The sequence below is a fragment of the Rhamphochromis longiceps genome, linkage group LG20, assembly GCF_057381845.1.
Source record: "Rhamphochromis longiceps isolate RC_006_pf linkage group LG20, R_longiceps_female_GT1.1, whole genome shotgun sequence".
Lineage (NCBI taxonomy): Eukaryota > Metazoa > Chordata > Actinopteri > Cichliformes > Cichlidae > Rhamphochromis > Rhamphochromis longiceps.
In genome coordinates this window covers 26,969,614-27,020,692 of record NC_140576.1, presented here as the reverse complement: position 1 = coordinate 27,020,692, position 51,079 = coordinate 26,969,614, and the positions used below count along the sequence as shown (strand labels likewise).

At 40.6% G+C, this 51,079-nt stretch overlaps 5 protein-coding genes and 1 pseudogene across 8 annotated transcripts; 3 read left to right on the top strand and 3 right to left on the bottom strand.

Annotated features, from left to right (window-relative positions):
• Positions 1 to 212: 212 nt before the first annotated feature.
• Positions 213 to 10,150, bottom strand: abtb1 (ankyrin repeat and BTB (POZ) domain containing 1). Its single transcript, XM_085394222.1, has 12 exons — positions 9,914 to 10,150; positions 8,545 to 8,607; positions 8,398 to 8,453; positions 8,115 to 8,259; positions 7,848 to 8,007; positions 7,705 to 7,750; positions 7,036 to 7,152; positions 3,601 to 3,713; positions 3,431 to 3,529; positions 3,149 to 3,316; positions 1,618 to 1,818; positions 213 to 1,233 (listed from the first exon to the last, which is right to left on the bottom strand). The coding sequence occupies exons 1-12, from the start codon at positions 9,967 to 9,969 to the stop codon at positions 1,027 to 1,029; spliced, it is 1,431 nt and encodes a 476-aa protein (XP_085250348.1). The 5' UTR covers positions 9,970 to 10,150; the 3' UTR covers positions 213 to 1,026.
• Positions 10,151 to 13,039: 2,889 nt separating this feature from the next.
• On the bottom strand, positions 13,040 to 16,722 carry LOC146645502 (deoxyribonuclease-1-like; annotated as a pseudogene).
• Positions 16,723 to 16,765: 43 nt separating this feature from the next.
• LOC146645501 (keratin, type II cytoskeletal 8-like) lies at positions 16,766 to 20,890 on the top strand. 2 transcript variants are annotated; one of them, XM_085393962.1, is made up of 10 exons: positions 16,766 to 17,108; positions 17,320 to 17,531; positions 17,705 to 17,765; positions 17,863 to 17,958; positions 18,073 to 18,237; positions 18,431 to 18,556; positions 19,186 to 19,406; positions 20,234 to 20,280; positions 20,392 to 20,460; positions 20,558 to 20,890. In XM_085393962.1, exons 1-10 carry the CDS (start codon positions 16,863 to 16,865, stop codon positions 20,647 to 20,649), a joined length of 1,335 nt encoding a protein of 444 aa, XP_085250088.1. In that variant the 5' UTR covers positions 16,766 to 16,862; the 3' UTR covers positions 20,650 to 20,890. The 2 variants fall into 2 exon arrangements, with proteins under 2 accessions (XP_085250088.1, XP_085250087.1); XM_085393961.1 differs by having other exon boundaries at positions 16,767 to 17,108; positions 20,389 to 20,460.
• A 1,409-nt stretch (positions 20,891 to 22,299) lies between these two features.
• On the top strand, positions 22,300 to 26,168 carry LOC146645500 (NACHT, LRR and PYD domains-containing protein 12). The gene is made up of 9 exons (XM_085392818.1): positions 22,300 to 22,488; positions 22,599 to 24,192; positions 24,284 to 24,445; positions 24,523 to 24,696; positions 24,796 to 24,969; positions 25,085 to 25,258; positions 25,364 to 25,537; positions 25,618 to 25,785; positions 25,885 to 26,168. Exons 2-9 carry the CDS (start codon positions 22,610 to 22,612, stop codon positions 25,952 to 25,954), a joined length of 2,679 nt encoding a protein of 892 aa, XP_085248944.1. The 5' UTR covers positions 22,300 to 22,488; positions 22,599 to 22,609; the 3' UTR covers positions 25,955 to 26,168.
• Positions 26,169 to 26,283: 115 nt separating this feature from the next.
• On the bottom strand, positions 26,284 to 38,527 carry LOC146645499 (ceramide synthase 5-like). The gene is made up of 10 exons (XM_085392823.1): positions 38,157 to 38,527; positions 36,240 to 36,342; positions 35,906 to 36,036; positions 35,374 to 35,431; positions 35,194 to 35,244; positions 33,579 to 33,671; positions 27,962 to 28,090; positions 27,553 to 27,659; positions 27,264 to 27,420; positions 26,284 to 26,904 (listed from the first exon to the last, which is right to left on the bottom strand). The coding sequence occupies exons 1-10, from the start codon at positions 38,330 to 38,332 to the stop codon at positions 26,767 to 26,769; spliced, it is 1,143 nt and encodes a 380-aa protein (XP_085248949.1). The 5' UTR covers positions 38,333 to 38,527; the 3' UTR covers positions 26,284 to 26,766.
• A 149-nt stretch (positions 38,528 to 38,676) lies between these two features.
• On the top strand, positions 38,677 to 48,506 carry slmapb (sarcolemma associated protein b). 3 transcript variants are annotated; one of them, XM_085392820.1, is made up of 11 exons: positions 38,677 to 38,808; positions 40,441 to 40,616; positions 40,927 to 40,986; positions 42,824 to 42,952; positions 43,077 to 43,151; positions 43,249 to 43,551; positions 43,872 to 44,142; positions 44,309 to 44,480; positions 46,364 to 46,498; positions 47,335 to 47,422; positions 47,822 to 48,506. In XM_085392820.1, exons 3-10 carry the CDS (start codon positions 40,935 to 40,937, stop codon positions 47,416 to 47,418), a joined length of 1,221 nt encoding a protein of 406 aa, XP_085248946.1. In that variant the 5' UTR covers positions 38,677 to 38,808; positions 40,441 to 40,616; positions 40,927 to 40,934; the 3' UTR covers positions 47,419 to 47,422; positions 47,822 to 48,506. The 3 variants fall into 3 exon arrangements, with proteins under 3 accessions (XP_085248946.1, XP_085248948.1, XP_085248947.1); XM_085392822.1 differs by lacking the exons at positions 38,677 to 38,808; positions 40,927 to 40,986 and having other exon boundaries at positions 39,422 to 40,616; XM_085392821.1 differs by lacking the exons at positions 38,677 to 38,808; positions 47,335 to 47,422 and having other exon boundaries at positions 39,425 to 40,616.
• The last annotated feature ends 2,573 nt before the right edge of the window (positions 48,507 to 51,079 follow it).

The window sequence follows — 51,079 nt, the reverse complement described above, 5'->3', positions numbered from 1 at the left end:
GGTGCTGAGTGGAGCTGGCAGGAATGGCACTGGATAAAATTTAGAAGCAGATGAAAGGTCAGAGAACTCAAATTTAGTGGTTGCTGCTCACCTACTAAACAACAAATTTAATTTGAAATCCATCCTGTTGGTTATTGATAATCTCCAGACCACAAAAAAGGGAAAAAAATCACAATGTGTTGAAGAAACTGAAGAAAACACTACTCTTGCGTGCAATATTGTTTTATTGGTAAAATTCAGAGCAGTTATTTTCTGGTACACACACTAGGCGACAGATTTCTCATTTTAGGTTAAAATAAAGTGCATTACTGTGTTAGAAGGGGTAAGTATTCATGCTGGAGAAATGTCACTGTTCAAACAGCGAGGCAAACTACAGCAGCGTAATACAACTAAATATGTTAACATTTAGGTGCGTCTGCACATTAAATATGGCATAAAGCAATATTTTACGTTACACCAAACAAAGGGATCAGAAGAAGATTCAATTATCTTCTGGATAAAGCGAACATAAACTTTTTTTTGCCAATATTTCTCGAGTGTGAAAGTATCAATTTAACCAGCTGCCTTTTTTAAAACGTAAAAATTATATTTAATGAAGTTCAGTAAACTTGTTTATCATTTTTTTAAACATTCAAATTCTTGCACACGACTTCCATCTAAATTAAACACACATGTTCGCAGTGCAAAGACATTTTGTAGTCTGTTGTAAATATATTACACATGATCTCTTCAGAACCCATTTTGCAAAATATGTTTTGTCACAGTTGGTATGTCTCTCAAAGAAACGTTAAACAGCCACAACGAACAGCTCTCTGTACATCTGCACCAAACATAACCAGCTCTTTTCAAATATATATTCTATGCAATATGCTGAAAATAAAATAAAAACTGCAAACATACAAATGCATGTGTTTTTTTTTCACTTTTGTTTTACTAGACGTGCTTGTTACCTCCTTGCAAAGTATCCACCATTAAAAAAAAAGCCCTCAACTTTCACTGAAGCTGCATCACAAACCTGCAGACCTCTCAGCAGTCAATATTAATCCTCGCCAGCAGCTCCTCCAAGGCTTCCAGTTTCTGGTTAGCCTCCTCGATTGCACTGTACGTCTGCACGTTGCTGGCGATGTGGTAGCGGATGTCGTCCACCAAGGGGACCGAGTCCGTCTCTTGGCGCTTCTCTAAAGACGCGGCGTCCTCCTTGACCATCTCGGCAAACTCTGCTTGCTCCACCAGCTGTGATGGGACGAATGCAAGAGGTAGACAGTTGTGAATTCTTCCTAATGGAGAACTCGGGGGATGCTGACACACTTTTAAGGAAAAATAAGCTCTGTAGTTCTGAAACAGCAACAAAAATATTATAAAATGGTCTCAGAGATCAAAACATCATTAATGATTGGCATTTGGGCATTTTCGACTGGTTGTTAACACAAACATCTAATTAGCCAATCAAACTCCAACAACTCAATGCATTTAGGTACCTATAATCTGGGAAATAATTATTTGATCCCCAGCTGAATTTGTGAGTTTGACTAGAATATAATATGAGCATGAACAATAGCACAGATACAATGAAGAACTACGACCCACTGACAATGGGACACCATCACTGCCACGCACCCGCTCGATGATCTTGGCCATGAACTCTGTGCACTGATCTTCTAGCCGAGAGAGACGGAAGAGCTTGGCCGTCTTCCACATGTGCAGAACGTTTTCCTCGCATATCGTCTTAGCCAGCGTCTTTCCACACAGGCGCTTAAGCCCCGGCAGCAGATACATGTCAGCCACACACAGCACATCAAACACGTTTTCCGTCATTAGCTGGACATGCAGAGAAACCAGCAGGGAGAATATTATTATCACGAGAATTCAAAACAGCAATCCTCCCTCTGGATGCCTTGTACATATAAATCAATATCTTTAGTGACACTTATTTAAGTGTCAAAACTTACGATTAAGGTACAGGGGAGGTTGTCAAACGAGTTAAGAAATTTCAAGATGACAGTGTGAGATCACTGGTGAGCATTTTTTCAGAATTTGTCTGCTTCTGAGACAAAATGTGCCGTCACTTGTGGATTTTAATGCTCTAATTCCAAATATGACAATTAAAATAGCTAATTAGTGCCCAGTTCCGTGTCTCCTATTTTAATCATAAATTCTAAGCTTATAGCAGCTTTATGTAATAATAAAAAAACTGGCCCAGATGTGTGGAAATGAGCTGTTGTGACACAGAGAAAGTCTAACTAATCAACCCAGATCTCTTTTGCCTAGGATATTACAACATGTAAATATATCTGCTTTATTACTTGGCTGCATGTCTGTTTATGGATGCCTCCACAAAAAAACCACAGTGAATTATTTAACAACGGAGGGCACCAGCAGAGGAAATGCAAATGCTGTATGCATTTCACTGATACAAGTTCTGTGAATTACGTGTCTTTCAACAGCATACTGGAAGAAAATGTGAAAAATGCTACTAATAGGACTTTTTTACTTTAGAGATCTTCTTTTAGCTGCTCCCTCTAGGGGTCACCACAGCAGATGATCTGCCTCTATTTCACACCAACCTTCATCTACCTCCTCCACGGTCTTCATCTTTGTCTCCTGATTGGCAGCTCTATTGTCAACATCCTTTTTTGCCCACGAGGCAATTATGATTTTATGAATTGTAGTTCACATCAGGCCAAATTAATCAAAAATTTAATTTAAGAAGATGAAAGTAAAAATTAGGACCTACCCCTATTTTAACCAAAATTGTACTCATTTCTGGTTTCAATAAAGATTTTTTTTAGTTTTGGAGTCAAAAACTAGAGCCAACCAACAGTTTTACGCATCACATTCAGTTTCACCGACCCAAAAATCTGTCTAGTTTGACAATATTTATTTCATAAGCACTTTCGCCGTAAGCCTCTGTATCCACTATGGCTCTGATGTTGCCATATCAATACAGGAAAGCTTCTCTTACAATATGATGAGAAATCCCACCAGGATCACAATTGTTCAGGTATTTAACAATTAAGCTTTGCTACACAGGTTTGTCTGTGTTTATAATCGATGTTTGTTTTCAAAGATCCTTTTTTTCCTAAATAAAAAAGTGCGGAATGATTTATTAGGGATGCAAACATCACAGAAAGAAAAAATGTGCACAAACCTCAGTGTCATCTGTGTAGATGTAATACATGATGTGGATAAAGATTTCATGTGAGATGTTGTGTAAAGTAATCACTGGGGTGCTGGGCTGAGACTGGAGCTGCTCTCCCTCACTGAAGTGGTCCTCCAGGAGGGCTTTAAAATAATCACTACGTCCACAGAAAAATGCCTGGAGAGAGACGCACAACTGCACTTCAGTCATTCACATTCATGTTTATGCTGCGGTGGTGTGGGAGTCTGCACTGTAACTGAGAAGACACTGTGAGGATTTTCTCATCCGTACCTTATGGCACAAGAAATCGTAACCATCGACTCTGAAGCAGATGTCGGGATAAGTAGGGAAGCGGTCGACTCTGTTAAAGGGAAGCTCACCAAATCCAACCTAAAGAGAATCAACAGGAATGAATGCGGTGTTCAGCTAAAATACTTATTTTACTGCCATGATGTCCTCACCCTTAATTCAGTGGGCAGGGCACAGTCTGCTAACTGAGCCATCTCATCCTGAAGTTGACAGCTGTGAGGCTCGAGGGTGAGAACTTTGACACAGATTCCCGGTTTATTGGACACTTTGATATGAGGACAGAAAGAAAACAAGACAAGATGGAAAACTCATCATTAGTGGGCGAAAAAAACAACAGCTCTAGGCTACGTCCACACTAGCCCGGATAGATTTGAAAATGGCGCTTTCGTCTGAAAACGCTCCGCATCCACACTATCATTATCAGTCGTTTTCACAGAGTTGCGCGTCCACATTGAAACGGCTGGAAACGCTTGCGTTCCAGTCCTGCGCATGCGTGAAACGCAAGAAGATTCGACCCTGCCTCATTTCTGTCTGCCGTTTATTTACTTTCCAGCTCTTTGAAACGTCCCAGCTAAATGTTGAGGAAAAGCACAGAGTTTTTTAAATGGACTAACGATGAGGTGGAGTTGTTGCTGCGAATAACACAAAGGTACAAATTTGAAAAAGCGAGTGAAGTAAAGAATCTGAAGAAAAGCTATCTGGAGCATGTACAAACTGATGTTAATGGTAAATGGCCTGTATTTGTATAGCACTTTCAGTCATCACATTCAGTCATCCACCCATTCACACACACATTCACACACTGGTGATGGCAAGCTACATTGTAGCCACAGCCGCCCTGGGGCGCACTGACAGAGGCGAGGCTGCCGGACACTGGCGCCACCGGGCCCTCTGACCACCACCAGTAGGCAACGGGTGAAGTGTCTTGCCCAAGGACACAACGACCGAGACTGTCCGAGCCGGGGCTCGAACCGGCAACCTTCCGATTACAAGACGAACTGCCAACTCTTGAGCCACGATCGCCCATAATCTTTAATAGGGCTGTCAAAATTGAGAGCAAACAAAACAACTGCTGTATAATACAATCTGCTATCTTAGTTTAATAGGTCACATGATTGCATCACATGACTAAAATGTGTCATCGTTTTCGAAAAGGCTTCGGGTTCGCTGTCCACAGTGCGATGCAAAAACGGCGTTTTCAAATGTATCCGCTTTGGAGAGCGTTTTCAAAATGCTGCGTTTTCCTTGACCGAAAACGCCGTCTCAATGTGGACAAAAGGCCCGAATGGAGAGAAAAAGATGCGTTTTCAAATGAAAACGTATTAGTGTGGACATGGTCCTAGATAAAAACATATGGGATTAAAAGGTGGTCTGGTATTTTGAGGCTAAGTGGAAAAACTGCATTACATCAGGAATATGCAATCTTGAGCCACTCCTTTTTTATATATTTTTCTAACGAAAGCAGAAATACAGTGGGGCAAAAAAGTATTTAGTCAGCCACCGATTGTGCAAGTTCCCCCACCTAAAATGATGACAGAGGTCAGTAATTTGCACCAGAGGTACACTTCAACTGTGAGAGACAGAATGTGAAAAAAAAATCCATGAATCCACATGGTAGGATTTGTAAAGAATTTATTCGTAAATCAGGGTGGAAAATAAGTATTTGGTCAATAACAAAAATACAACTCAATACTTTGTAACATAACCTTTGTTGGCAATAACAGAGGTCAAACGTTTACTATAGGTCTTTACCAGGTTTGCACACACAGTAGCTGGTATTTTGGCCCATTCCTCCATGCAGATCTTCTCGAGAGCAGTGATGTTTTGGGGCTGTCGCCGAGCAACACGGACTTTCAACTCCCGCCACAGATTTTCTATGGGGTTGAGGTCTGGAGACTGGCTAGGCCACTCCAGGACTTTCAAATGCTTCTTACGGAGCCACTCCTTTGTTGCCCGGGCGGTGTGTTTTGGATCATTGTCATGTTGGAAGACCCAGCCTCGTTTCATCTTCAAAGTTCTCACTGATGGAAGGAGGTTTTGGCTCAAAATCTCACGATACATGGCCCCATTCATTCTGTCCTTAACACGGATCAGTCGTCCTGTCCCCTTGGCAGAAAAACAGCCCCATAGCATGATGTTTCCACCCCCATGCTTCACAGTAGGTATGGTGTTCTTGGGATGCAACTCAGTATTCTTCTTCCTCCAAACACGACGAGTTGAGTTTATACCAAAAAGTTCTACTTTGGTTTCATCTGACCACATGACATTCTCCCAATCCTCTGCTGTATCATCCATGTGCTCTGTGGCAAACTTCAGACGGGCCTGGACATGCACTGGCTTCAGCAGCGGAACACGTCTGGCACTGCGGGATTTGATTCCCTGCCGTTGTAGTGTGTTACTGATGGTGACCTTTGTTACTTTGGTCCCAGCTCTCTGCAGGTCATTCACCAGGTCCCCCCGTGTGGTTCTGGGATCTTTGCTCACCGTTCTCATGATCATTTTGACCCCACGGGATGAGATCTTGCGTGGAGCCCCAGATCGAGGGAGATTATCAGTGGTCTTGTATGTCTTCCATTTTCTGATGATTGCTCCCACAGTTGATTTTTTCACACCAAGCTGCTTGCCTATTGTAGATTCACTCTTCCCAGTCTGGTGCAGGTCTACAATACTTTTCCTGGTGTCCTTCGAAAGCTCTTTGGTCTTGGCCATGGCGGAGTTTGGAGTCTGACTGTTTGAGGCTGTGGACAGGTGTCTTTTATACAGATGATGAGTTCAAACAGGTGCCATTCATACAGGTAACGAGTGGGGGACAGAAAAGCTTCTTACAGAAGACGTTACAGGTCTGTGAGAGCCAGAGATTTTCCTTGTTTGAGGTGACCAAATACTTATTTTCCACCCTAATTTACGAATAAATTCTTTACAAATCCTACCATGTGGATTCATGGATTTTTTTTTCACATTCTGTCTCTCACAGTTGAAGTGTACCTCTGGTGCAAATTACTGACCTCTGTCATCATTTTAAGTGGGGGAACTTGCACAATCGGTGGCTGACTAAATACTTTTTTGCCCCACTGTAGGTCCAGAGATTTATTGAAGCATGTGCAAACATGCAATGGAAATACAGTATTTAAGGCGAACAGAGCTGGAACGAGCTTAAAAGTCAACATTTAGTATGACTACCTTCAACAGCATGAAGTCTCTTAGGCAGCTTTCTTGTAATCTCTTTGTCTTCAGGAATAGTTCTCCAGGCTTCTTGAAAGACAAAGCTGTTCTTTGGATGCTTCTGCCTTTTGTTCAGTTCTCTGTCAAGATGATCCCACACTGCTTTAATAATGTTCTGGTCCGGGCTCTGGGAGAGCTCCACTGTGTTTTATCATCCAGGTATGCTTTTACTACGCTGGCAGAGTTTTTTGGGCTCATTGTCATGATCCCAAAAAAACTGAGAAAGACTTTAAGAAAGCCTGAAGAACTATTGCTTAAAACCTCTTTAAAAATTACAATAAAAGAGAAATGAGAGGTGTCTTAAGACTGGCTTAAAGTTGTACGTGCATTACTCAAGTAAATATAAATCAAGAGTTCTGCCTTACCAAATTCATACACTTGTTTGCATTTATTCTCCAGCTCTTCTATGAGATCTGCCATTTTGCACTGTTTAGCCAGTCGTCTACTGTCCTCCACAAGACTTATATCAATATCCATCCGTCCTGAAACAGAGATAAAGAAACAACATTTTCTTACTAAGATTTTTGCATGTTATAAAAATATTACATTAAATACAATCCAACTATCATCCAAGCATGCTTTCTACAACATTTCATTAAAGAGTAGCGTGTGCAATTTCTTCTTAAAGATCAAATTATTTTACCATTATTTATTTATATCCCAAAAGCAGATTCGATAACTCACCACTTCATGCATAATGCACCTTCTATGTGTATGGACGTGTGCAGGTATATGTATACAGATGTATGTACATGTGTGTGTGCGTGTACATGTCTATAATTATAGATATCTGTTACTTACATAGGAATAGTAGTGGTAGAATAGTTAAATTTATGTCCTGCATATTTCCACAACCATAGCCATAATCACATACTGTGTATGCTACCGTTGTATATAGTGTATTATCGTACTTATTTTATATTCGTTTGTATTTTATTTGTATCTTTTGCATTTTCCTTCTTTCCTTCCTGCCCAACAACACCGGTTTCTCCTGTACGATACATGGAAGATCAGCTGGTATATTTTTCACCCACCTGTGTAGAAATATTGTAGAATTGCTCCAAAGGCAGCAGGATTGATCTGAAATCAAAACAGCCTTTATCCATACAGTATAACTAAAAATTGTGAATTACACATGGTGATATAACAGGACACTAATGAAAACATATAGACTTACCAAAGGGTGCTTGAGGTTGATCAAGTTCTTCCCTTTCCATTTGGTCTCAAACATTTCCGTGAAGTACTCTGAGCGAGCACTGAGAACACATCGGTGTGCTAGAAACGTTTGTCCGTGAACCAGGAATTTGACGTCACTATACTGACCCTGCTCTAGCAACCTAAAGAAAACCCCCCAGAAATGTCTGGATTAGACAAACGTACTATAACATCCTGTTATTGCTCTTATTTTCTTGTTTCTTTTCAACATAAAAATCATGACCCTTACATGTGCAGAAAGTAGTTGAAATCATCCCGCTGCATGGCGCGGATGCTTACACACTTGTAGTCTTTGAGCAGGCGTCGAACAGAGTCGCTCAGGGAGCCATACATGCATCTCTCGCCATCAAACGTGTTGGCTTCACACTTGGCACCTAAAAAAAAACAAATGAATAAATGAAATCAAAAATTTCAAAGCCTAGAATGATACAACAGAATATGTCAGAGCAGTTCTAAAGCACAGCACATCAGTTTAATACTGTGTTATTTGATTATAACTGATTGTAACTTACCACTAGCCAACAGGTACTGGACCAGCTCCTCGTGACCACAGAGACAAGCATAATACCTGAAGCACACAAGTGTTTATATTAAAAGCAGTTATGATTATGATGCGGCGTTGATGGGAGAATTACATCAGCTGCCTATACTGTACTTACAATGGAGTGCTGTCCCATTTATCTTTTACATTGAGGTCAACATCTCTTTGTTCAACAAGGTATCTAGGCAAAGAGCAGAGAGGTTACAGTGATGCGCTTCGATAAACACAGACACGACTCACCATACAAAACGCCAGGATTTAAATAAAAATAAACAGATACATACGTCACACAGGATGAGGAGGGTATATAAAAATGATTTTATTTTATAGAATTATTGAATTCTGTTTGATTAATTAATCCCCTTATTCATTCTAATCAATTTGAAAAAGCAGCTTCTCAGCATGAGATTGAACCGCTTTCATGACTATGACATCATTCTTTTACAAAATCATTTGCATTCATTTATTACAGTACTAATAAGTAAAACTTGGAGGCATGCAGTTCTGATGGCTTGGATAATTAGGCTGGCTCATATTTGACTCTGGCATACTTTGGTATACAGAGTATTTTATGTTCGACTTGATGATTGCATTGTTGCAAGAAGCCCAGGTCCTGTGGCTGCAAAACAAATCCAAATCATCACCCCTTTATCCCAGTGCTTGACAACTAGTATGAGGTGTTTGTTGTTTTTGATTTTCTGCTGTACATTATGGTCTAAATATGGTCATCTGTCTAAAGTACATGGCTCTAGAAGTCTTATTGATTGTGCAATGTTTGTTTCTGTAAGCACTACACAGTCTGAACCTATGATAAATTTGCTGGACATTCTGTTAACACACGTGAATGCTCCAGACCAGCAAACTGCTAAAACCTCTAAAATCTTCATAGAGCTCCTCACACTTGCTGGTGATCAAATTATCAAGTGCACTCAATTACTAGTGCCAGCCTGGTTGCTATTTGGCCTCTTAATTCCTATGGAAACACAGGACTGCAATGAATCCCATGAAAACTTTCTAGTACACATGACTGTACAGACACGCCCCCTTTATTGGACTCTGCAACAATTGGTTTATGTATACATTGTAACCACTGATGATTCCTTCGATCAGCTAAGCATAGTTTTGCTGTCCTGTCAAGCTCTTTCCTCGTAATTCTCGGGGTAACTCTGTCCTATAGCAGGAGACTAGATATCCGGTTGAGCATCCGACACTGATACCTAGTGCGATCATTACGTCTGGACACCGAGGAGCTGACCTACACAATTAGCTACAGTTACAAACTGGCTCATCGTGGCTCCTGTTAGCAACACTGCCTTCTGTGGTTAACTCGCGTTTATTTGCATAAAACCGAAGTTAAACTGCAAGACTGCATTGTAGAAAAAGCTAGCCCAATCTATGCTAGAACTCTCACCGGCAAACACAGTAAAGTAAAATAAGTTATCATCGAGCACACAAGCCATAATAAGCTCAGCAGAGCTGATGGTTACCTGACTCTACAAATGTCGCCCTTTCTGCAACTACTAAACAAATCGTACACATCCATAATCGCCGCGGTGTTTTCGGTCCTCTGTAATGCATTGAGACGGCCTGTCTACCGGACAGGTGAGTGATGGTTTGCTGTAGCTTCAGAGTTTTGCTCGGTGAACGCTGAGAAAGTTGTCACCGTTGTTTTTTGTTGACAAGCTGTGCGGGGTCCTCGGTGTTTTGGTCGAAGAGGTCCAGCAGTCACGTGACATCAGCGTACACTTCACAAACGTAAGGGAATAACTGCAAAAACGGCAGCTATATGCTATTCTTTATCCGCACTACTAAATCCTTTTTTTTTTTTTTACTTGTGAGCCACATGAATAGAAATCTTTTAAAAGTTTTACAATGAGCTAATAATTCTAACCGCAGAGGCATAACTTGAACAAGTAGCAACCCGTGCTCAATATATAAAAGCTGAATTTCCGAGCTTACGCCGTTAACTTGAACGGTACACGTCATGCCGTCACGTCGTTCGTTTATGTGTGATTTGAACAAGTGGTAAAAATGCAATTAAATAGCGCCTTTCGCTCTTGTTAAAGTACATTCTTTTCATCGGATTAAGCAGCTGTCAGAAGATGTTTCATTCCGCTATTTGACCAAAGAACTACGAGACAAACCTTGCCCTATTTTCTTGCTCTTAACTAGGCCAAGCCAAGGCATACAAGGCCACAGTGCTGTGTCATGCAGTTCAGTAACAGACAGAGGCAATACGTGCATTACACCCATATTTACTTATTTTGTATTGTACTGTATGTCACAATATTTATTCAGAATCCTAATCCACAATAAACACACTTTAACAGAAAAGTGTGTGTGTGTGTGTGTGTGTGTGTGTGTGTGTGTGTGTGTGTGTGTGTGTGTGTGTGTGTGTGGTAGATTGATGGTTCTGAGTTACTTTCTCACTTCCTGTTTTCACTCTTAATAAAAGTAAGATGCAAATTACTGTAAAGTTGTTTACTTTTAACAACATTGGACAAATGCGCTTTGCAAAGCCTGATAAGAAAGCTGGCTAACTGTGCAAGTGAACAGACTCAACCCTATCTTTAAGACAGGAGAATCTGAAGGATTATAATCAAATATCCTGAAGATAAATATGAAAACTGCATTCAAAATTACTCTCTATGCAAATTGAATGGAAAGTCAGCAAATACAATCAGGTTATCTGTTTTAAGATTGTGTGCTGAGGCTTATCAAACAATAAAACTGTAAAATTGTTCATAGTCAGAAAAAAAATATCTAAGAATAAAGTTGCCTCTTTTCTTTCTAATCATCAGGGAAACACGAAGACATTACACGCTACTGCAAAACTTTAACGCTCCTACTGTTCACACACAGATTTCTGAGGGATTTTCCAGGAATGGCAATGCTTTTTCAGAGAATCAATTTCGGATCAGAAATCGCTGATTTCCTACTCGCTGATCTCTAATCTGGAACATAATCTGCTCTGGAGCAGGTTATGTTACTATGGCAATTTACAGAGATAACAAGTGAACCGCCTTCACACTAACCCACACAAACCCAGGGTTAACCCTGAGGTTACCTGGAAAAGACTAAATCCAGTTCTGTAATACAGTGTGTGGTCCGTGTAACCAGTTTGTTTTTGATCACAGATCAAAAGGTTGTTGAGATATTAACTCAACTCCAATTTTAATTTGCTGTGACAAAACTTAGAAACACTAAGACCCAGTTTATAGATCATGTGCACCAGTTTTGGTAAAGATTGTTGCTCAGACAGTTCAAATTAATTTCAAACATCACAGTTGGTCCAGCTATAGACCAGTCTGTAAATAAACAAAAAACAAAAGCTCTATGACTCATAGCTGAACTCGGGCTTTGGACCAAAAGATTCTAAGTGTTAGTAAAATCAGTTCATTATTGCTGTTATTTATATACAATAAGAAAAGTGAAAATGTCCCAAAGCCCCATCCTTTTAAACTTGGATGTAAGATTTCATGACCTTTTATCACCCCAAATGTATAGATTAGTTACAAAATCTTTAAAGCAGATGTATGTGAGAAACCACTGAATTCATGACACACTCGGTTCAAAAATGAAAACTGAATTCAAAAATGACACTCCCAAATTCCTTCATAGAGGCTACACTGCACTAAAACATCAAAAGAAGAATAACATCTAATCACAACAAATGAGAGGCGTAATTTTAAATTCCAACTGCAATTTGCAAATTACCTTTGGCCTGTATTGCACTGAGAATGTTTCGTCACACAGATATGACTGATTCTGATACATGCAACAATGCAAATATTGGGTCAGGCGAGTATATGTCACTATTCTTTATTATATCCACTCTTTTTCACAATGCTAAATGACATTTAAGGGTCAAAAACACCAAGAGAGCCAGTGATTCAGTTGTTTTCATTCTTCCTGCAAACATACCTTCTCTATTGAATAGAAGTGTTGACGGGAGGCAGGCAGGTGCACACGCCATGCCTTTTACGCAGCCATGCCTTTGTGATTCATGCAAAACGCAGTTTGCATGAAGGGAGTACGTTGGTAGTTTGCTCCAAAATCCCGGATTGCTTTTCAGTGTACTGGTAAAACTTTGAATTATTTTACACACCCTAAGTAGCGAACAGTCCAAAACACTTCCTGTTCTTTCATTAAGGAGCACTGTTTTAAGAGACTTCACAGTTTTTCTCATGTTTTATCAGCGTGCTGACCTCAGCAGTTTGGTGTATCAGCTTGTCAGCTTGCTTGTCACGTGCTTCATGATGTTGTGATGTGGACATTTCTGTGCTCTTTGTGCAGAGGAGGTTTTTTTTGTTTTCTGTTCTCATGCTGTCCCCCCATAGGAGCCCAGCATGAGTAGAGGTCTCTTTTTTCCCCCTCCTCGTCTTGCCCATTGTAGTGTACATTTCAGTGTTTTTCCATAATACTACCGGTCTCTGACCTGTCTCCCCATGTGATGTCTGTGTTGTGTATGTAAGGTCAGGGAGGGTCCCATTTTGCTGCAGGGGAACTTGCATGTGACAAATAAAGGCTTTCTTGACTCGACTTGACTCTTGAAATACAAGTTAAAATGCATTTGGAAATCACTGCTTTATTCCTTTATGTGAATTTTCCATCTAGTTTTCTGAGCTGGGTTGTATCCCAGCTTTTTCCACATCTATCAGGAACAAGATAAAGTATATTAGTGTTTTGCTCTTTACCTGTCACAGCTCTCCTGAATCCTTGCTGGGTGTCAACAACTGCACATCTGTTGTTGCTCTTTTTCACCCAAAAGGGAATAGCAATTCCACCTCAACGGGGTAGTGATCGCTCACCCTAAGGGCACAAGGATTTGTGTATAAAATGAAAAATAGAAAAGAAAAATAGCCATTCAAGTGCATATCAAGAAGAGGGATAGATCAGATAGCTCACCATTTCTTCTGTCATTTGAAACTCTTTGTGAAAGTTAAATGGTTTAGCTGAGTTTGGCACAATGGCTGCCAGCATATCTTCTCCATACACAACTATCCTGTGGAAGATGTGCATTCATTCAATTCATGAATTCACATAACAACATATGCAGTTGTGGTTAGACATTTACATACAGTCATCATGGGTATAAATGTTATGATAATTCTGGGCTTTCAATAATTTCTTTGAACTGTTCATTTTCCAGGGTGCAATGATTGTGCAGCTTAAATCTTGGAGAAACTACCAGTTGTAGTTGATTGTGACCACTAAAGAAATAAATTCAAACGTATGCATCCAATTCTTCTTTCTTTTTTTTTAATCATTAAAGATGTATGCTGTATAATTATTCCATCCTGGAAAAAAACACTTCAAATAAATCAATAAAAGCCAAACATTACATTGACATTCATGCCCTCAACGAGGGCAAATAAACTTCTGACCACAATTGTATATCTTGCCACAAATCTTTCTAACAAACCTGTCATAAGCGTGATGATCACTTGTTTTTGCCCTGGTGTCCACGTTATCACCAATCAGCCAGTAAGAGTTCTTGTCACTGCGAATGTGGATCTCCTCCCTTTCCTTGGATGAGAGATACCAGCCATCTGCCCTGAAGTCTCCCAGGATCATTACATTCTAAAGGAAATTAAGAAAACAAAAAACAAAAACGCAGCTTTTCAGGCTAATACAACTTTAAATATCCCTAAAGAAAATATGAGGACACTGAGTGATAATTTACAGGTTGTGCAATAGATGAGATTCCTCTGACCTGATATCTCTGTCTCTATATATCTTTATCTATGTGTATCACAACTCAAAAAATGCATCGGGATTGGAACTATATCCCTCAGCACTGCAACAGAAACAGTTGACTTGACTCCAATAACATCCTCTGTAGTTACATACTGTAAGTTAAACATATTTCCCTGCTCACACAAGATACTAAACTTGATAAACCTGCTGCAGTCTGCTGTAATTAGCATGTCACGCTGCATCAGACTCATTCAACAAACAGATCCACGGTTAAAAATGACTCGTACATACTGCTGATGTCCCAGCAACTGACTAACATGTACACACACAGACCTAACTCCTTGTTCTGACTGAACCAGGTACCATAAGCTTCAGTAGGGGCAAAGATTGACCTGTGTTATGAGTTTTAAAGTAGAGAATATAGGGCTCTCTTTTAAATGCATCCACATCATCGACCTGGTCATCCTTATACTGATAGCAATCGATAAGGTCGACCACATCGTCCCTTCCAGCAGGACAAAAAAATTATTCTATAGAGCTGTTCAGCTTTACAGTATGTGGGATTATTTGAGCTTGCCTGTACAGAAACAGGAACTGTTCCTTGTATCTGCTCCTTCCCAGACGGGTACTGAGCTGCTGAGCATAGTGATGGGTGATGCTGACCCTGAGATGTGGACAACAGTAAAAGTAAGCATACTTATAGGAAGAGACAGTTTTACTTTAGTCAGAAAATCTTTTTTTTTTTTTTAAGTAAATTCACCCGTTCAGCTCTTCCACTAACACTCTAACAGAATCTCCAGTCACATTCACCACCTCCAGAATAACTATGATGTCATATCAAGACACAATCTACAACAAATAAGCTTTGTTAATAAAAGAAGTGCAAACAGTGTTATTGTTTTGTTTTTGTTTGTTTGTTGTTGTTTTGGGGTTGTTTTGAATCAATGATAATGAAAGCAGAAGAAATGAGAAGCGATTTTCTTTTTTACTAACCCTGATAATGCACCTGGCTACTTCCCAGTTTTCATTTTCACACTTGATAATGACTGTTTCCCAACACTCATGAGTGAGTGACATTGACAACAAATTTCCAAAGAAGAAATGCATTACACATGTTTTGTGATGTGTTGACTCTGTACACGGCGTCCTCATTTAAAGAGTTCATATCAGCCATTTCATTCTTTGGTTTGCCTCGCTAACGCCAAGGAGAAATGTTTTACCTTAACCAGGCTTGTCAGGACCGCTGGATCTGAGACCTTAGTCTCAGATCCAGCATTGATCTGAGACTAATGAATGAATTGAATGAAGCAATCTTCATTTCTGTCAAAGGAAGACCCGAAGGAAATATTCAGTGTCATGCAAAAAGCATTTTAAGTATACGCATGACGCTCACTCTGTTCTCTTGACTTTATTCAGCTCTGATGAAATGTTGAGCGGGTGGCACAGATTCAGTGTCATACAAACAAACCCTTATAAATCTGGTTATGTGAGAACATTTTTCCTTTGTACAGTAGTTGTTTGCTTAAAGGAAAGCGATGATTGGATAATTGGACGCGCAGGGAGAGAGGGAGGATTTGAAAAACAAACAAGAGAACAGACAGGTTTCCTTTTTTTTAGTACAACTGGTTTCTATTAACATTAGTGAAAACACATTTAATTTAAGTGTGGTAAATTTTTAAATCAAACTATTTTCCTCTTTTGTTCCATAGGATAATAATGTGTACTTTATTGATCCCAGTGGGGAAATTACATTTGACCCATTCACTCAGTGAAGCAGCGGGCAGCCACACCGGGGAGCAGTGTGTAGGGACGGTACCTTGCTCAGGGGTACCTCAGGGTAGCCATTCGGTGAATTCGAACCCCCGACCCTGCCCCATGGTTGATAATTTGTAATCATAACTGTCATAACTGTGTCAAATTTATCACAGCACAGAGGCAGCAGCAGTGGAGATCAATCAAAGATAGAAATAAAGAAATACTTTAGTCCATAATAACCAAGTAAGGAGCTTCCTGTTAATGAGTGGAGTGTGTGAGGTTATGAGGGCGTAGTTAGTTGGTAAGGTTTTCCTTGTACTTTTTTGACTTTACTCTCTTACAATCATATTTACTAGTTTAGTACCTCAAGAAGAAAAATAACAGTTTTCCAGAAAATTTGTGACTTTTTTTTATTAAACGTACTACTAGAGTTTCAGGACTTCAGAGTTTCTCTTTCAGTTAAGGGAGGTTTTACGAGGTCCACTGATGTGCATGTAGTTTCCAGTGTGTAATGCATATTATAATATTTGGGAACATTTCCAAAAGTAACATTGCCTACTGAAAGAATTTTCTGCATATACTGACTTAAATTTACATTAAAAACTTGTGGCTCTGCAGTTCATTATGTTAAATAAAATCTTTCTTTATTCATAACAGGGAATGTTTTATTTTTCTTGATGACTTCTTGATTTACTGAGTTTTCAGACTGTGTGAGTGCAGACTTTTAGTTTGTTACGGAACTCACCTGAAGCTGTGGAGCAGGAATAGTTTCCTGTTGCATCTTTAAAGTGAGGGGTAGGTGGGAGAGCACGAGGTATGTGTCAAACTGGTTTACCCACATTCAATCACTTCACTATCACAGCACGCCCAGTTCTGCCTTATAAAGCAGCCAAAAAGATAAAACGTGCACAACAGAGCTATACCACCACTTCTACCAGCTGAGCTCCCCATCCTTTCCAGCAGTGCAAACTCAACAGCACCATGAGTCTGAGGAGCAAGCGGAAGAGCCTGCTGAACTCACCTTCAGGGCGATTCAGAAGTAGTTCCATGGGATCCAACTCCATCCGCCAAATCAGCACCGCTACCGATATCAAACCAGTAACAATCGACAGGAGCCTGCTTGCCCCACTAAACTTAGAAGTTGATCCCACCGTCCAAACTATACGCACCATGGAGAAAAATCAGCTGAAGACTCTTAACAACAAGTTTGCATCCTACATCGAAAAGGTAAGAGGAAATTTTACTGTCACATTTAAAATCTTTTTATTATAAACCATTAAAGTGTCCTTGGGTGACTTGAAAGGCACTCATAAATAAAATGTATTATTATTATTATTATTATTATTATTCCAAGTTAACTCGGTGGCATTTGAAGCTTCTTTTAAAACCTAAAGTGGGACTGTGTTGGAATTTGTTCGTATCCCTTCTCGTGTGTCAGGTCAGACAGCTGGAGCAGCAGAACAAAGTGCTGGAAACCAAGTGGAAGCTCCTGAATCAGCAAAGCGCCCCCTCCTCTGATGATGCGGAGTCCATTATTAAGACGTTCATTTCCAACCTGGAAAAACAGCTGGAGCTTTGCAGACACGATAAAGTGAGGCTTGAAAATGAGTGCACAGCCATGGTCGAGACTGTGGAAGACTACAAGACTAAGTAAGGTATCCTGGTGGAAGAAATCAAACCACTGCTTAACAGGAGCTCAGCTTTGATATATGATAATAAAGTGGACAGTGATAAGAACTCTGTGTGTGTGTGTGTGTGGGGGGGGGGGGGGGGGGGGGGGGGTGTCTGTCTGTGTGTAATTTGATATTTTGTGGGTGTTTCAGGTATGAGGAAGAGATCAACTGCAGGGCCACTTCAGAGAATGATTTTGTACTGCTCAAAAAGGTGCAGTATGCAATGACACTAATACTTTTATTTGTGAGTAATAAAAAAAAAAATAGCAGTGAAAAGAAAAGTTGTTTATTTATTCTGTTGCTTCCAGGATGTGGATGAAGAAATTATGAGAAAGGTGGATTTGGAAAGCCAGTTGACAGCTATTCAGGATGAAATCTTGTTCCTCAAAGAAGTGTATCAGATGGTAAACAAGCTTACATTAAAAACCTTTTCAGAATTTAAATCAGTGAATTAAATTAGGTGTCATATTCTGGATTTTTTCCTCTTAACTTTCGCTGTATGTGTTGTTTTAAATAAGGAGCTGTATGACATGCAGCAGCGTGTGAAGGACACCTCTGTGGTGGTGCAGATGGACAACTCCCGCAACCTGAACATGGACCACATTATAGCTGATGTTAAGGCTCAGTATGAAGAAATTGCTGCTTACAGCCGTGAAGAAGTTGAAAAGTGGTACAAGAGCAAGGTGAAGGTCTAAGATGAATTCTTGCTCATTACTGTTGATGTAATAAACCAACTAGGAAAATGGGCATAGAGACATGAAAAGGGCTCAGAAGTTACCGCTCATAAATCTACTACAACGTCAAAACGGCATTTGTTAACCCAATAATTACTGTGTTTATATCCTTGTCTCGCTGTTTGATATTTTTCCACACCAGTTTGATCAGATGAAAGTGCAGGTCCAGCAACATAACAGCGAGCTGCAAAACACTAAGGCCGAAATAGCTGAGCTTAAGCGAATGATTCTTCGTCGGCAGACTGAGATTGATGTTATGAAGGAACAGGTGAGTGAAGGGCTTTAAGACTACCTCATAGTCTGTTTGATCTTAAACTGGATTTTAACAAGTATCAAGAGGAACAACAGGTTTAGCTCCTGTTCTCATAAAAAGAAAGGAAACTGAAAACAAATCAAAGGAAACATTTTTTCATCTTGAACTGACAGCTAATTGCATACATTTAGTTATTGTTAGCTGCTCTGAAAAAGCAGTTTGGTTTTCCTGTTACCATAACCCACACAAAAACCCCCAATTTTTACAAAATCGGGGCGACCGTGGCTCAGGGGGTTGGGAAGCGCATCTGTAACCAGAAGGTTACCGGTTCGATCCCCGGGCTCTCTGTCCTGGTCGTTGTGTCCTTGGGCAAGACACTTTACCCTCCCACCTACTGGTGTTGGCCAGAGGGGCCGATGGCGCGATATGGCAGCCTCGCTTCTGTCAGTCTGCCCCAGGGCAGCTGTAGCTACAACTGTAGCTGCCTCCACCAGTGTGTGAATGTGAGAGTGATTGAATAGTGGCATTGTAAAGTGCTTTGGGTGCCTTGAAAAGCGCTATATAAATCCAATCCATTATTATTATTAAAATCATCAGGAATCACTGTGAAGCTCAGATTTAAATAAAGCTTTTCTCTTTGTCAGTATTCCCACAATGAGGTAAGCATATCTGATATGGAAGAGCGAGGGGAAGAGGCTGTAATAGATGCAAAAAGCCGCATTAAGGACCTTGAGGCGGCTCTGAGGCAGGACAAGCATAACATGGCCAAGCAGCTCAGAGACTACCAAGACCTCATGAATGTCAAGCTGACCCTGGATATCGAGATCTCCACCTACAGGAAACTCCTGGAGGGAGAGGAAGAAAGGTAAGCCAGCAGAATTTAGGAGGTTGCTGGCAACAATGTGTTAAGGAAGAAAATGGATGGATGGATGGATGGATGGATGGATGGATGGATGGATGACCATTGATGTAAGGTTTCAGCTTGGAAACTGTCTACAGTGATTCAGAAAATGATTAAAACATATTAATCATTACTGATATTTTTGGTTGTATGAGCTACTGTACGTGCATACCATCTGTCATCCGACAGTTTAGATGGAAATTGGGTGTGGTATAGAAAAACAAAAAAACACCACCTTGAGCAAAAGCCTCAGTCAGAAACAAGAAGTTATTTGTTTGGTTTGGTTGTTTTTAATAGTTTCACAACCACATATTTGTCTCACTATTCAAATAGTTCACCTCGGTGTGTTGCATTAAACAATAAAGAACTGAGCCCAGGGGTGGAATGCAAACACCCACAGGTATTTGACAACTGGTGGTAACTGCAGTCGTAGAGCAGAGCGGCCTTTCAGGTGCAAGTTTGAAAGACAAATCTACATCCAATCTGCAAAGCCCAATCCACATCCAGAACCAGAACCAGACTTTGACAAGTAACACATAGATGAGATTTATGGTTTATTGGAAGTCTGTCTTCCAGTTTTATGGCAGGAAAAAAACAAAATGGTAAAACAATTACTTTGGGTAATTTGGTTTATCACTTGTCTTTCTTTGCTGGATCTTAAACATGAGACAGGTTTATTGCACAGCTCCCTCTAGAGCCACAAAGGGCTTTGCAACCTTCACTTGAACAACCGTGTGAATAACTTTACCAGTACATGCCCTATAATGTATTTCCTGCTTTCACCCTGACAGACTTGGTAAAGACTCTGTTATCAGCATCCAAACAGTGCCCAACAAAAGTAAGTACAGTACTGTATTTTACAAATAAAGATGAGATCATCTTAATGGCCTTCATCTCGGGGATCAGAGTGACACCCTCTTCTCTCTTTTTTCTGTCTTCTTTTCAGCAGCTGTTGCCAGTAACGACTGTGTTGATGGCACTGAAAGAGTGTTCAGTGTCCAAACAGTGCCCAACCGAAGTAAGTACAGCACTGTATTTTACAAATAAAGATGAGATCATAACAATAGCCTTCATCTCAGAGATCTAAGCGACGCCCTTTTCCGACTTCTCCACAGCTGTGCCCGTTACCATGCAGAGACAAAGGTCAGGTCCTGTTCTCATCAAGACAGTGGAGACCATGGACACGACATACACCGAAGGCAAATAAAACGCAGCAGTGCTCTGAACTGACCGATTGCTACTTAAAACTACCCTTAAATTAATCTGTTTTCAAACTGCTGTAACCTCACTGTATCAAAAGGCCATGTGTATCTGTGTCTCTGTTTTTCGTTTCCTTGTGATTCTGTCACATTAAATTACAAATTGTACTCAGCAACTGTAAGACGTTTGTTAGTTTGCTCTATAGATGTTCCTAATAACTATTAAAAACTATTCTTTTTATTGTTAGATCTTGCTGCACAGCTGTTGTTCTGATGTGTCTCTTATAAAGCATAAGGAGAAAATAGCTTCAAAGCTTTTACATTTTTTTTAATATGCACTAGATGGACCCAAAGATATTGGGTCACAACTTTAAATCTCTAAACTGAGGTGTTTTCAGTGTCATTGCCACAGGTATAGTCCAAGTCGTTTTAAGGAGCTCACTTCAGCTGTGTTACTGTAACAGGATGACACTGTTGCAACAGGTCGGTTTGTTAAAGTTTGTACCTATTACGCAATCAACTGAAAGAGCTTATTGCAAAGGGGAAGTCTAATTTCAACACAGTTTTTTTTTTTTAACTACAGCTCAGTGCAGCTGGTGCATTTCACATAAGTCTCAGACCGCTTTGGGTGGACTCGAGTGCCACAAGCTGGATGGACTGTGTTTGAGTAGCCAGCTAAAAATACAGTGCAGGGAAAAAAGAATTTGGGCCCTTTAGTTTTGTTTGGGGTTTTTTGTTTTTTGTTGCACTTTTATGCTTCACATCATGTATTAAGAGAGAAAGCTATCCAAACCTACCTGCCTCTAAAAATGAAGCAAACTTGAACTTCAGGACCTTGATGGCTAATTGGAAATTTGAATTCTGCTCTCTATCAGAAAATCCTGGAGTTGACTGTCCACCCATCAGTTAATGCACTGAAGCTCAAGCACACACACCCATACACACCAGTGTAATTCTAACACCCATAATACTATATTGTATATTTATATATTTTTTTCCAAACATATGTAGGTTTTGTTTTGATATGTGAATTTGAAAAGCATGCTAACAAAAATAAAGAGGGGAAAACCTTTGTTTTTTAAAAGTAAACATACATTAGCTATTAAGCAGCACAAAATACATACGGTAAACTAAAAAACACAAGTAGGTAAATGTTTTGAAGAGTTGGTCAAGCTCTGCCATCTGTAAGACACAGATGCATTTTGAAATCCCACAGCGCTCTTCCTACTTTCAGCTAACCGCTATTTAACTGCGATCATGGCAGCCCTCCTGTTATTTTGCGTTATTTTTTATACTGGGTATTACGGTAAGAGAACCCGAGATATGATTTCAAAATAAAAGCAATCTTCCGGTGAATGTGATTCCAAAGAAAGTAATAAAAGTTCTTAACTTGACACTGATTTACACCGTGAGGGTGTACGGTTCATAAAGAGAAATTAGTATTTGGAAACATCGAGTTTACTTGTTACGGCTTTACAAGTCTTTAGAAATCTTCATTTTTAAATGTTTGTATAATTAAGAATTAATATAGTAGTAAATTTGTTATATTTAAAAATGTATTTATTTAAAATTATTGTTAAAATGTATTTATTTTGAAATCGCGTCTCAGTTTCTCTTACCGTAATGTCTCGTATATACAACCCAAAACAACGTAAGAGGACTGGCTTGAGGGATTAGTTAGGGTGTGACTTCTTCTTTCCTTTTTTTTTTCTACCAGTATACCACAGAAGAGCCACTGCGCTCGTGTGTTTTGGTTTGTTTTCCAAAAGCACCGTATCCAAGGCAACTATTTCTAGTTGTGTTTATTGTACTTTTCTGTAAACACGTGAGCTGAGTTGTCACAGCTGGTAAGTAGTTTAACACACTGGAAATTATTAGTGGACACGGATGATATGTTGCCTGTTCTTGCACGCTTTAACCAAATTGTTTAATTCTGTCTTCTGGTTTATACATACAGAGATTAACGCAATGGACAAAGACTCCGTGCTAATTCATATCCTGAAGTCAAAGGGCACTCCTACGCTCCTTGGTGGAGACCTGCCTTTCAGAGTCATAAACGACAATAAGTACATATCCCCACTCTCTGCAGAAGGCGAAGTGAGAGAGGAAAACTTGCCCACCGTGGATCAAGCCATCCACACAGCCCTGAGTGGTGAGAATAAAACTGTTATCCTGATAGGCTCAGAAGGATCAGGTAAAACCACTACTGTGGAGAAGCTCGTTGTGGACTGGGCAAAGGGTGTACATCTACAGAACTTTGAATATGTCTTCCATTTCCGTTTCAAGGACTTAAATGCTTGTGAAGATGCACTCTCTTTAGAAACCTTAATCCAACGCTGTCACCACTATTTCCCTCCTCAGTCCATGCATCTGGTTCTGCAGAAGCCCGAGGATGTGCTGGTTGTTTTTGATGGTCTGAATGAGTGTAAGTACAGCCTGGACCCCTCTGTGCTCACCCTCTGCTCTCACCCGACCCAGGCAGTTTCAGTGGACTGTTTAGTGGCCAGTCTGCTTCACAGATCTCTGCTGAAAGGAGCTGCAGTTGTGTTGGCCACCAGGCCAACGGCGAATCTGAAGTTTCTTAGCGGTTCTCAGGTGAAAGTGTTAGGGTTTCTGAAGCCCCAAAGAAAAGCTTTCGGAAACTGCTTCTTTACAGATGCTGCTGCTGCCAACAAAGCACTTATGCACATGGAGAGGTCTCTGGGCTTTTATGATTTCTGTACATCTCCAAGATTTTGTTGGACAGTTTGCTCTGTTTACAAGCCTCTTATTGATTCTGGAGGAAAACTTCCCGAGACTTTATCTCAGCTGTTTGTAGATATCCTGGTTGGCTTGATCCAGACGCTCTCGCTGAGTCAAGCAGAGGGCACAGAGCTGGTGTTGGCCCTCGGCAGGATGGCTTCTCATTGCTCTGTTGAGCAGCATTTGAGCTGCACCAAAGCGCAAATGTATTCCTTTGGCTTTCAACAGTTTCTCACCTCAGTTGATACTTTCCTGCGAATAGATGGTGAAATGGAGTCTGATACATGTGTGCTCTCGTTCCACTCGCAGCTGATCCAGGAGTTCATCCTGGCATTGTCTTTCTTTTTGGGCAAGATGACGTATACGAGTGCTGAGAAGATGCTGAAGAAGCACGAAGATGGTACAAAGTTTCTAGATGTTTTCCTTTCAGGGCTTTCTGAACCAACTCAGCGCAGACCACTGGAGAACTTCCTGGGAGAGTTCAACCCTGATCGGGTCAAAGATTTCAAGCAGTGGTTTAAAAGCAGCTCAGAGGAATCACTGCAGGGATATAATGCAGACGAGCACTATAGATGCTTCCGCCTGCTTCATCAAGCTCAAAATGAGAGCTTGGTTAAGGAGATCATCAACTCCTCAGCACGAATAGGCCTCAGCTATGGCAGCCTGACCCTTCAAGACTGTGTACCTTGGAGTTATGTGGTTACATGCCTTGGTGGGACGAAGTCGTTGAATCTGTACAATACAAAGAATCTAACAGAAGAGATGGCAGAAGTCCTGGCTCCAGCTATGAGTCTATCACTCAAGATAGTGTAAGACAGGTTTAGATAAAATTGACATCATTTGATTCATATGTTCAAAGTGCATTGATTGTTGCTTTAAACTGTGCTGTCCACCCACCAGCTTGCAAAGAAGCTTTTTGAGTACTGGGGCTGTTCCTCATCTCGCTTCAGCTCTCAACAGAGGAATTACCACGGAGCTGGATCTCTCTTACTCCCGCCTGGGTGACGAAAAGTTCAAAATCCTCTGCACTGGACTCAGAGACTGCAAGATACAAGAATTATGGTAAGAATTGCCCTTTTTTTTTTAAGCAATCTTTGTTTTTAAAATTGGAAGAATGATTTACCTGCTTTGGGTTTTAGTCTTCAAAGTTGCAATCTGACAGAGGAAAGCTGTGAAGACCTGGTTTCTGTGCTGACCTCAGGCACCTCTCAGCTATGCTTGTTAGTAATGTCATTCAATAAGATTGAGGACCAGGGATTTGCAAAACTGTGCGACGCACTGCATAGCCCTCACTGCAAACTTCAAGAACTCAAGTATGTACTTCAATAGTGTAGTTTTCATTAAAACTTTTGTATCCTGTCTGCTTTTATTTAAATCACTGACATACACACATAATTATTGTTTATTGAAAGGCTTGACAGATGTGATCTGACTGAAGCGTCCATGAAGGTTTTTTCTGCAGCTTTGCGTTCTGGACAATCAGAGCTGAAAAAAGTGATACTGGCACGAAACACGATGGATGACAGCGGAGTGGAGGCTTTGTGCGTATCCCTGCAACATCCACTCTGTAAACTACAGAGCCTCAAGTAAGACTGTTTAAATAAAACTGCATCTAGATTTAAAAAAAAAAAAAAAAGTAAAATATAAGAACACAAAAATCACACCACTACATATTTTTCTGCCTTTTAACTTTTCTTTTAGTCTCTATACGTGCCAGCTGACAGGCGCATGCTGCTCTCATCTGAAGGAGGCCTTAATGTCGGAGTACTGTACTCTATCAGAGCTGGAGCTGTCAGTGAATGAGTTAGGCCAGGAGGGGGCGCTGTTGCTCTGCCAAGCCCTGAGACGGCCTGGTTGCCCTTTAGAAAAACTTGGGTAGACTCATTTGTATTAACTTTTTAGTGACAGAGCAACACCTTTCTCAAATATTTAGTGAATTTCAGATAACAGCATTATTGTGTGCTTTGCCCCACCCTACAGTTTGACACGATGTGAGTTAACTCGACCAGTCTTTGAGGAACTGGGCTCAGTGCTGAAAAGTGGGACTTCTCAACTGAAGTCCCTGAGCGTGGGTTTAAATAAAGTAGGAGACCAAGGGGTTAAACATCTCTGGGATGCTGTTGCACACCCAAGCTGCCTGTTGGAAGAGCTGGAGTGAGTTGAAAAAAATGATGTGATCATAATCACCACATTATAGTCCACTACATTTAAATGTTGGTCTGTTTGTTTTGTAGTGTTGAAATGACCCAGCTGACCAATGCCTGCGTTGAAGACTTGTGCACTGCAATAAGAGCCAGTAAGACACTGAAGAAGCTGGAAATGAGAAACAACTCACTGACCGATGCTTCCATCCCAGCACTTGTCCAAGTCATGCAGGACAGCCACGGGATGCAGGAGATGAAGTAAGCGCGATTCACTTTAGTTAATAACGCTTAAGCCAGAGTGTGCACACGAAAGAAAATTAAGTGTCTAACCACTGCTGTTGTTACTAACTCTTTCAGCCTGAAGTACAATGATTTCAGCGAAGACCTTTTTGAGATGTTGGAGAAGTGCACGAAAATAATATACTGAAGAAGCTTGACTCAGATTGCTTAAAAATTACTTTAAGTTTTGTTTTCTAAGTATTATTGTTGATTATTATAAATGTTACTCATGGAGATTTTTGCTTGCTACAGCAGTGAGGACAGGAAGGTTGTAACGCGTACGCATGTTTATACGATGAATCCCAACAGTTCCAAAATGTTCCTACCATTTACTCTTCCAATAAAATATATTTAAATTATTATGGTTATGCTTTCATCATATGAAATAAGGCAATGTGTGAAGACAGTTTTCACAGTCAAGACAGTAGTTTTCGTTCTACACTCATTACAGTATAAAGAATGAAAGAAAATCACCACTGGATTTGATGCAAATGTTTTATTACGAAATCTTTGGTTTTTTTGAATCAGGACATCTTTGGCATTTGGAATTGTATTCTAAAGCCTAACTCAGTAAGGCAAATGACGTGATTTCTTCTTTCATTAGTCAAACATTTTACCAAGTTTCAAAATAGAAATTATTGACATGTACATATGCAGCAGTAGCCGTGTGAGCAGTCATCCATTTGGTGCTGTTTAGTGTAACTTTAAGAACACACACACACACACACAAACACACGTTGCTGTCCACTCCTGTAAGCAACAGCAGATGTAAACTTCACACTATAAAAGTCTGTATGCCAAAACTGGAGTTCCTCTGTTCAGGTCCTCCCTCTGTTTGAAAAACACATTTTTCTGAGTGGGCAACAGTTCTTCTCAGAAGGTCACAGTGACACGGTGGGTTTCACAGGCACGCTGGTGAATGAAGGCCACACTTGAAATAAAATATCCCCTCTTTGGTACTCAGTGGTCATGAGCTTCTCCATTAAGGTTACTGGTGCGACTGTTTCCCTTGAGGGTTTGGTTCCGGCTTGGGTCTGTACTGCTACAAATCTCCTCTTCTGAGCTGCTCTCTACGTCACTGCGATCGTCTTTCGCCACCTGTAAAAGAAGTATTAGTTTAACTACTAGTTATGAATCATGGCTTAAAAACTGAACCTTATGCTAGCTCCAATGTGAGACTATAAGTACCCTAATGAATTTGAGCTGATGTTAAGCGAGTAATGTTTACCATGGTCACATCATTGCTAATGTTATCTGATTAGCATGATAGAAAAACTGAGATACTGAGGGATCTTGGTGCTAGATTAAATGTGGCTGTATTACAAACAATAGCACAGTTTAGCCTTAGTATCATATACTGAAATTGACAAAATGTGACAGGATACAAGAGGGGAGGGAAACCCAGCTGCCTTGGTTAAATGTGAAAATCAATTTCCACAACCGATCCCAAAACTAACCTTTCCCCTGAAAATGGCTTTGATGGCAATGCCCATGATGAGGTAGAACCAGATAATGTGAAGGCACTGCAGGACCAGCAGCAACCCATTCAACAGCCACCAGGCCCGATAAGGCCCGGCAATCTCCCAGCTCTCAACCAGAACACTGTGAATAATCCTACAACAAAAACATGCAGATTTTTAGCAGATGTATCTGTATATAACAGTTAAGAAAATAGTAATAAACAGGTGAGAAGATAACAAGAGTTTTACAATAAATATAAGGAAGAAAGCTCTTGTTTTTCCTCACCAGAAGGGAAAGATGACAAGTCGACAGATGAAAAAGCTTATGCTGAAGAAGACAAAGAGGCCATCACATAGCCTCTGGTACTTGGCATAGTTTGCCATCTTGGCTGCCTTAGGAATAAATAATACATTAGGGATTAATAATAATAACAATAACAATAATAATAATAACAACAATAAGAATGATAAGAATAAAACCCACTGTTGTAATATACACCAGTGTCACACTGTTACTGTAATGTCAATGCGTTGTTTCTCTGTAAAACTGGTAGTACAAGTATCTCACATCACAGCTTCTGTGTTCCTAGCTGTGTTTACATACATGTTGGATACCTACACGGGCAGCCTTGCTGAGTTAAGCCAAGAGCCCTCTTTACCAGGATCATGTCTAACATCTAAAAGATTTACTTTACCTCGAGGAAGATGTCAGATGCATCATGCACACACATGACCATACTGCCAGCTCTTATCATGTTGTTACCATAGGAGAAAGTGATGAGAAGTATGGTAGCCAGATGGTGGACAAGCATAATCACGAAATCCTGCCATCAGAAAAACAAATGTAGGTAACAAAAGAAAGGTAATGAGGTAGAGAAGACGTTCATGTTACTGGCACATTAAATAATAGCATATTAACTTGATAAGATAAGATAAGATAGAACTTTATTAATCCCTCGGGTGGGTTCCTCTGGGAAATTCGACTTCCAAAAAAAGCACAGCAACGACCGAAGTTAGTTACAGAACTGTTTATTTATTTATTTTTTTATATATATATATATATATATATATATATATATATATATATATATATATATATATATATATATATATATATATAGAGACAAATATAAATAAAATATACAAAGGGGATAAATAGAATAAATAGGAATAAAAAATAAAAATACAAGTGAATTGCACATTTCAAGTATTGAGTCTATTGCACTGTTGACTATTTACAAAAAGTATTGCACAAGGTATTGTACAGTGAGGTGCAGAGGCACTACAGCTTAGTTGTTCCCCCCTCCTTTGTCCTCCTGTTTCCCCTCCCTCTCCCTCCAGAGAGGAGTTAAACAGTTTGATGGCGTGTGGGACGAAGGAGTTTTTAAGTCTGTTAGTTCTTGTCTTGGGGAGAAGCAACCTGTCACTGAACAGACTCTTCTGATTGTTTATGGCCGTGTGCAGAGGATGCCCAGCATTGTTCATAATGTCCATCAGTTTCTTTAATGTCCTTTTCTCTGCCACTGTCACCAGAGTGTCCAGCTTCATGCCGACCACAGAGCTAGCCCTCCTGATCAGTTTCTCCAGCCTGGATGAGTCCCTCTTTGCTGTGCTGCTCCCCCAGCACACCACAGCATAGAAAAGTACTCCAGCAACCACTGACTGGTAAAACATCCTCAGGAGCTTCCTGCAGATGTTAAAAGACCTCAGCCTCCTGAGGAAGTACAGTCGGCTTTGGGCTTTTTTATACAGGTGCTCTGTGTTGCATGACCAGTCCAGTTTATTTTCCACCCACAGCCCGAGGTACTTGTACTTGTTGACCACCTCCACCTCCTCCCCCTCTATCTGAACTGGCAGTGGACCTTCTCTGGACCTCCCGAAGTCCACAACCAGTTCCTTAGTCTTTGAGGTGTTGAGTTGCAGGTGGTTTGTGTGACTCCATGCGACAAAGTTCCTCACCAGACTTCTGTACTCCTCTTCTTGATCATCCCAGATACACCCCATGATGGCCGTGTCATCTGCAAACTTCTGAATATGGCATAATTCAGAGTTGTAGCAGAAGTCAGAGGTGTACAGGGTGAAGAGAAGAGGGGACAGCACAGTTCCCTGTGGTGCTCCTGTGCTGCTGACCACTGTGTCAGACGTGATGTCCTTCAGCCTGACGTACTGTGGTCTGTCGGTGAGGTAGTCGGAGATCCAAGCCACCAGGCAGGGGTCCACCTCCATCCTGTTCAGTTTTTCTTGAAGCATACAGGGCCGGATGGTATTAAAGGCACTGGAAAAGTCAAGAAACAGGATCCTGACCGTGCCTTTTCCCCCATCCAGGTGTGAGTGGGCTCTGTGTAGGAGGTACAGGATGGCATCCTCCACTCCGACACCCGCCTTGTATGCAAACTGTAGTGGGTCCTGGGCATGTTGTACCTGTGGTCGGAGGAGGTTGAGGAAGAGCCGCTCTAGAGTCTTCATAAGATGTGACGTCAGTGCCACCGGTCGGAAGTCATTCAGCTCATTGGGCCGGTTCTTTTTGGGGACCGGGACGATGCAGGATGTCTTCCATAGGGCGGGCACTCTCCCCAGTCGCAGACTGAGGTTGAAGACTCGTTGTAGCGGCTCCCCAAGTTCAGCAGCACACGCCTTAAGCATCCTAGGACACACCTTGTCTGGGCCTGCTGCCTTTCTGGGGCGAAGCTTCCTCAGTTGCCTCCTGACCTGATCCACTGTGACACTGGGAGATGTTTGGGAGGAGGGGAGGGGGGGAGATGTCTTGCTGCTGAGAGAGGGATTGGAGGAGGGGGGTGTCATGGTGTCAGGAAGGGGGGGAAGCGAGGGAGGCAGGAGAGTGGGGAGAGGACTCTGTAGTGAAGGTGAGGGTGAGGGTGGGGGGGTTGTGGGCTGGTCAAACCTGTTGAAGAAGTTGTTGAGTTCGTTTGCCTTCTCCACAGTCCCCCCCACTGTGCTTTTCTTGGTGTTGTGGCCTGTGATGGTTTTCACACCATTCCAGACCTCCCTCATATTGTTCCTCTCCAACTTCTGCTCCACCTTCCTCCTGTAGGTGTCCTTTGCTTCCCTCAGGCAGCGTTTCACCTCCCGCTGTGCTGCTTTCATCTCCTCCTTCACTTTGCTCCTGAAAGCCTTCTTCTTCATGTTGAGGACAGCTTTGACTTCCTGTGTTACCCACGGTTTGTTATTAGGATAACACCGTACCGTCTTAGCAGGGGCGACTGTGTCCACACAAAAGTTGAGGTAGTCTGTAAGACAGTGTGTCGCCCCCTCTATGTCCTCACCATGTGGGCTCAGGAGCACATCCCAGTCTGTGGTGTCATAGCAGTCTCTCAGAGCATCCTCCTTTTCTGGGGTCCATCTCCGGATGGAGCGCGTTGTGACAGGCTGCCTTTGGACGAGGGGTGTGTATTGTGGCTGTAGGTAAACCAGGTTGTGGTCTGACTTCCCTAGTGGGGGGAGGGGGGTGGCTCTGTATGCATCTCTCACATTAGCATACAGTAGGTCAATTGTCCTGTTGCTCCTTGTGGGACAATTCACAAACTGGTGAAAAGCAGCCAGAGTAGAATCCAGTGTGGCATGGTTAAAGTCTCCAGATATAATAATGAAAGCCTCGGGGTTTTGTGTCTGAAGTCTTGCTGTGACTGTGTGTATTTTCTCACAGGCAGCTGTTGCGTCGGCCCTCGGAGGGATGTAAACACACACACAGATCACATGACTGAACTCCCGAGGTAGATAATATGGCCGCAAGCTAACAGCTAGCAGCTCCAGGTCCGGACGGCATACCGAAACTTTAACGGAGACGTGTCCAGGGTTACAGTATCTGTTGTTAACGTAGACAATGAGTCCCCCACCTCTGCTTTTTCCGCTGGCCTGCGTGTCCCTATCGGCTCTCACAGATGTGAAACCGCATAGGTCTACGTTAGCCTGCGGCGTTAGCTCGGTTAGCCACGTCTCCGTGAAGATAAACAAGCTGCACTCACGGTATAGTCTGTGGTTGTTCAGAGCGCACAGTTCGTCAATCTTATTCTGTAACGAGTTCACGTTGCCCATGATCACTGTCGGGATTGATGGTTTGAATCGCCTCCGGTGATCCGCTCTCCTCGCTCCAGCTTTACAGCCTCTGTAGCTCCTCTTTAGCTCGGCCGGGATGTTGTGTCGCATGCCGGTCTGTCCCTTTGTTTTTAGTGCCAGCAGCTCCGCTCTCGAATAAATGAAGGAGCTGGTTCCAGAAGTTTTGAAAAGTGCATTATCCATCTTGTATCGCTATATCTAAGAGGTATAAGTAGAGGAAGGTGAAAAAAACTTTGAAAAACCTAGTCTAAAAAAGTTAAAGTTAAGAAAAAAGGTGCGGTGTTGCAGAGCTACTTGGAAAGGCTGCCGTCACTCCAGGCTGCCGTCACTCCAGCGCCATCTTGGACGCAAGAATGCAGTTTATCATACAAAGTGAAAATACTGGAATGGCAGCGTAGGGCGTAGAGTTACATGTATTTGAACAGTCATGTGTATTTGAACCTGAAGTTTTGATGAAACTGATGGTTCAAAAAGCCAACATTTGGCCCACTTTTAAACAGTGCAGAGAATCAGAAGTGAAACATGAGTTCACACGATGGTGTAAAAGCAAATCACTATGTGAATCTGAGGATGAATTAGCTTGTAATTCAAGTTGTTTAGCTTTTCTGTTGAGTTCTCACTCTGCTCATGTAGGCATTACTATTGTCCATTTTTAGTGTTATGTGCACACATCTGTAGCTAATGAGAATATATGCAGAGTCTATAAAGTTCAGTTTGTCATTTTTAGTTTGTTTTTACATAACGATAGATGTTAAACTTCCACCTACTCCCTATCAGGCTTAAAACATTTGTTTAGACTGTCACAAATTTGTGTTTGTCTGATACCAACCTCACTGATGTAGCTCATTTTTGTACTTTATTTTGAACAAAAACAAATTAAATAAACCATTCATCTATTTAACACACTCCAGCTATTCATACAACCAAGCATGTCTTTGGACAGTGGAAGGAAATCGTGTACGTACAGTATTGTAAATCCATGCATGTGTTCTCTGTGCCTGCAAACTCCACACATAAAGGCCCTAACTGGCTAGCAAGGTCCAAGCCCAGAACCATATTGCTTTGAGGCACCATGCCTAATCCAATTATTTCTTCTTCTTCTGTCAGTCACTACAGTGGATCATCTCTCATCCTTTCCCATCTTGCCCTTTCCTTTGTACCGCCTGTCACACCAACCCTCTCCTTCTCTACATTCATAAGCCTTCTCTGTGATCGCTCCCTATTTCTATTCCCTGGCAGCTCCATTTTTAATATCCTTTGTCTAATATAACTGTTATCCCTAACCTGCAACTGCAACCAATTTCAAAATTTAGCAATGCCACACAACTACATTTACCACTTTAAATCCATAAAGTGGGAACACATGTTCCAGATTTGTTGATTAGAACCTGCTTAGGTGGTAACAGGAGGAATCTCTTATTTAAACCTCTTATTTAAACCTTTGACATCTAGAATCTTGAGTTCTTTAATTATTCACTTTTAGTGTGCGGTCTTACCATGCCATGATCTAAAAAGCGTTCTTAAAAAGTTTTCACTACAAAGGCTGGATTCCTTCAAGTCTGACAAAGGAAGAGCTCCAAATCATTTGGCATAAAGCAATCACCTGTAAGGAAAATCCTTTACAAGTGGCACAGAATAAAAACAGCTTTTAGCATATGAAGCTCATCCCAAATCTAAAGCGTGGCACTGGAAGTATTATAGTACTACAGCTTTGCAGTTATTAATTGCTCTTTAAATTCTGCATCCTATTGTGCTTAAAGAAAATGGAAATGCCCACGAGCTGAGGTGGACCTGTAAGGTGCCCTTTTACAGGGCAAAAGGATCCTCAGCACACAAATGCATCAAATGGGTAGTTTACAAAGAAGAAATAGAGGGTTATGGAACGGCCCACAGTCAGGAAGAAAAATGAAGCTCCCTGAAATGTTGCAGGCAGATTTGAAATAGGCTGTAATTTTCTTTGTGGTTGTGTTCAAGCGTTTACATCTGTAGACACAGTTTAAAACAAGATCAAATGGTGGCCTGCCCAAACACATGAAAAACAAGCCAATTTCCATGTGATCTACTTATTTTTGAATGTATACTTTATTGCCCTTTTAGCCAGAGCACATAATCAAGATACAATCCTACACGCTTCCTTTAAGAAAAAAAAAAAAAAAAGGATTTGGCTTTGATACAAAAGGCAATGTGCATTTATTGAGGCAATTAATAGTTAGTTAGGCCGGTTGTTGTTGGACTCACCTTTCTTTTAATGTCTATGAACTGGGAAAACATCAGAGACCAATAAAAAGCCAGCTCTACAAGATAGTAGCTGTGCTGTTCAGGACTCAGTGGCTTTGGGAGAGAGTGAAAGAAACACACCTTTGATAAATATGTAGCAATACCAACTGACCTGTTAACATTATGGTGGTAAACAGTAGAGCTGGGCGATATGAGATTTTTTCATATCACGATATGTTTTTTTCATTTCAGGCGATAACGATATCTATCACGATATAAGCCAAATAACTATATTTGTAAGATTTAAATGTGCCGTTGCTCACAAGTAAAATGTGAAATAATCAGCAGCTTGTTTTTATTTAAATATTTATTTCCCATAATAAGTTCAACAGGGTAGATGTACTTAAGGAACATGAGACTTTTTCAGATAAATAAAGGCAAATATTGCAAACTACACAAAAGGCAGCCGCTAAAGTGTTTAAGTTTCAAAATAGAACAAACGAAACAGACTAAATTGTCAATTCCACTTAGAAACAAAATATTAATTCTAAAAATAAATCTTAGTTTGTTTTACAGAAGAACAGACAAAACTGACTAACCTTTGTCAATATCAAATAAACTGAGAACTAAAAGGAAATTCTCAATCTCTCCTTGTTGTATAGCTGAGCTTTTCAAACAGTTTTAACAGTTACTTTAGTCTGACAAAAGCCGAATGACGAATTAGCGCTTCCAGTCAGAGACTGAGGCTACGTCCACACGTACACGGGTATTTTTGAAAACGGAGATTTTCCGTTTTCGTTTTAAAAAATAATCCCGTCCACACATAAAGGGGGAAATGAAGGAAAACGCTGCTATGAACATGCCAAAGCAGCAGGTGGCGCTAGATTCCTAACCGTGCAGAAATGTTGGCCAATCAGAAGTCTAGAAGCCTCGGTGGGAAAAAGTAAACAAAGCTGGGGCATAGAAGCAGAACAGAGTCGTATGTGTGGAGGGACAGTAACTGTGTGTATATGTAAGCATTTAAACACTGCAGAGTAGAATTAACAGTAACAGTATTGTAGAAATTCATTTCACCGAAACAATAACGTGGCGCACAGTGTGACTTGCTTTCGGCACATTTACAGTGCACGCTACTCTGTTTTTGTCAGACTTGAAATAGCCGAAATACCTTCACACTACGGAACTTCTATGGCTCTTCCGTTCGACAATCTCTCCGGCATTGCAACCATCATCTGTTTTCTCTTCGGTCACGCTCGGTTGATTTTTCTAGTCGGCACACTCATTTCCTCCATTACGCGCTGGCTCCATTACCCGCTGGCTGTTTCCCAAACAAACACACGTGCGGCTTGGCACTTGTGCTGTACGTAACAAGTCACGCGACGTGACGCTGCGGCTGTGATTGGTTCGGCTCTGCGCTGCTTAATTTGGATTGGCTGACCTTTTTTTTTTTTTTTTTTTTTTTTTTTTTTAAGAGGACAAGAGCGGCGAGGTCTATCGCGATAGCTTAATTTCTCTATCGAGTAAAAGTTATATCGCGATACATATCGTTATCGTTCTATCGCCCAGCTCTAGTAAACAGAGTCTCCTTATAATAAAAGTAATCAAATATAATGCGTAAGCAGAAAAAAATATTAACCTGAAAAGGGTAGTTCTGCCAACACTCTCTGGTATCCCACATCCACGATGTCTGAAGGAAACAGATTACAAAAACATGCATTATACTGTTGCAGGTTCACCTATTACGAGCCAACAATAAGAACCGCTTCCGTGAACCGTAATAGTATTGCAGAGGGAAAAAAGTACATTTTAAACTTACCGACCACAGATGGTTGATGCCATAAATAAAAATCGCCAGGTAAAAAGTGAAACGCCACCTGAAAGGAAAGAGAAGAATAGAAAGACGAATTTAGCATACACCGGAGGCACTTACATACATAAGCACACTCCCAGTGATCATTTTAACATTTACTAAGTAGCACTTAGACTGGCATCTGTAAGGTTTCAAAACCAAAATACTTGGCCTATTTACATTTTTACTTGATGAGTGTATCAAAAGTGATCACCAAGATGGTTAAAATACATTTTTAAGAGATTTTCACTAAATATTATGGCAACCCATCTAGAAAATTCTTGTGAACAACTACTGTCTGCAAAGTATTAAGCTAAGTCCTCAAGCAGATGCTGACAGGCACATTGGATTAATTCTCTGGGGACCGTGGATGCCTGCGCAGCATTTCAAAACAATTTATATGACAGGAGCTTATATGCACGTGCATGGGCTAGCGCTGTTAAATCCCCTCAATTGTTTGTACATTACAAAGCAGAAACCCCTGTAGAAACCTACGTACATGCTCTCACAGAACTTTTTCTGTGTGCTGGGCCTGTCCTGGTTCCGACGGACGCGAAACCATCTCTGTATTTTCCGTACATCCCAGTCCAGCTGCTTGGAGAGTCCTTCCAGTTGCCTTTCATCTGGACTCTAAAGAGGACAAACATAAAATAACTCTCCACTCCTTGTAAAACCACAAAACCAATAGGTATGCCTGTCACATGACAATAGGTATTGACTGAACATATCATTATGACTGTGGCGGTGTGTTCCAGTGCAATAACATCATGTTGCTGCTGCAGTGTGTACAGGGACGTGTAATAGACTACAGAACAAACACGGGCTTTATGTACCGCTTTGGACTGATACAGCCTCTCCAGGATAGCATTGGGCTGAGCTTGCCGAGGCACTCCCGCCTGAATCTGAAGTATGTGGGCACAGGGCTTGGCCACTAGCCTGTATACACACAGACAGAGGGGCAAAAAGAAGAGGGTGGGGAAGCAGAAGTGTATGGTATTAGAAGAGAAATTCACACAGGGAGAGACTTAGAGAGAGTTGTTTAGTGTCTCCAAGAAAAGCAAAACAAAACAGAGGGTTATCCAACATTTGCTAGGAGATTCCACCATTTACATGAGCTGTGGAGCTTTCACAGTTTGCCCACAGAGTTACGCCTTGCATACATTTGTTTAAGACGAAGGAAGCATAACAGAAGCTATAGGGGGAGACACAAGGAAATGCTGAAATGAAGGGATCCTGAGGAATGTTGCACCTAGCCTAAACAAAGTTCGTCATGTGAGAGTATGGGACGCAGAGTATGGGAATGATACTCTGCCTACCAAAATGCTAATTTGTGTCACGGGATCATCTGGTTGACTTGACCGGTGTTTATTAAATTCATCACACATCAGCCTAAAAACACCCAACATATCTAGAACAGTTTTCACAACACGGAAAAAAGAAGAAAAAAAAAACTGAATGAATAGCAGCACAGAGTAGACAGGGCTGTCCCTGAATGCTCAATTTCAGACAGTTTCCATGAACCAAAACTAAGCTGAAAAACATGACTTTTAGTGCAGTCGTGAGGTTTGGACAGAGGAAAACCTTGTTTAAAAATCACATAACGTGCAATGCCATTCCCTTAAATGTAATTCTCTCATTCCAGAGTATGCCAGAGGAGTCATTTTAATATACCTCCTACGTAAAGACGTCCTTACCTGCACAGATTCTTTAATTAACCAGATTCTCTCATCGGAAATGTTACTTGAAAGATTGTAGTTAGCCAGCAAATCAGGTTTTTTTTGCTCAGTTTGAAAATCCCGTTTGTCAAGGAGGGTGACTCATGTAAGGCTTCTCTAACTGGCTCAAATGTAATTGGGGCCATAAACTGCAGCTTCCAGGACTGAACAGTGACGCCAGTGCATGAGTGCTTTGAAAAACGGGCAAAGTTCATCGGAGTGCACCGCACAAAAACTCTAAAACTAAAGTGTCAAAAAATGCTTCACGAAGCAACGAGTAGCATCAGTGTGTGTACCTTCATCTTTTATATACATTCTATGAATGAGATTGAAGGTATAATTAATATTAAGGTACCATACCAGCTCCAGCTCTTCAGCTTTGTTATGCAAAAGCAATAAACCAGATCTAGATTAGGAACCAGTACGAGGAGTGATTTGGTTGGAAAGGCGTATCTGTTTTGACTGCCTGGATCAGGACTGGAAGTAGTGACTCAGAATCACAGAGCTACTGAAGAGAACCACTGTTTATTGGCATAATATTGGTACAGAATAGTGTCCATCGCTAGACATTTTATTCAAACAGGAAAACAGGAAGTGAAAGAGCTAGTGAGCAAATCAGAAAGAATGTATGATCTGCATCCCCCTCCCTCCAAAAAAACAAAACAAAAAAAAAACTTGTTTCTGTTTCTCATCAGCAGTGTCATCACCTCACAACAATGCAAACACAGTAAAATATAAAACTGCCACAGAAGCCAATAAAAATTCTTGCATTCTTACGTATTCTTGTTAAAAAAAAAGAGATCTATAATTATCTGTCACAAGAAAAGCCACGTGACAGGATTTTTGTTAACATAGTAGGTCCACAGAGAGTTGCTAGTCTCCAGAGAGAGTGACTCATATATTAAAGTTCATGTAGCAACATTTGTATGGTGCCGTTTGGTGTAATCTTTTCTTTGTAAGTAAAAGTTCTCGAAGCCCAATCATACCGGTGCAGAACAAACTAGCGCTACACAGACACACAAAAATCTATTTTACCTTTCAAACAGCAGTCTCAGAAAGTAAACTACGGCAGCCAGAGGGAAGGCATACAGCATGTTCCAGAGTCTGGGGTACTCCACGCCAGGTGGTGGATGCTCCAAGTCCGCCCAAGTGACATTTTCAGGAAGCCAAAACCTTTCACTCCAAATCCAGGCTGAGATAAAGGAAGTCATCGGGGAGAAGCAAAACACAGCAGATCAGCAGCAGCAAATGAGGTAACTGAGAGAAAAAAACTGCCGTACATGTAGTAGTAGCTCAGGCTAGCTAAAGAAAAACTTAGCAGTCATTCCTCCCTCCTTCTTCCTCTCCCTGCTGTTGTAATAGCAGAACTAAGTTATCTAAGCATCTCTTCTGGTTCACTCCTATGACTAAACTCCACAGACACGTAACAACTATGACTCTCCGAGGTAACACCCACCTCAATTATTATTCACAAAAGTGCTTCCACTGCTCGCCGTAACGTCGTGCCTATTGTAGGAGGAGTCAAAGGCAGCTGACGCTAACACGGAGTCGGTTACGCCTCCAATTAGCGGCAAACGTTATTCATTAGCTAATGCTAGGTTAACCATTAAAACTAACTTACTTAGTAGGTTAAAACTAACTTACTAACAGTGGTTAAACGTTCTTACATGGTGGAGTGATTATGTTGGTAAGTTGTAGCAGTTAAAAGGGTTTTTAGCCACATTTAATGCCTCAATTTTAAGTAAACGGGGATAAATGATAGCCGTTTGTAATGCTATCTAAATAACCTAGCTAGAGAGAGAGATGTGCATGCATACACACACACACACACACACACACATATATATATATATATATATATATATATATATATATATATATATATATATATATATATATATATATATATATATATATATATGTATGTATGTATGTATGTATATATATATATATATATGTATGTATGTATATATATATATGTATGTATATGTATATATATGTATGTATGTATATATATATATGTATGTATATATATATATATGTATGTATATATATATATATGTATGTGTATATATATATATATATATATATATATATATATATATATATATATGTATATATATATGTATGTATGTATGTATGTATGTATGTATGTATGTATGTATGTATGTATGTATGTATGTATGTATGTATGTATGTATGTGTGTGTGTGTATTTATGTATATATATATATATACACATACACATATAAAGGTAAGGTAAGGTAACTTACACCGCAAGTCTGAACTTAATGTTTGACATGCTGGTTGAAGTTGAGACATTGATCTAAGATGATGACAACATTTCTAGCAAATTCTTTTGGGTCATTTGTTAGTTTCTCAAGATGGGAAGTGACGCTGTTAGAAAGATGATGAGGACCAAAATGAGACCTACAACTGTTAGTTATCAGCATGGCCAAGGGATAACAAATCTACCCTAGTCAAAAACATATTTCGCCTTTTCCTGCATAAATGGATTAAGTTGGTGTTGCATTTGCTAACTAATTCTCAGTAAAACATTAAGCTTGCATTGATCTTGGAAACCTGTTGCATTATGTTGTTACTGGAACAAGGCTTGTACAGCCTCAAAGAAGAAGATGAGCTGATGTGTGAAAGATTAGTCAAATAAGGTCTTCGTACCCTGTCTGTGTTACTTTATGTTTAAATGGAAACAAACACCCTTCACCCTTTTATACCTCCCACTGTAACCCCTCCTATTTCTGTCTTGGGATTGTTTTGATTGTTTTTACCTCTCTCACCATAATTTTAAAGCCTACTGAAGAGGCTAACACACAGTCCAATAAAGTAAGAAATCACTATAAGATACATAAATTATCCCTAAAGATTATACATGTAAAATTACACCTTTAGAGTCCGGTGTATATCTAACCCTAAAAGACAGTAATTGGTATAAAGTGAAAACCCAGTGAAATACAGGACAAAACAAGAGAGGAAGTGAATGCAAGAAACACACTCCTACGCTGGCAGTCCCTATTCACTGCCATCCTGTAGGTTTTTACATCAGTACCAACCAGCCAGAGAGCAGCTCAGCCCCCTGAACAAAACCTCTCTGTGTCAGTATGCAGCTGCAGCTTCCGAGATGCCCTACTTGGATACATGACCCAGTGTGGAGGGGCTGAGGACCTGAGCCACAAAAGAGGGGGGGATCAAATTTTTAAGGACGCCCATCTGACGCGTCTCTAGTGTAGCATTAGGATCATATTTAAGCTACTTTACTGTTTACTTTACCCTGTTTAATTTTTCCCCCTCACTGGCTTCAGCCCACCAATAGCAGGAAGGTCTGGTACAAAGTGTCTGTCATCACTGTCCACCCCCCTCAAGTTTGGACTGGTCCGTTTCGCATCTGAACAAACCTCATAGTTGGAGAAGAGTTCTTCATGTCAGGGACTGCTGTAGCCTCAGCACACTGATTACCGCAGCTCCTGGATAATCTAAGGTAATATTTTCCTGTTAAGTTTTATTCTTAACCCCTTCATTAATTATTTTACTGTAACATACTCCTAAAATCCTTCTTCCCTAGCAGCTCTCTGCACCTGTCTCTTCCAGTAGTATTTGTGTGTTCAAACATTTTTGTGTTTACAATTAAAAACATCTCAAATCTAACAGTGAGAAAAAGAACAAAAGATTTTGTCAGGTCTGTTTGGGGTCTTTTTAAGCAATATTAATTTCATTTAAAGCTTTCTTTCTTTATCTGTGCATGTGATATGTCTTGTTTTTTTTTTTGTTTTTTTGTTATGTTGTTATAGATAAGAAAATGGATGAGAAAGAGCTGAGTGATCCCTTGAATAACGTATCTGTGATTAAAGGTAAATATAGACACCACTGATTTGAAGTGAATGACTTTGCATTGTTTTGCTCCTCTAATGGCTCCTACCTGACACAGCACATCTCGCTAACTGAGTGTGGAAAGGGGGGTGGAAAACCCTGAGTCACACTTAAAATGAGTGTCTGGCCCTGTAAGGACAGCTGGATGGCTTTTAGAGCTTACAGTGCTGTAGATGGCCTTGTTTTAGAGGCTAGTGTCTCCTGTGTCAACAGCTTATTAGAAGATGGAGTCTCTTTGCACAGAGGGCATGTCAGCTGACTGATGTGTGTTAGCTATGACATTTAGGGTGACTAATAAGAATAGAATGCAAAGGACAGCGCAATGATGGCGCAATATAGCGAATATGAAAATCGACGGGGACATTCATAGGAAAAAGTGCAAGTACGTTGGTGACTGAATAAATTTTGCATGATGAATGAATTTGTAATGCTTCACTGCACAATATATAGGGAGCACAAAGCAAACAGTGTCCTCACAACAATAGTGTACCTCAGTAATTCAGAGAGATGAAGATATTTGAGATTCAGCTGCATAAAGAATATTTGTTAGCTGTAAAATGATCTCCCTTTATGATCAGCAGTTTAAAAGGAATACTGTAGACTTTCCGTGCGAGTGGTGCTAACCCCCTGATTCAGTTAAAGAATGCTGTCACATTCGATGAGAAGGAAACAGACAGCAGGCGAAGATGGGCCACGATGGGTCTAGCCTTCAGCACCGGAGCTAAAAAAAGACTTTCTCCTCAATTTTTTTCTTTCCTGTCGTCACTTGAGGCAGTGTGATGCTCAATATTCCCAACTAGTCTGCAAGGTATTTTTACACACAGACTAATTCCATTACTATGCTGTCAGGTGTCATTCTGTGACACTAAGACATTTTTGCCGTAATAACTAATCTCGCTAAAGATAACATGTTGCACCCTCATTTGAAATACCCTTTATTCCCTGTGCTGTCTTTGTAGGGCATTCATCTTTCACAGAAAGTGAATACAGATTGCATACTCACAGGGTGCCCACTCACTCGCATATGAAGGAACACACAATCACACTGTCCCCCCATGCTTTGTCTGGCACACAGCGGGGTGGTCATGTGCTCGAGTCAGAGGGTGTCACCAGCTCTCAGCCTTTGTTTCACACCGCTTCATTTTAGGGACACTTATCAATACCGCCTGCTAACATTTTTACAATCATGTGGATTTTCGTGTGATTATGTAGCCATGTTTGATGGATGTAGACACAGTTTTCACAATAAATATTGGATTTCAGGGCAGTTCAGGTTCTGGTGCGTCTCCATTTATGGTGCACATGCTTGACCTGTCCCCTGCCAAATGTTCGTTCTGGGATGAGGTCATCTCTTTTCCTAGCTGTGGTAGATTAGGGGCTCGAGATATTCACTAGGCATTTGCAAAGCACAAGTATTTGTGGAGCCTGTTTCCACCTCCAGGAAACACAACAGACCCTTGACAACGCTGGCAAGCCTATTACCTTTGTGCATTGTTTAGGTACTATTAATGAGTAATGTAGAATCGCTACAGACTCATATGTGACTGGGGTAATGGATAATTTGGAATGAAAAAAGTGTAGATAAGACACTTGTTTCTATTTCTGGGTTAGCAATTATTTTATGTAATAGGCCCATTTTGAATATCTTGGGAAATCATCTAGTATGTCAGTCCTGGTTAAATATTTGGGACTGCAGTAAAAGTAAAACTGTCAAACATTTCATTATTTTTGTAGTTTTATGGCAAATGTATGGAGCCTGTCCATGTTAAGATCATGATTCTTCTAACTGGGATCCCCATTTTTTTTCTTCTTCATTAGATGATCTGACCAAGGCAAAGATGGGCTCCTCTGGTGACTCTGAAAAAATCATTCAGCGCTTGACTGATGAACTTCGAGAGGCCAAGGACCTAGCTAACACAGAGAAACATAAATGCATGGAGCTACAAGGTGACACGCCACATCTCCAATGTTAAATAGGACCATCCACTCCATTTTCTATTGCATTCACACATGTGTGCATGCACCCAACACCAAATAAATGACATGACTTGTACAATTAAATGCTGTGTAGGTATCCTGGAGGAAGAGACAAAGGAGAAGAAAAAACAAGCTGATGATTCTGCCAAACAGATAAAACTTCTTGAAGGTACATCTATTTGTGGATTAGAAGCATATGCATAATATTAATCTTTTTTTAAAATTGACACTGTCTCTAATTCAAACACTGACTCCGGTTTGGACAGGTCAGCTGCGGCAGCTCCATGATGAGATGGGTGTTCTCAGAGAGCAGATAGACGTCTCCTCCAGCTCACACGATGAGCTACAAAGCGCACGTGATGAAGTGAAGTCGCTGAAACGTGCCCTGGAGGCAGCAGCTGCCGAGCGGGACCGTGACGTTGCTGCCGTCCAGTCTAACCTGGCGACTGTCTCCAATGATCTGGACAAATGGCGTCAAACGGCCAACAAGTACGAGCGTGAGATTGACAACCTGCAGCGTGACCTTCAGCAGCAGAGCAAGCAGTGGCAGAAAACTGCAGAAATACAAGGTACTACACGGTGCCCCTGGTAGTTATAAACGCATGAAATGGAGCATTTGCACTGAAAATAATTCTTACATGGAAATGAACTGTGTATTAATAAATCAAATAATATTACCATTCCTTGTCCAAGACATGAGGCCTACTCGCTCTCTATGTATTTTGTTTCTAACAAGCAGACTTCTCTTCATACTTATACACTGGTGAATCAAAGTATAATTAAAAACATGTTTTTTGGTAGTTTTTGCTTTATCTGTAGGCAAATCAAGGACATACAATCTGTTAAAAAACAGCATTGTTACATAAACCTTGCTCGTTTCTTTTTACAGCCAGTGAACTTCAGTCCATGCAGGTGGAGTGTAATGGCCTTCACAAAGAATGTTCTGTTCTTCGATCTGAGAAACAGGATATCGTAAATAAGCACCAGAAGGAAAAAAGCAGTCTGCAGAGTGAATGTGCTTCCCTCAGGGCTGAGAATGAGGAACTCCTGAAGACTCACCAGAAAGACAAAAGCAACCTGCAGAGTGAATGTGCAGCACTGCGCACTGAGAAGGAGGCAGCCCTGCAGAAACAGCAGCAGCTGGAGAAGGACCTTGCCAGGTCGGTGCACTGATCTACATTACTGGGAGCTCTTACCCCCACCTTCGTGCTCCCTCTGTCTCATCTGTTTTAATCAGCACCCACGTGTTTTGATTTACACGATACTACATAATTTTTTTCTCTCATCTTTTACATATTGAACTCAGTTTTGTTTTGCTTCTGGTAGTTTGCGTGCCCAGAACACTGAGCTGAAAAATAGCCTTGGATCCCTTGAACAGACCTGGCAGGAGATGGAAAAGAGCCAGGTAGCCCTGCAGCTCCAGCACCAGCAGGATAGCACCACACTGCAAACCCAACTGGATGAGGCAGACAGCCGCAGCAAGGCTCTGCAAAGAGAGGTACGCCCCTCAAAAGTTGAGACATCAACCTTAGGTGTCCAGTATCTTAGTGGGTGTCATGCAGATGAATACTTCTATCTCAAATGTGAAAAGTGAACCCTCTCTGACTTGGATGGCTTTTAATACAGTCCTGCAACTGACAGGCCTTATAAGCACACACATGTTTTACTCATTAATGCTGTCCAAATTTGATTTGGACTTCAGTCCTGTTAGTTTTCACTTGAATTTTTGCATTTTAGTTTTTCTAGCTAAATGGTAGTGGTTCTGAATGTATATCTGTGGCAGAACTGATCCAGTTTAGAGGCTATTGGAAGACTGTAGCTGCTGCCAGTGTGCTGCTGACCGTGCTGCTTTAGAGGGCCAATGCTGACAAGCTGTTGCAGTATTTATGAAATTACTTTGGGACACTGTGGGAAAGGGGAGGTTTTGAAAGAAAGTCAAATTACACTCTTATTACAATAAATGGCAAGTTACCACAAAGCCTAGGAGAATTAGAAATACAAGGACAACGTATTATCAGGATAGTGGAATATAACTTTAGCAATATTACTTATTACATTTTAGATTTACATTTAACTTTTTTAGGCAATGTAAAGTCATAATTTCTGGAAAATTCCCAGTTCTCCCATTTTTTCAGTGATTTAAGTTTAAATATGAACACATCCTGGCTATGATAACACATTAGTCAAAACTTTTTATGTTGTTGCTTCGGTTTCATGGTCAAACTGCCATTTGACTAAAAATCAAGACTCAAGAACATGTACTTGTAATTGGTGCTCTGATATGATGCGCTTCTCAGTTTTGTGTGATTTAAAGTGAGCAAATTAAAATCACTTGATTTGTTTTTGGCATTATTAGCAGTTGCAATATCCAACAGAGTTACAAGAATCTGGTTTTTACTCAAATTATTAATGCAGGACAGTAAAATCAATGTGGAACTCAAATAACTTTGAGCAAACTAAGACTGAAGTGTCTTGAAGAAACCTTTTAATGCTTTCATTTTATTTAATCTCATGTAACATAATTTAAAGAAATTTGCTGTTAACAACCAATTTACAAAAGAAGTACTGCAAATTGTTGCCATTCAGGACATTTACAGCTGTATGAGACGGGCAGCTGTTCTCAAAGTCGTCTACTCAAGGTACTTTATTGTATTTCTTCTCATCATCTAAGATTGCGCAGAAATACCTCATGATGGGATGATGAGGACAACTGCACTATTTTAGAAAACTCACATTCTCCCATGACTAAAAGTGTCTCTGAGTGATCATTGCTAAGAATTTAGAGCTTTCTATTTTGAGACGATGTTGGCGTCATCTAGGTCAGAACAAAGTCACATCCACCACAGTTGAATGGTGAAGCCATCACGGAGCCTTAATGACTTTCTCTGAAGCCTTTAAGACACTTGTGTCAATAAATCTATGACTCTTACTGACATTATAAAGAAAGTCCATGCTTCTTCCCAAAAAAACAACAACAACGAAAAAAGATCCCACCCAGATAGTTCACAGGTTGCTGCGTGCTGTCCAGGGGCAATACCTACTCTAGGTTTGTATGGGGATCACTGGCTGCTGTCAGTTAATGAGGAGTGGCAGTGCTAAGTAGTAGAAAGCATAGTTGGGTCATCTTTGACACAATGAATGAATGAGGGGGGGAAGGAGGGAATAATGTTGTCCCTTATATAAGGACTGCACCTCACCCTAATTAGCTCATGTATAGAAAATTCAGCAGTTAAGCACTGCAGGAAAGACTGGTTTATCTTGTAAATGGCAACAGAAACTGTTCCTCAAAAGCATTACACAATACCATCAAACTAAAAACTTTAAATTAATCTAAACTGATGAGTGTATATTTGAATTAAATGTTTAATTTGCTTCATGCAGTACGAGGAGGCTAGGACGGAGCTGTCAGACCTCAAGGAAAAATACGAGAAGGTTGAGCAGGAAAAACAATTGGTTACAGATGAACTCGAGGCATGCAGAGCCAACATGGAGGAACTGCAAGGAAAAGGGACAAAGGTGAGTACTCATCTATCAAACGCACAGCAAAAACAGGAAGGCATTTTACCCTAATATATGAATGGCATCGTGTATAATGATATATAACAGGTTTAAAAAATAATATATTGAGTGTGGAAACAATCATCTGCACTTTTATTTTCAGGGGCAATAACTTCTTTAGCAGTTTCTGTTTTGGGGGGGGCATGGGCTTCATTTCCAATGTTCCCCTTTTGTTCAGCATCTGTTTGCGCAGCATCTCCAGATATAAAAGATGAATCTTATTGTAAGATTCACAAATATTATCTCTTTTTTTATTTTAGCACATATGCTCCCCTCTAGTCATCCAGTGTCTATTAGTGTTGCTTTTATGGGCCATTCACACATATGGATTCAAAAAGCTGTGCCAGACGGCTGCTATTTGGTAGCTAAGCTGAGGTGAGAGCACCATGCAACTGTATCACTTCCATTTCAGATAATGGACTTAAATGCCAGGCATACCTGACAGCTTAAATCTTCAGCAAATACAAAAAGGTGGGAAAAAAACTCAGCAAACTATGCTGTACAACAGGAGATAAACATGACCGTGTATAGTAACACTGATATGTAGGATGTCAACTCTGTACTAAACACAACACACACCGGACACACAACTACGGATTTATGAGGCCATAAAGGTCCAGCTCCTTTGTATCTGTATGTGTGAACTAACAATGACACACTGACAGCCGTGTGTGACTGAGATTTGTATAAATACTAGTTACAGGCGTAGAGAACTGACTGAGGGATCTAATAATAAACCAACCAAAGTATGTCCCATTGCAGTTGATTACTATAATATCCCTTCCCTTCTGTAGACATCCCTATTGCTGCCTGTTCAAGCCATAGTCATCGGCCTTATCCTGGCTTTGCTGTATTGGTGCTTCGGCGCATTGTGGTAGCAAGGTACACATTACTCCTGTCAAGTTGGCCTACATCTTTTCATCCTCATCAGTGTCTCTTAGACCATTGCATGATTTAATCAGGTTTTCCTCATTCCCGAGAATGCCTTCCTCAGGGGAAAATCCCCCAGGAAAAAAAAAAAATTCTTCAGAAATCTAACCTCTCTAATCATACAGCTTCAACATCTGACATCTGTTTGTCCTGCCTGGATGGCTAATGCTTAACAACTGTTTCTCACAGTTGGTGTTTGATAATGCTTATCTTTATCTGCAAGCGCTGTTTGTATTTGTGCACTGCCTTGATCTCAGTGGCTCCCTCTGTCAAAGCTTTGGTGATCCAAAATGGGTGCATGTTTATTTGCTGTTGCTCAACTTTCTATTTCTGTGTTGCCACTTATTCCAGAAACTGTGGATGATCTGGGGGCCTGTGGTTGCTGTGGCTCTGACAGCTGTGACTGCTGCCGTGCTCTTCAGGACCTGAGGGCGACTCATTCATGCATACACACGCACCCACCCACCCACCCACGCACACACACAAGGGAATCCATATTTGTCTTCAGGTGTCAGAACTTGCCCTCCTTATCATATCTGCACTATTAACTCGGAGGGCTCATATTTAACTGTTTAATTTTTAAGATGCTCTATTTTAGATGGCAGAGAAGTTAATAAAAGAATGTGATTTTTGTGTGCAAAGTAAGTTTGTACGTCCGTTATTTACAGGAAGTCTAGTCAAGTTTACAGTTTTGATTGGGAATATGGATGAATGTAAAAAATAAATAAATATGCCACAAACTCAACTAATTATTAGTATTTATGATAATGTTTTAGGTGGATCACTTGAGCTCTAAATGTAGCACTTCTATGTAATTGTCATAATAATGGAGATTGTCACAATAACACCCCCTAATGGAGTGTGTAATGAAAGCCATAGATGGGTAACTGCATTAGTGATGGGAACTGCAAAGAGTTGGTGTAACTGTTATCTATGTGAAAATAGATAGCGTTTCAGACAGAATTGAGCTGAGCAGGAGTTTATCTTGTTTGTTTTTTCTCAACAGAGAACCATTAAAGAAAATTGCAGAAACATACATTTAGATCCATTTTCTTCATTTATGTGGCCGTTGTCTAGACTGCAGTTGTACTTATCTGTACTTATCTGTATTTAGTTTCTGCTTTGCTTTTTTCTGTTTTTGTTTGTTTGTTTTGTTTAACTTTTCATTTCAGTTTTATGATCATGAATGCTAAATTAACTTAAGGGGCAGGGTTGCTGAAATTATTGCATGCATGGGGAAACCTAAAATGTATAATTAAACACATAGAGTCATTTCATTAGGCACACCTGTTCACCTGCTCGCTAACACAGTTATATCATTAGCCAATCATGTGGCAGCAGCTCAGTGTGTTTAGGCAAGTAGGCATAGTTAAGATTACACGCTCAATTTCAAACCAAGCATATGAATGGCACAAAATGAGCTGCAGAGAAAATGCCTTGTTGAAGTCAGAGGGTAAGAGGGCAACCAGCTGTTACATCTAAGGTATGCAGAAGAACATCTTTGAATACACAACATGGTAAAAAAAAAAAAAAAAAAAAAAAAGGTAAATGGCCTGTATTTGTACAGCGCTTTACACATCCAGTCATCCACCCATTCACACACTGGTGATGGCAAGCTACATTGTAGCCACCCTGGGGCGCACTGACAGAGGCGAAGCTGCTGGACACTGGTGCCACTGGGCCCTCTGACCACCACAAGTAGGCAACAGGTGAAGTGTCTTGCCCAAGGACACAACGACCGACACTGTCCAAGCCAGGGCTCGAACCAGCAACCTTCCGATTACAAGGCGAACTCCCAACTCTTGAGCCACAATTGCCCATATCAAACTTTGAAAAAGAGGAAATGCTACTGTTAAGAAACAGTAAATTTGAGGTCATCCTGATCATTCCTGCAGTTGCACTAATGGGTGTGTGTTTGTTATTACAAATTGGAGTCTGTTGTATATTTATGATTTAAACCGCTCCAGCACCGTTAACATCTAAAGCATCCTCTAATCTCTCAATTCACATGGGTCCATCAAAACTGAACAGAAGAAAATTGGAAGAAGTCTATTCAGACATGAGGTCAGAATTGACATAACTAACGTGAATGGATGGATGGACAGAGATGAAAGCATCAATCCACCGTGTCTTGTACAAGTAGTTGAGATTGGTGGTAGTGGTGTAATAGCTCATTATTTAAACTACAAACTACCTGAATATTGTTGTTGGCCACCACTTGATTACCACACTGTACCCATCTTCTGATGGTTGCCTGTAGCAAGGTAACATGCCATGTCACAAAGCTCAGATCATGTCAAACTTGTTTCTTGAACATTGCGATGAGTTCACTGTACTCAATTTTGTACTCAAATATGGACCATAATCTCTGACTAATATTTACAGAACCTTGTTGAATCTATGCAACAGGGAATTCATTCTGAAGACAGTAGAGGGTGGCTTCTGTTTCTCCTAAATAACCATTATCTTCATCCATCCGTTCATTCATCCATTGTCTTCATGTAGACAAATTGCCGGAGGTCATATCTTTTCTGTAGCATTTTAGAATATTGATATCGCTCCTGTCATCCAGGAAGGGTTAAGTTTGGTCTCATATCTGCTGTTTTTCCCTCCCTTTTCTATCACACTATGTGTTGCAGTTGACATTTAAAGAAAATGGTTAATGCTGAGAGTAATGTTTTGTTAGGTAAAAGGTGTGTATCACCTGAAAAGCATGTGCTGTTGTAAAGTCAACATGTAGACAGGCATCAGCCTGCATTTTACCTTCTATTTGCATAGAGGCGTAGAGTGGCAGACGAGACTGATCAGCTTGAACGTCATCCTGTTTTTCAACAAGCAAAGCAAAAGCTGGTATCAATGTGGGAATTAAGACAAAAATCCTTGTACATAGGTCATCTCATTTATAACTAGTCCTGCATTGTATAGGCTGTCATGATCATAGGATTAAATGGATTAGACAATCCTGGAAAACAGGACAAACTATGCCTGATTCTCCCAGAGCTAATAGATTTCACTTTTTTCACTTCTTTTTTTGAAAAACATTTTTGTTTTTGTTTGTTTTTTTTCTTTTAAATTAGAGTTTCAGCTTATTCGCCACTTTTTGGCAAAATATACCTGGTGATGTCAACAGGATTATCTCTGCTTCAACTGAACACTACATAGCTGCAACACAGGTTGTGTCATAAACTGTATTTAAAGGGTTAATCCTTTACGGCTAAGGGCATTTCCAAACATATAGTCAGTTTGCTCTGATATGAATCAGATGCAGAGTGGGGGAACTTGTTGTATTTCTCATCAGTTTCATTTCCTTTGAAAGAGGGAGGGGGAAATGTAAGCCAAAGTACATGTAAGAAAACCGCGGGAGAACCTTCACTCTGCTCTTTAGTTAGATGTGTCTATCGTAGAAATGATAAACACAGAAGGCTCAAATGAAGGTGTGATGCTAGTCCAGGTGAGACCATTGATTCTGTTGAGTTTAATTCCTCCACATCCTAGAATGCAAAGTTGGAGCACATCAGGGTTAAACAAGGTTGCCACCACAAACAAACTGTTCCAGAAATTGTGACCAGATGGACCCTCAGCATCAGAGTACAGACCTTGCAGTCTCTG

Coding starts and splice junctions, on each gene's coding strand:
- abtb1 (XM_085394222.1), bottom strand. CDS start 9,969: ATGGATGTGTACGATTTGTTTAGTAGTTGCAGAAAGGGCGACATTTGT. Junction 8,260..8,397: donor CCAGTACCTGTTGGCTAGTG/GTAAGTTACAAT, acceptor GTTTTTTTTTAG/GTGCCAAGTGTGAAGCCAAC. Junction 3,714..7,035: donor CAAACAAGTGTATGAATTTG/GTAAGGCAGAAC, acceptor CTCATATCAAAG/TGTCCAATAAACCGGGAATC.
- LOC146645501 (XM_085393961.1), top strand. CDS start 16,863: ATGAGTCTGAGGAGCAAGCGGAAGAGCCTGCTGAACTCACCTTCAGGG. Junction 17,959..18,072: donor TCAAAGAAGTGTATCAGATG/GTAAACAAGCTT, acceptor GTTTTAAATAAG/GAGCTGTATGACATGCAGCA. Junction 19,407..20,233: donor CTGGAGGGAGAGGAAGAAAG/GTAAGCCAGCAG, acceptor TCACCCTGACAG/ACTTGGTAAAGACTCTGTTA.
- LOC146645500 (XM_085392818.1), top strand. CDS start 22,610: ATGGACAAAGACTCCGTGCTAATTCATATCCTGAAGTCAAAGGGCACT. Junction 24,193..24,283: donor AGTCTATCACTCAAGATAGT/GTAAGACAGGTT, acceptor TCCACCCACCAG/CTTGCAAAGAAGCTTTTTGA. Junction 25,259..25,363: donor TGCCCTTTAGAAAAACTTGG/GTAGACTCATTT, acceptor CCCACCCTACAG/TTTGACACGATGTGAGTTAA.
- LOC146645499 (XM_085392823.1), bottom strand. CDS start 38,332: ATGACTTCCTTTATCTCAGCCTGGATTTGGAGTGAAAGGTTTTGGCTT. Junction 36,343..38,156: donor CTGAGACTGCTGTTTGAAAG/GTAAAATAGATT, acceptor GTGTGTATACAG/GCTAGTGGCCAAGCCCTGTG. Junction 35,432..35,905: donor AAAAAGTTCTGTGAGAGCAT/GTACGTAGGTTT, acceptor CTTTCCTTTCAG/GTGGCGTTTCACTTTTTACC.
- slmapb (XM_085392820.1), top strand. CDS start 40,935: ATGGATGAGAAAGAGCTGAGTGATCCCTTGAATAACGTATCTGTGATT. Junction 40,987..42,823: donor TAACGTATCTGTGATTAAAG/GTAAATATAGAC, acceptor CTTCTTCATTAG/ATGATCTGACCAAGGCAAAG. Junction 44,481..46,363: donor GCAAGGCTCTGCAAAGAGAG/GTACGCCCCTCA, acceptor TGCTTCATGCAG/TACGAGGAGGCTAGGACGGA.